Source organism: Acipenser ruthenus, chromosome 28 (genome assembly GCF_902713425.1).
Source record: "Acipenser ruthenus chromosome 28, fAciRut3.2 maternal haplotype, whole genome shotgun sequence".
Taxonomy (NCBI): Eukaryota; Metazoa; Chordata; class Actinopteri; order Acipenseriformes; family Acipenseridae; genus Acipenser; species Acipenser ruthenus.
The window spans coordinates 16906934-16979022 of NC_081216.1; the positions used below are offsets into that span (position 1 = coordinate 16906934).

A 72089-nucleotide genomic window follows, 5' to 3' on the forward strand; every position below is an offset into this window, starting at 1 on the left:
ATTGATTTTATGAGGACATGTGTTATTATCCTAAATGGTAACTTTCACTGTATTCTCTATTACACTTTGAGGTAGTTTTCTTTAATTATTATTAAGAATGTAGTACTCATTAAAGATGAGGGACTATTACTGGAACAGCAGGCACTGTGAGAGCTTCCCTCAATCCTGACCAGTTACCAGTGAATTACTATGTACTTGTAACTGAAGACGTTACTGTATTGTTGATAAATAATGTGATGTTATTTCATTTTAAAAACCTCCTCAGTAAGTCTACTTGCATGTATTTGTGTGAAGTGAATTCCTACTGTCTTGAGACAGGCAGTGTGAGACAGGCTGGGCCTCCCTATGTTGACAGCCAGGGGCCCTCTGCTGCAGACTGGCTGGAGGTGTGAGTCTGCTGTTCTGCTGTCAAAATCAACCTTTCTCAAAGGAGAGCAAGCAAAAGAATGAGCATATTCTACAGCATGGCCTAATGATAGTGAATGGACAGGCTATATGACTTCAACATGTGTTCCACAAAAAACAGTAACATTTTTAAAGTAATGTGGAAGGGTGGGGGAAATCACTGACACCGGAGACAGAAAGTTTTGGGTTCTAAACACCCCTTGGGTGCACTATTTATTTCTCGCCACCAGGTGGCACTGAGACGCCGTTGTTACCAACGATGGTAAAGGTGTCTCAGTGCTCACCTATGGCGCACACGCCATGGCAATAAATCACAAGAACAGAAGGCAAACGAAAACAAAAACAAATACTCAAAACCTACAAAATAAAGTACTGCACACAGCAGCAAAACAAACCCCAACCGTCGCTAGCCGCACGGCCCGGGACTCCGTCCTACACTCCCACTGTTCCCTCGCTATGCTATATACTTTGGGGTTCTGCCCACTTATGTTCCCCGCTACACTTAATCTTTCTGTGCGCGGCGTCTTTGTTTTTCTCTCTCACGTTGCGCGCGGCTCTCTTCCAGCCCCGCTCTGTCCGACCGTCGGGTCTCTGCTGGCCCATTCATTAAAATCTGGCAGACCTGAGGAAACAGTAGAGCATTATCTTATAGGGCCAACAATCCCCCCAAGACCCGCCTCCCAGCCATTCAGAGAGAGGGAGAATCCACACACACACACTCCCACCTCCCCGTGTCACGGCCATGACTGACAGGCGGCTGTTGGACGACTGCTGCCCTCTTCCTGCAGCACTGTGAACACGCCAGCAGAGTCAGCACAGGTCTCCCCCTGTTACATATCCTCCCCCTCAGAATGGCACCACCGGTCCATTCGAAAATCCTACAACCCCATGCCTTCCCGAGAGAAAAAATCTGCGTTTTGATGCAGTTTCCCTGCTCGGTGGACTACCCTGAAGGCATAGGGCTGCAGGGCCAAGTACCACCGCGTGATTCTGGCGTTGTTATCTTTCATCCGGTGAAGCCATGCTAAGGGGGCATGATCTGTAATCAGGGTGAAGTGTCGTCCCAGGAGGTAGTACCGGAGTGACTCGACTGCCCATTTTACCGCGAGACACTCCTTCTCGATGGTACTGTAGTTTTTCTCGCGGGGCAGGAGCTTCCTGCTGATATACAGGACCGGGTGCTCGCTTCCCCGTACCTCCTGAGACAACACTGCCCCGAGACCTGTCTCTGACGCATCCGTCTGCAGGGTGAACCTCCTGCCGAAATCAGGACTGCACAGCACTGGCTTGCTGCACAGCCTTCGCTTCAAGGCGAGAAAGGCCCTCTGGCACGGCTCCGTCCACTGAACCGTATTTGGGGCAGCCTTCCGGGTGAGGTCTGTCAAGGGAGCAGCGAGTGTAGCGAAGCTCGGGATGAACTTCCTATAATAGCTCGCCAGTCCCAAGAAAGAGCGCACCTGGGTTTTGGTCGTAGGGACCGGCCAGTCAGCCAAGGCTTTCACCTTAGCAATCAGCGGTCTGATCTGGCCGCTCCCTACTCGATACCCCAAATACTCCGACTCACTCTTCCCAATGGCACATTTCTTTGGGTTAGCAGTGAGCCCAGCCTCCCGCAAGGATTGCAATACCGCCGCTACCTTACACAGATGACCCGGCCAATCCTCACTGTGGATCACCACGTCATCTATGTAAGCAGCGGCGTACTGCTGATGGGGCCGCAAAATGCGATCCATCATCCGCTGGAAAGTGGCTGGTGCTCCGTGCAACCCAAAGGGCATGGTCCTGAATTGGTACAACCCGAAGGGAGTCGAAAACGCCGTCCTCTCTCTGGATTCCGGAGTCAGGGGTATCTGCCAGTACCCCTTCGTTAAATCCAGTGTCGTCATAAAGTGAGCCGTACCAAGACGCTCCAGCAATTCATCTACTCGGGGCATGGGATAAGCATCAAACTTCGATTTTTCATTAACTCGCCTGAAATCAATGCAAAATCGAGTTGATCCATCCGGCTTATCCACTAACACAATCGGACTGTTCCAGTCACTCTGGGACTCTTCTATTACACCCAGTCTAAGCATCTCATCAATCTCCGCTTTCACTACCTGCCTTTTACGCTCAGGTATGCGGTACGGCCTCTGGCGAACTGGCGCCCCCGGCTCAATCTCAATGTGATGATGGGCTACTCGAGTCTGCCCCGGGACGGGAGAAAACACGTCAGGAAACTCCGCCACTAGCGCCCGAGCCTGACATCTCTGTGTTGGTGTCAGATTTTCTGCAATCTGTACCGACCCTGTTTTCGCCAACACAGAAAGATCAGGTCCCAGGTCCGTGACGTCATCTGCTTGCGCCACTAACAAAGCCTCCTGCTGTAACCACGGCTTCAACAGGTTGATATGGTAAATGTGCTTTTCTCTCCGTCGCTCCGGCTGGCAGATCTCATAATCCACCGCCCCAACCCGGCGTGTAACCTCAAACGGACCTTGCCACTTTGCCAGGAGTTTGGACTCTGAACTGGGTAACAATAGAAGCACCTTATCCCCCGGCTGAAACGTGCGTAACCGAGCCCCCCTGTTATATTGGGTCTCCTGTCTGTGCTGAGCCTGTTGCAAATTGTCGTGCGCCCACTTTCCCACCGACTCCAGACGTTTGCGCAGGTCCAACACATACCGGACAGTATTAGTCGAATTGTCCTGCTGTTCCTCCCACATCTCTCTAACCAGATCGAGTACACCCCGTGGTCTCCGTCCATACAACAACTCGAATGGCGAAAAACCGGTGGACGCCTGGGGTACCTCTCTGATAGCAAAGAGAAGGGGCGGAATCAGCTGGTCCCAGTAGCGCACGTCACTATCAATAAATCTGCGCAACATGTTCTTGAGGGTTTTATTAAATCGCTCCACAAGACCATCAGTCTGAGGGTGAAAAACCGAGGTCCTAATGGTCTTAATACCCAAAAGTTTACATGTTCCGCGGACTAGCCGAGACATAAAGTTGGTACCCTGGTCGGTCAGTATTTCTTTGGGGATTCCCACCCGGGAGAAAACCTTCACGAGCTCGTTGGCAACAGATTTAGCGGACGCAGATCGGAGGGGAATGGCTTCGGGATAACGCGTAGCGTAATCCAGAATAACCAATAGGTGTGTGTATCCCGCCGCACTCCTTTCTAACGGACCCACTATATCCACTCCAATACGCTCAAACGGAGCTTCCACTAGGGGCAATGGCACCAGTGGGGCGCGTGGGACGGCTCTAGGGCTAGCTTTCTGACACTCCCCACAGCGTTCGCAAAAACGTCTGACGTCACCATCCAGCCCCAGCCAATAGAACCGTGTCACGAGCCTCGCTTTAGTCTTGTCCCTTCCCAAATGACCAGACAGGGGAATAGCGTGAGCAAGCTGCAACAAATCCTCCTTAAAGGGCTGAGGAATGAGCAACTGATGACGCACTTCCCCGGTCTGGGGTAATTTATCAACCCGGTACAGAAGGTCTCGATTGATTTCAAAGTGAGGGTACGTGGCGGCGCGTCTGGGCTCGACCACCCGACCATTAACCACCGCTGCTTGGTCAAAGAGTCTGCCCAGCACGTCGTCACGCCCTTGCTCGAGTCGGAAGTCACGGGAGCGAGCTAAGAAATCAGCTCCCATGGCTTCCAACTCGGGGTCAGATCGGTCCCGAGCAGAGGCAGCCGAGCCAGACCCCTGCGCTGGCTCCGCGGTCTCCCCCCCAGACTCTTCACCAACCGCCCCCACCTGAAACTTCTCCGACCCCCTCCATTGCCAGCCCTCATTCTTAGCGATCCGACGCTCCCGTTTAGTTTTACGGGGTTTAAATTTATGACAAAACCACTCCGGATCACGAAAGGGAAAAATCTCTCCAATTACTTCCTCTTTCTTAGCCAATAAGGAGGACGGGGCTGTCAGGGCAGCTAACCAATCTTTAAACTGCTCACAGTCCCGTCCCAGAACTACCGGCACTGGCAATTGAGGACATAATCCTACCTGCACCTGCGTCACTTGCTGGCCAATCGTCATATTCACACTGATCTTGGGATAGGAGCGTACATCCCCATGAATACATTTAATATGCACCCGTCCCAGTATATGTTTATGCCCCGGTGAGATTAGGCTCTCCTGTACTAGAGACTGACCACACCCTGAATCCAGGAGAGCCTGGGTTTTTGCACCATCCACGGTCACAGGAATAACAAAACCCTTGTGCTGAAGTGACTGAGGTAATTGAACGTGCTTACCTGGTCGGCCGAGGTCACACTCCATCACCGGACAGTCCCGGGCGAGGTGGCCCACCTCCCTGCACGTCCAACACCTCGGTTGGCTAGTTTCTCTCCCCGAGGCTTCGACAGCAGGTGGAAATACCGGAGCCATAACAGGGGCTCGCCGATAAGGTGTCCGCGCGAGACCCCGGTCCGACACCGCAGCAGCCCGTGGGTAACCCCACCCTGCCCCAGTTCCCGGGCCGGGAGCGCCCGCCGACACCCCCCGACCAAATACTCGATTACCCCGTCCCCCCAGTCCCTTCGCCCTCTCCGGGGCCAGTTGAGGGAACAATCCGGTAGCCCCACTTCGTCCAGACGGTTTCGCTGGCGTTGGCTCCGCCGCCTGGTATTGCTCTGCCAACTCAACCGCCCGGTCCAAAGTGGCAGGGGCCTGCCGCTGTACCCATAGCCGAGGTCCCGGAGCCAAGCACTCCAGAAATCGCTCCACCACGATCACCTCCACCAACCTGGCTTTGGTGGTCGCGTCCGGGTTCAACCAGCCCAGAGCGTAATCCTTTAAGCGGTGGGCTATGGTTCTGGGATGCTCCTCCGCCGAAAACTGCGCCTCCCGGAACTTTCGCCGATATCCCTCTGGCGTGGCCCCCACCCGATTAAGGATGGCCGCTTTCAGGGTGGGGTAATCCAGCATTTGTTCCGGGGACAGCGCCCTCGCGGCTGCCTGTGCCTCTCCCGTCAGCTGGGGTAAGAGGCAGGTAGCCCACTGTGCCTGGTCCCACCCGGCCGAGATCGCCATAGCCTCGAACACCTCCAGGTAGGCTTCAGGGCGATCATCAGCCGTCATTTTGGTGGGTCTCTGCAACCTGGGATCTGGACCTGCGGGTCTAGCAGCCCCCTGCACCGCAGCAGTGAGGGTCTGACGTAACAAGTCCATCATCGCCGCAAATTGTGTGGCATCCATGTTGGCACCTCCTGTGGTTGCACTGCTTTTAATGGGCAATGCCAGTGAATCCCACTTCTGACACCACGTGTGGAAGGGTGGGGGAAATCACTGACACCGGAGACAGAAAGTTTTGGGTTCTAAACACCCCTTGGGTGCACTATTTATTTCTCGCCACCAGGTGGCACTGAGACGCCGTTGTTACCAACGATGGTAAAGGTGTCTCAGTGCTCACCTATGGCGCACACGCCATGGCAATAAATCACAAGAACAGAAGGCAAACGAAAACAAAAACAAATACTCAAAACCTACAAAATAAAGTACTGCACACAGCAGCAAAACAAACCCCAACCGTCGCTAGCCGCACGGCCCGGGACTCCGTCCTACACTCCCACTGTTCCCTCGCTATGCTATATACTTTGGGGTTCTGCCCACTTATGTTCCCCGCTACACTTAATCTTTCTGTGCGCGGCGTCTTTGTTTTTCTCTCTCACGTTGCGCGCGGCTCTCTTCCAGCCCCGCTCTGTCCGACCGTCGGGTCTCTGCTGGCCCATTCATTAAAATCTGGCAGACCTGAGGAAACAGTAGAGCATTATCTTATAGGGCCAACAATCCCCCCAAGACCCGCCTCCCAGCCATTCAGAGAGAGGGAGAATCCACACACACACACTCCCACCTCCCCGTGTCACGGCCATGACTGACAGGCGGCTGTTGGACGACTGCTGCCCTCTTCCTGCAGCACTGTGAACACGCCAGCAGAGTCAGCACAGGTCTCCCCCTGTTACAAGTAACATAAGAGAATGTAGATGATTGTGTTGCCTTTTTATTTTGTGGTATATCAAATTTACGTTTGTGTGTCTGTTTGTGTGTGTGTTTGTGCGTGTGTCTGCGTGTGTGTGTGTGTGTGTGTGCTGGTGTCGGGGGTGGGTAGGTTTGACTGAATATTGACATGGTCTTGATATATCTGTGTAGAGCTAAAGGAGGTTCGATATAGAAGTCAGCAGCATCGTGATCAGATACTGACCCCTCTACCCAGTAATTAGGTTTGATGCCTTTGTAGCCTTTTCATTAGGGTGTCTCCTATCATAAGTGCACTTAATGCTGCAGAGTCTCAAAAGCATGTGGAATTTTTTACTGAACTATACAATGTAAGGTTAACCAAAAAGTGTAAATATTCTAACCTCCCCCTCTAAAGTTAATTGATTAATTCCTAACTGTTTGTTTAAGGGATTCAGAATCTTCACTGCGTTATCGTTATATATATATCTTGTAGGAGGACAGTAGAAACCAGAGTTTGCAAGCTTTGCTTTTAGGTAGTGTTGCACTTCCTTGGTCATTTCAACACCTTCTTTCCTGTCAATAACCAAGCTACAGGGGCTTTACTTCTAGATAACTGCTTATCTAATATTGATAAAACTTGCTAAGGCCATTCTTGGTACAGTAGAATTCTCAAATGCAGCACTAAAGATTCCTGGTACCAAATCACTTGTTGTAGGTCACATGGTTTTATTGCAGCTAAACCTTTTGAGTGAATTTGACCCACAAACACAACACTTTACCAGCTAATTGTGACTATCCTTGTAGTAGCAAATTATAAAAACTGTGATAACCATGGCCTGCAATTGGCCAATCTACTTTGTTATTATTGTTTAATTCTGCAGATCTACATTCAACTAAAGAGAGAAGAAATTAACCATTTTCTGCACAAGAAAAGCATTGCTAGTGGCATTTTAAAGTGATATATATGAATGTGGGGGTGAAAAAGCATTCATAAATTGAACTGGTAGCCTGGAATTCTTTATGAAGAGAGCCGCTATAAAGATTTACAGTAGGAGCACAAACAACCAGCCACGCATATCTGTATGCACAATGTTTCTGACAGTGACAGATCAAGAGAGGGCCTATAGCAAAAAATAAATAGCAACAAATAAAATAATAAATAAATAACCCAACACCTGGCTGCTACTGCAGCACAATGCTGAGCCCTGATCCCTATGGTATTGCTGTGCGTTCATGTATTTTTCATTCATGTTTTTTTCCTCTGTTCTTTTTTTCTCACAGGAGAAAGCGAGATGAGCGTTTGGTGTGTGTGTGTGTGTGAGTGTGTGTGAGAGAGAGAGAGAGAGAGAGAGAGAGAGAGAGAGAGAGAGAGAGAGAGAGAGAGTTATGTGTATATGTGGGTGGGTGGGGTTTGAAAAGGTTTTCTGTCAATCAAATCAGTGAGCTGAAAAGAAATAAAAAAAGAGGGGGGGAGGAGAGAGAGAATGGGGGGGGGGTGCAGCCCACACAATTTAATCAGGGAGGTAGGCGGTTAGGACTGCAGACGTGCACAGGGGCTCAGTGATGATTGGTGATTTCTACAGAGCTATTTCACTCTCCTCTTTTGCTAGTTGCCACGGCTACAAACAGCTACCTACTGTACCTCACTAGCCAGCCAGCAGACTAGCCCCCCCCCCCCCCCCCAAAAAAAAAAGTCTTCAGAGGAGCAGTCCAGGGAAGGAGAGAGACCTGAGCAGCTGCTTGATTGGTACAGTACACCTAGCTAGCTCGCTGTCGCCTTCATTTGGTTGAACACATTTTACCTGCTGCTCGCTGTGCTGTGAATATTAATTGTGTTGCATGATCTGGTGCTCTCAATTGCACTTCACCATGTAGAAAGGTAGGAAACTGATGTGCATGATTTCTCATGGCTATTTGTGGTATTTTTGTTGTTGAGTTTTTTCAATACAATATACAATATCGCACATATTTAAAAGACATTAAACAATGTTGTATCAGCTATAGCAGCGATATCTATTAATTAACTGAATGGTTTAAATAGTGTTTGGCAACAATCTTTAAAACAGTCCATTGTTTTTTTCTGTTTTATTAAGCATAATATATATGTACTGTTAAATATGGACAAAACAGATGGAGAATGTTAAGAGCCACCAGTGAAGCATACTTCATAGTGTATTTTAAGCATGTATGAATGATTGTTAAAAAAAACACAGGTTGCCTATGGCAAATCTGGAGTGTATATCTATGCGTTTCTATATGTGGTTTAGAGATATATGCAAAGAAATTAGCATAGATATACAATGTATACAGCACACTTTGTTTTTACTAACAGTCATTGCATACTAACATACAGTACACATATACAGTATGGATTTTAGCATGCAATAGAAGGTTTTACCTTATAAAAAGAGGTTTTATTTTTTTTCCCAGAATGTACTGTACACATGGTCAGTCTTATTCTTGCTGTTGCTATCACATGCCATTCAATTTGTGCTGCTTTGTTGTGTGCAATTAAAGCCAATTTCAGCGGCACACACCAGATACTTAATAAACAAACGTTCTGGGCATTTAACCACCACATAAGAAAACCATCATTTATATTATACGACAAATGGATGGAGAGAGTGTTTAGATAAACTGCATACAGTTTACATATATTTATATTTAATATGGGGGGAGAGGTGGCAGGGGAAATGTGTAAGAGGTATGTATGTGTTTGTTTTTAAGAGAAAAACACATACATACCTGAACAAATGCACACATCCATCCATTCAAACATACAGTACATACATATATACTTGCGTACATGCATACATAAACACACTCAGTACTGTAGATTTTCTATCTATTGCATAACCTAGTAGTAAGTGGATATAAACGAATCATTGATCTAGTGTTTGTCACAAATAACCAAAAGCTTAATGAGTAAAAATTCAACAGTTATAACCCAGGGACTGTATTTATTTAAAAAGCACTAGTAGTTGAATGCTTATCGATCGCATAGCTGAACAGACAAAAGGTGAGAAACATTCTGGATTAAGGGGCACTCTTACTTTACAAATATGCACAGAATGATTAAAAAAGGAGCTCTTGTTTGAAATATGCTTATGCAGTACAGTATTTCATTACTTTATAAACTATTGAATAATCAGGAAACTGAAACCTTTTACTTTCAAGCCTTGAGATTCTGTCCCTTTAGCAATGCAGTAGAAGCCGTAATTACAAGCATGCTGTATAATTGATTGTGTATGTTTGATTGACACTAGTGAACACGGGTATAACATAGAGACTGTACAAAGCATTCAGAGGATTCATTCACAAGACGTTTGTGTATTTTGACTGTGCATTATTCTGGTGATGATTGGAAGCAGTGGTTTTAAGCTGCTCAGTCAGAGCTGAATGTTGTGATGGATTTGGTCAATGCTTGTTCATTTCAGGAGAATGTTGAGTTAAGGGATTATTACAGAAGGGGAAAGTTGCTTTTGACAGCATGTTTTACACTATTTCCATTGAAACAAAACTGCAAGAAATGCCAAATTAAAAAAAAAACTATATTAAATTAAATACAAATGCATTGCTTTGTAATCATTCTGTAGTTTCCACAGATCTTATTTAAATGTGCTCTGTGATATATGTGAATCAAATAACCGCTTAATCAATTTTATACTAAAATATAATGACTTAGTGTCTACATTGCCTTCTGTGCACTCAAAAAGCAGATCTTGTTGACAGTCCTGTTTGTGTTTGCTTCTGAATAGATGTTGTGCTATTGGTGACCTGAGCTGCAGTACCAACAATTAGAGCAGCAATCAGCAACCAATTAATAATCGATTATTGGAGAGGTAATAATCGGCAGTAATCGAAACATTGAGTCTCCTAGCAAGGGAGAGCAATGTTGAGTTACGATGAGATTCAGTGACCCCGTCTAGTCTCCTAGCAAGGGAGAGCAATGTTGAGTTATGTTGAGATTCAGTGACATTGCCCAGTGTCCTAGCAAGGGAGAGCAATGTTGAGTTACGATGAGATTCAGTGACCCTGTCCATTCTCCTAGCAAGGGAGGGCAATGTTGAGTTACGATGAGATTCAGTGAAACTGCCCAGTCTCCTAGCAAGGGAGAGCAATGTTGAGTTATGTTGAGATTCAGTGACACTGCCCAGTCTCCTAGCAAGGGAGAGCAATGTTGGGTTACGATGAGATTCAGTGACACCGTCCAGTCTCCTAGCAAGGGAGAGCAATGTTGAGTTATGTTGAGATTCAGTGACACTGCCCAGTCTCCTAGCAAGGGAGAGCAATGTTGAGTACATTGAGTCATCACACAATCAGTCTTAACTCCCCCAACTCAAGCAGTAATGGGCACAATTCACAAAGATTTAAACAATATGTATTTTTCCTTACGTTGTCAAAACTGGGACCATTCACTCAAAACTACAATATATTGTTTGTAAACATAACAGAAAACATGGATACTATTATAATTGTTTTGTTCTCTAATGGCTCATTTAGTGGTCCCTGTAGGACTGTCATTTTGAATGCTTCACTTACTGTAGTGTTGCCTTGAACAACATAGAGAATATGTTAGCCGTCTTGGACTAAAGATGAAAAAGAAGAAACAATGCTAAAGTTGGACCTTTCATTGGACCAGCATATACAAGCTTTTCAGAGATTATTGTTACAAATCTTTACAAAACTGCTCATTCAATATAAATGCACATATATACCTGTCTCTATACTTGATGCATGCACTTAGCTCTTTACATACTATAAACTGCAATTCAAATAATTTAGTTATTTAGTAAATATATATATATATATATATATATATATATATATATATATATATATATATATATATATATATATATATATAGTAACGTATGTGGGGTCTGTGAAGTACAGGAGTGCTTGGGGTGGGAGGGGCTGTGTTTCACTTCGGGGTGTGCTTGTGATTTGTTTACGGATCAGCTGCAACATTTTGCTGTAATTTAAACAAATGAGAAGCATTACTCCCAAAACCCCTTATTGGTTATCTTTGGATCATTGGTGTTTGAATGTATTTGGACTTTTCCATTATTTATTTATTTATTTATTTATTTATTTATTTATTTATGTATGTGTATTAGAACAATATGCAACATAAATTATATTGCATTACATGTATTGTATTGCAAAATGATACTGTATTGCATTTAGGAGAATTAAACAGCAGTCGTGAAGCAGCTTTTTAAAAATTTTCACATGCTCAGTCCATAACTTTCGGGACAACCCAAAACACACCCCAATTTGTGGAGGGACACACTAGACAGGCAAATTAAAAAAACAGTGCATTGTAAAGAAAAAAAAACTTTCCTCCTACACTCTGAAGTATGTGTCTGCTTGTACAGAACAGCTCGAAAACATTGTTTATTTAATAGCAGCCCAAACACAATGAGGCCTTTATTGAGCTCTTCTGAGATACAGACAAAGATAATTATGACAAAAGAATGAACAATATTTGTTTCCTTGGTGTATTTTTTTTTATTACACTTTGCTGTAGATTCTCATACATTACCCCACTGCACCACCCTATCGAGTTGTAGTTTTAAGCAATTTTTGGCTTATCATCTTTTATTAGTGATGGAATAAGCCTTTGAATACATTAGAATTCAATATATATTTGAGAATATGGCTCTACGTAATTAAACGGAAAAGCCACTCACTTGCTGTGAAGTGCTACCCGATATTTCTGCTAGTATTTATTTTTCTTCTTAATGGACACAAGTATATGTTATATAGTCCCCACGGGCCCCTATCACCTTGGGAAGAAAGGGAGGTCTTCAGATTTCTTTTTTCTGCGTTTGATGGCGGTGGTGGCTTGATCTCCGGAGAGCTCCCCTGTGTTGAAGTCATCATAACAATCACTCTTTGAACTGAAGGGAGCTGTGTTTGATGTGGCAGTCATTGTGATAGCAAGTCTTCTAAATACTGTAAGGAAGAGCCCTCAGACTCAGACAGGATACAGTCATACAGTAGGCGTGTTCATAATCTGGTCTAACATTACCTCTTGAATGGTTATAAAGAATATATAGATACATAGGGAATATTCTATGGCCGAACTGAAAATATAGAATTTATTTTACGAGTGTTTCGAGAGCACAATGTAGTATTAAAGGTATAACTGTGCACTACACCCAGACACACTAGAAGAAGACAAGGAACTGGGAACTTGGCAACCCAGCAGCTTCAGTGTCGTGTGTTTTAATAACGGTGTGATGGAGAGAGACTGTGTTATTGTTTAGATTGCAGGAGCAACAGCGTTTTAGAGAACAATGATATGAACTCAATATCGGAACAACAGAACCCAGAACAACTCAGAATGATTACCAACAGCATACTGTAGTACATTAATGTAAAAAACGCAATTCAAATGCTATTTGAAAGCACTTGCTGTTTAGGATTTCTGAACCTTACACAGTATGTAAAACACAGATCAGGAGACACGAGTGCTGTGTTGTATTTATGAAAAGCCATTTCTAAACATTTACTTTAAAAAAAAAAATTGGATTTAAAAACTGTCTAGTTGTTTGCTCCATGATTATTCTACTGTGACATCATGCTAAAATGATAATATATTTCTTACATCACCAACCTAATATATTTATGAAATCACCAGGAAAAAAATATGGTTTATCTAGTAAAATGTGTGTGTGTGTGTGTGTGTGTGTGTGTGCGTCTATATATATATATATATATATATATATATATATATATATATATATATATATATATATATATATAATTATTTCCATATTGTCATATTAGCAATCATTTTACAAACCTGTAGCCTAACATCCAGAGAGGATTGTGCTCCTCAGGTTTCACTGGACCCCTCTTGCTTAGACGATAAATCATTAGAGATGTGTACTGGGGCTGCAGAGTCTGCCAGCTATTGACTGATACACGTAACTATTGACTTCTAACATGAGACTGATACCCAAAAGAGCAGCTCAGGGCAGAAAGAAAACCAGAAATCAAACTCAGCAGATCCTCAGACGGCTTTTCAGGTAATAACGCCAATTCAAGGCCTAGCTGTTGCTTGCATACTGAATATACTCTTAGAAGTGGGATATGTAAAGAGCTGTCTGTGATGGCATTGACTGACAGAATCATAGATTGTACCAGATGTGAAGATCTCAAATGGTGTGGTCTGTATCACTCATATGATCAGAGGTTTATAGCAGACGTAATGATATATATGTTATTTTGGGTTTTAAATCCAGCTGTCTATCATATTTCCAACCCTATAATATATATGTTACTTTGGGCATTAATCCCAGTGCCTGTCTGTTTCAACCATTAGAGGTAACAGGTTTCCACTATAAAGCTCAACTCCAATATAATAAAAGCATACTGTACAGCCTGAATTAAATACATTGTTGTCTGCATGATACAAACAGAGCCTGGACAAAAATTATATCTGTAATACAGAGCTTTGCATTGAAATCTTGGAGAACTGATCCTACATGCAGCATTTTTGTATTGCATACATATATATATATAAGCACTATAAAAGAGATGAAAGAGAAGCCAGTATATGGGAGGTCGACTCTCCAGGAAGCCTCTGTCTGGACCTTCAGTCCTGGCTGCTGCTATCCAGAGCAGAAGAAGTGGGATCAAACAACAGAGGCTATAGGGAACAGGACTGGAACATTCTCTAAAAATAAACAGCAAACTTGGCTTTGGAAATCTCTAGTGGGTTACATCTGAAGCTGTCTGTGTCCCTTTATTATTATCCCCCATTGGAGATGCAGGCCGGCCTACATTTAGTATGTCACACCTCCATTCTATAACATATCTAGAAACCCGCTGGCCTAATTGAGACTTGCTAAGGGCTTTCTTTACCCACAGCATTGGTAGTATCAGAATATGGGGGTTAATAGAGGCTGTCTGTCTGTCTGTCAGAGAATCGCTTGACCTGTTGTAAAGAACCTTAGAAGTCCTTTAGAACAAGCTCAGTGTATAATTATCTGGGGTTGTATTGAGACTGCCTGTCTATCCAACTGACCCTCTGTATGTCACACTTCTTTCATGTATCTAGTGGGGTGCCCTTTTAACAGCCAGTTTAAATCTTTCTTAATTCAAGCTATTTGAGTTAATTGTGATTCACATTCAAAATGCAAGCTCAGTGGATGGCAGAAGAGTGCAACATGCTCATGAAGCTTGTTCAAGCTCCACACACAGGCTGTTTTTCATTTCTGGGGAGTGTTCCCTGCAGCCCTGTCTATCTTTACCAGGAAAAAGAAAAGAGAAGTTTGATGAGAATTAACCAGAAGATTTGTCAGAGACTCTTTTAAACAAATATAAAACATATTATTTTTCTAATGATGATATAATGTAATCATCATTATTGTAATGCATCATTGTAATGCATCCCGTAGGGTGGGCTTTTATTTGGGGGTCACATGTTGATCCTTGGGGGGCCTCATGTTCAGCACCCTGGTCTACGTTGTTACAGAGTAAGCATCTTGTGACTGACAGCAGTAGAGGATATTGACTCCAGGAAGGCTCCTATCAATACGCAGATAACAAACACTGAGGGCAGGTATGGAACAGCATAAGGAGCTGTGCAGGATGGATGTTCACCTAATACTGAGGCCACTTTATTAGGCAACACAGGAAAATAATAATAAATTGACCACTCCTGGATAAATTGCAGACCGCCTACAGACTCATAAATGAATTTACAAATGTGCTATTGCTTTCTTATTGAGCCCTGTGCACTTACCTGCAGAGTTTGACGGGTTTAACTCATATTAAACAAAAATAATTAATCACGTATGTGTCTATGAGTACCGGCTTTGTGGCTAGCAGGGAATTCATAGTTATTATGTGAACAGGCGCCCATTCTGCATCAACACAGAGAAGAATAGTCTTTTTCATCAGGAGGCTGAATTGTTCTATATTGTAAGTGTGGGGTGAAACAGACCAAAAAAAAACAGCATTTTTAAAGTTGTGACATTGAAATGTCTGGTTTTAGTCTGAAGGTCTATGCTAGAGAAACTGAAAAATTGGCCTGAAAAAAAAATATTTCCATGGTTGCATGCTGGCAAGGCAGGTGTAGGTTTGGTGAAAAGGTAGTTTAATTAATACATCACTGCCCACATCAGTGTTTTCAACAGAGAATCGTAACAATTTTAAACACTTCAATGACTTTTTCGGGGGAGATTATTATTATTATTATTATTATTATTATTATTATTATTATTATTATTATTATTATTATTATTATTATTATCAGAGGTTAGTAATATTTAGATTTCCTTACCAGTCATTGAAATATGAGGAGGCTAATTGAGGACCGGAGGACTGAATTCTAAACAGTGTCTCCTTTCATCGTTCATTATGAAAAGCAAATAGTTGTATTGTGCTTCATTCAGATACATGTTTTAGATGAAATGTGAATGCTGAAGCTATTTGTATTTTAATGGTTAAAGTCCAAGTTGATACTTAATTGTCATATTTTATTTCATTTCTTACTAGTATACATATCCAGTTCTGTGCGTTGTGTATAATTCTCAATTTTTGCATAGGTAATTTTTTCCCGTAATTTTAGCGATATAACAAGCACCCTTTAATACATTTAGAAGCATTGTGGTGTGCTATACACAGGATATGGGTTATATACAAGGTGTGGGGTATAATTGAATGCAGTTTACATGTGTATCAAGTCACAGGGTTTTACAAGGGGGTGCGCTTTATACAAGGAATGTTGAATAAACCTGCTAAGTTATGTACGCAATACAGGGAGTGAATGTTATATTTGATAAATTACGGTAAATACGGTGTACAAAACAGTTTTCATTGTGTTATCATGTTGTTGCATTGTTACTTTATAACCATAAGTGTTGCTGTGTTATTACAGTACAGTACAGTGTAGTTAGAGACTTATTGTAAAGTGTTACCAGTAATATTTAGCAATATCCTTGGTTGATTTCATAGTTGCCATGGAGCTACACAATTAAGTAGACATGGGGTCCATTAAAAGGACTGCCAGCAATACTACAGTGTTCCATAATGCAGGCAATATCATCTCTGTTGACTATCTGCATCACACATTAAAATTAACTAAATGAATTCCTCTTTATTTAAGACAATATTAACAATTATGCATATGATACCTGACGGGACACCCTGTATATACGTAACAAGGATGATTTTGGTGATCATACTCTTTATATAAAAATAACTATAGAGTATCATATCTGTGAGTCATCTTTGGAATAAGAGTATTGTATTTATATATTTACTTAATATACAACAATACTACCATGCGCCATACAGCTGCTACATAATAAGACATGTTTGATTTAGAGGATGCTTGTGTCTTGAACAGAACTGGTCAATTTAATTAGCACTACAAAAAATTAAGTGAGATACCAAAGAGGGAGAATCTTGAATGAGGCTGGGCAGTTTCTGGTAACATTGATGGTCAGGTCTTCTATCATGATCTTATATGCCAGGGTTTTGAATAAAGTCTGTATGCAGATTAATGATAGTCTTTTCTTCGCTATGCTGCTCGGCCACTTCACAGTTCAAGTGACCTGTGGTTATGATGCAGGCCACATGTTCAATTAGTTCAGGCAGTGTCAGTCTACTCCCCAGCAGAAGTGCTTTCAAATCACAAAACTATTCCACTATCCCAAATGGCAGTCGCTGACTCCAGGGCCTTGGCTTGAATGAGCATGGAAAATAAATGACCTTCCTACGTCCGCAGAGATTGAGTGCCCCAAGTTAGGCTTGTGGTAAATACATAGTGTAATATGGAGAAGTCAGCTCACATTCCTGATGTTTAGTGGCTGACATTGGAACTTTTAAAGAGAGGGTTTGTTCAATATAATTAAGCATTTAGGTGCCTCCATATTTAGAAACATCATGCATTTTAAGTACCTTACTGGTACTGGTAACACTAACGTGTCAGCAAACACACATCTGGCCAAATGAAAAAGGCATTAGTTGAATCGCGTGTCCATTTGACTAACAGGAAGTTTTCCCCCAGAGTTTATGTTCTAAGCATGGATTGCTAGCCCTGCACCCAGTCCTCGGTTTCAGAACTACTTTCAATTAAGTATATTACTTATAAGTAGCCAGGTGTTTCATGTTAATAAATTATTCCTACCTTAAAGCTGCATGAACTACTCCTATTCGTAAGCCTAGACTCAGGTGTGACTTATTAATGCTGTGCCGGGCAAGTTTCGAACCCCGGTTCTAACAACAGAAATTGTCAGTTGCATCCTATTCTTTTTTTCAGAAAACAAAATACTTACATTCAGAATACTGTCCATTCATAAAATGAAACAATATTGCCATACTGAAAAATAATGTATTTTATTGTAAAAAGAATACACATTAAATTCACATGCATCTAAATATTAATTTTGATTCTAAAATTCATACTGGATTGCTATGTGGTGCATATTTTCAAGCTAAGAGAGCTGTTTCTATTGCTTAATTTAATGCACAGTAAAAGAGTAATTTTATTTTTTAATGTTGTGTTTTCTCCTCCATTCTGTACCTGTGTTGTTTCTAAAGAGGCAGACACCTTCACTGAATCCTCCAGCGTTGCTTCATTGCCATGCTTTGCTGTTCTGCCCCCCCCCCCAATTTTGTATTTCCATGGTTACTGTTTTGTGCACGTCATCACTTCAGCAGCCTCCTCTGTGAAAGACACAGCTCCATGTCTATTGTTTTAAAAAGACAAGGGGAGCATTTGAAGGCCCCTCTTCAGGTTGTTCTGTCAAATTATGCGCATATAATATCACAACACAGTTATATGCCATTAAAACCACAATAATGCAATTACAAAATATAGACAATGCTTAGTTTCCAGGGTAGAATAATTCAAACAATTTGTATATGTAGATAAGTAAATTGTATCATGATGAGAAGTAAAACAGCTAATCAATAACACGGGTAATAAAAAAATAATAATTTAAGAAATGACAAACACTTTATTCTACATTTGTAAAAAAATGTAATTACATATAAAATACACATTTTCAAGTGAATTTGTCACATTCATCTGTAATTCAAATGACATCAGTTAATGTCACATTCGACCCTAATAAGCAACCATTTTTTTTGCTGATATTTGTCTGTTCATGATGAGTGCATTTTTGGGTTTAACATGAAAAAAATGTGCAATGCACCATAAACCAAAGTTTACTTCCAACACATTCTTATATGTTCTTATAAAGTATTTCATGAGCAGTTGCAATGCATTTAATGGAATAAAACCATTCGTGGGAAGCATACTGTTTTCATTAAGCTACTGCAGTGATTCTGGTTGGAAAAGATCAATAGTGTTATAGGCACATTATTAAAAACAAATAGTGAAAAGAATGGTTTATTTGTTAAATTTGAGGTTGAGCAGTACAGATTGTAATAATAATAATAATAATAATAATAATAATAATAATAATAATAATAATAATAATAATTCCAAGTACTTTTTGTTTAGGTCATGGTATTGGGATTTGAATTCAGAAATGTTTGACCAAATCTCTGTAATTATTAATCACTGTATTTTTTTCTTTTAAAGTTATGTGCAACAGACCATCAAAGCACCATCTGATACACATTAGCATTGTAAATGGCATACTAAAAATAAGTGCATTTTGGATTAAAGATGAGGATTATTTGCTCTAGAATTTACATAAAAGGATGACTTTTTTCATCAGTAGAGTTCTCACTTTAAAACTATTTCACAAGTGTCACAATGAATTATGGACATAAACAGTATGGTATTCAAGTCAGTTGTTTTGACATTACAATGCTTAAAAGACTACAAACTAAAAATGCAGCACGCCTGTGAAACTTGAATTATGCTAGTTTTAAGAATCTTGAAACATAAAGGGCTCTATTTTAGCGATTGGTATCTTTTTTCCAGGATTCTTCACTAGAAGCCACAGCAGTTCCAAGACACGATCAATAGGACCCAAGCCTGTCATGTGACTAAGTACTCTCCATCCTCTCTCTGAATGGTAAATATCTTCTTCATTCAGCTTAATGGTGGTCAGAGATCAAGGATGCAACTGCAGTTTGCAAAAGTTGTAGAATCTGAACTTTCTTTCTGTAGACATTTCTGTTGTGCCTTTTTAAGCATTACCAAACCTTGATACATTTAGAAAATACTTACTGTCGGAGTCTCTTGTACTGATCCTTTTTCAATAATAGCATTTACATGTATTATTCGTGTACCCTGAGTCATTCACGAAAGCAAACACAATGAATTCTGCTGCATGCATCCATCATGGCTGCAATACGAGAATCCTTCACTGGTTTATATTTCATTATATTTCACAATATATCAGCGAGAAGTAACAGGTACATCACGTTTGCAAGGAGTTGCTGTTTTTGTTAATGTTTTTATAATAACGAGGGAGGCAAAAGTACACTTGATACATCCTCTAGTTATAACTGTCACATGACAAGTCTTTTGGTCTTTCCTTTTTTAAGGTATTGGATTTTAATTAACCAGTAGAACCCTTTGTGACATTTTGTTATTGCAGGATAACCCAATGAAATTGAAGAGAGATTGTGATATATAATCTGGAATATACAGATAGATTGATGATGTACTATTTATATACAGTATACACTATACTGTATATACTGTGGAAGAGTAGGGGGAGGAAAGGTGTAGTCCTGGAGGATAATGGGACTACATCCCCCATAATACCACGGGAGTAAGCCAGCATGAATTACACCTGGCTCTAATTTAATTAGCAGGCAGGTATAAAGAACAGGTCTGAAATGTTTGTAGGCTGTTAAGGCTAAGGCCTGGGGAGAGACCTATGTTCAGACCTTGAAAGGTATTTAATACTTATGTGTATAAGTGTTGGTGTTTGGTTACTGGTAAATGGCTTAGCTAGAATTTTAAAATGTTTAGCTAAGCACTCCTTGCTGGAGTTAGGCTTTTGTTTTGTGGATAAATAAATATACAGGCACCGCCCTGTTGAAAACTATCTGTGGTCCAGTGTGAAAGGTCCCGGACTGGGCAACGAATACCCCATATATATATAATTTATTTGACAGATCCCTTTATCTAATATATATTTATACTTTATATATATATATATATATATATATATATATATATATATATATATATATATATATATATATATATATATATATATAGTCTATTTCATTGACAAGACAGTTCAGTATTCTATATGGGTAGTGTAAACACACTTTGCTTGGATTAAATTCCAATTCAGAACCTGTACATTACCTTTTAAATTCACAAGAACAAAACCAATCCGAAAAAACCTACCAGCAAGAGATCTTTTCAAAGCACGACAAAGAAAGACACTGTTGTTCGATTAAAATATGTGTCTGTTTATTTGTCTGGCTGTAATTAGAAAGCCCTAAGCTGCACAATAGTGTGAAGAGAAGGGCCATCCACAAGGGCAAAAAAAGAGGGTCTGAATAGTGCTTGTGATTGAAAAGGGGCGAGAGCTAATTATGTGTGGGCGTAATGAAAGCTAATCTTCCCCTGCCTCTGCCTACAGAGGGCTCACCACCCTCTTCCCGGGTGTCATAATTTGACATTGGATTTGAATTTCATCAACAACAAAAAAGAAGAAGAAAAAACAAAATGGAGAAGCATGTTGAAGAGGCTACAGCTGCTATCCTGAATGGAGGTCTCGCCCCAGCACCATTTCACAGAGACGAGGATGAATCATATGCATTAATACACTGGGTGGAATGAGGTGGCTTGAGGCAGTGGCTCGAGAGGGAGGTGTTACTTTTCAAAGAGGCCCACGATGACAAACTTTATCTTAAAAACAGGGATCTTTTTTTGCTACTCCTTTAGGGAAATATCAGCATTCAACTGAAATAGTGACTGAATGTTGCCATAGCACAGAGTAATACAGTTTGGTTGTATGGGGTGACAGCACTTAATTTGATAACATTTTGACCGCAGAATGTTTGTTGTTGTTCTGTACTCGAAATGCATTCCCAATGTTCCTGTAGAATCAGATTGATTCCTGTGGTGAAGAGTCCTTCACTGGCTCAGGTTCCCTTGGTTAGCCTTCATCACCACTAATGGGGAGAGCTTGCTGTTGCCACAGCAACCAGATGCTTTCTTACGAGCACTGGAGAGAAGCTTGATTGAACCTGGTTCAAGCACTGGAGAATGAAGCTTGATTGAACCTGGTTCAAGCACTGGAGAATGAAGCTTGATTGAACCTGGTTCAAGCACTGGAGAGAAGCTTGATTAAACCTGATTCAAGCACTGGAGAATGAAGCTTGATTGAACCTGGTTCAAGCACTGGAGAGAAGCTTGATTAAACCTGATTCAAGCACGGGAGAATGAAGCTTGATTGAACCTGGCTCAAGCACTGGAGAGAAGCTTGATTGAACCTGATTCAAGCACTGGAGAATGAAGCTTGATTGAACCTGGTTCAAGCACTGGAGAATGAAGCTTGATTGAACCTGGTTCAAGCACTGGAGAATGAAGCTTGATTGAACCTGGCTCAAGCACTGGAGAGAAGCTTGATTGAACCTGGCTCAAGCACTGGAGAATGAAGCTTGATTGAACCTGGTTCAAGCACTGGAGAATGAAGCTTGATTGAACCTGGTTCAAGCACTGGAGAATGAAGCTTGATTGAACCTGGTTCAAGCACTGGAGAGAAGCTTGATTGAACCTGGTTCAAGCACTGGAGAATGAAGCTTGATTGAACCTGGTTCAAGCACTGGAGAGAAGCTTGATTGAACCTGGTTCAAGCACTGGAGAGAAGCTTGATTGAACCTGATTCAAGCACTGGAGAGAAGCTTGATTGAACCTGGTTCAAGCACTGGAGAGAAGCTTGATTAAACCTGATTCAAGCACTGGAGAATGAAGCTTGATTGAACCTGGTTCAAGCACTGGAGAATGAAGCTTGATTGAACCTGGCTCAAGCACTGGAGAATAAAGCTTGATTGAACCTGGTTTAATCACTGGTGACACTCTCATAAGGAGGGAAATGTCATAGAAGACTGGTAATTATAGACAAAGAGAAGCTTTTCAAACTGCACATGTCTTCTTTCAGGCAAATATGTAAATAAATAAAGAAAAGTAATAAAGCACAGGCCCTCTGCACTATTATTAACCTTCATCAACTCCATCGGGGTTTAAACACACCCCAGCACTTTAAACTATGCTGCCATGAGTCAGACACTGATTCAGTGTGATTATTTCCGACCCACCACTCCATGATTTCATAGGAATAAAATAGTATTTATACAGTGGGAGGCCTTTGGATTTGTACTCTATATGTATTGCAACAGAGAGCACAGTCAATATTTCTTTAAAGTTGCATTTACTTGCACATTTAGTTTAAAGTTATTTTTGTTTCACCACATTGAAAAAACAAATATCTGTATCATTTGAAATTATATCCAACTACATTGTAATTACAATGTAATTGCACAGATGGTTACATAGTAATTACATTGTAAATATACAACGACATGTGTACATTTAGACTCTAGCAACCAACAATGTTTATATTTTGTATTTAAGCATGTTGCTGCATTGTAACAACACAACCATGTGTGTAAATATGGTGCTATTACAGTGTAATGACAGTGTTGTTAAAGACATTTAATGTAAAATGTTACCCACAAATCTATAATTACAGTAATTTAATTTGTCTGTATTGACATATATTATACTGTGATAGCAATGATAGTATTTCATTTACCAACAATATACAAATCTCTCTAATCCACTACTGTGGTGGAGCAAACCTTCCTACATAACAGCTGGGCTCCCCTGGGTTAAACAAAGGATAATGATGTGGAGATATGAAGGAGGGCTGCCCACTTCAGTGTATAGCTTGGCTGGCTACCAGAGGTCAAAGGCTTGCCATCTAAAACATCACGAACCAGCACTTGATTGTAAGAAGAGAGGAACACACACACGACAAATGAAACTGGATACTGCCTTCATCTATGCCATTGAAAGTAAGCCTTTGTCCAACAGCATCACTGAAGGATTACCAGGTACATGTACTGATGTTTCTTCAGTGGGGATCACCTTGGTGTTTAGGGATATCCTCACAGACCACTACTACAATGGAACCAAACACACATTAAGCAGAAGTCTAGCATAACAGCATGGACCTTTAAAACAAGTAAGAAATAATGTCAGAACTAGCCCAGCAAAAAACAGGGACATTGTCAGAGAAAATAGCACACCCATTAAGAAAGACTAGTAAAAACATTCGACAAGAATGTTCTATGTATTACTACAGAAGGGCTAACTGGTCAGATAAGAGATAAATAACTGGTTGTGAAGAATGCTCGCTGCCCTTCTTACTGTAATTTGTTGGTAAGATCCTTCATATTGATTGGTGGTTACATCGGGGTGAGAGGTGGGAGTTCCCTGGATGAATCAGAATGTGCTGTGATGAGTCACCGGGAGAGTGCATGCTGTCACACGGAGAGGGAGAGACTGCTATTACTCTAGATAAGCTCTCAGAAATTACTCATAGACAGAACAGATCATACTGCTGTTTTACAGATATAGATTTTGATGTATTACCCTTCACAGATGAGTGAGTAGCAATGATTTAAAATCAATTTCCTTGCTTCATATTATGCCCTGCTGGGGATGCATATGCTCATTAGGGATTCAGTGGAAGTGGGCGTATGTCCATATGTCCGAACGTATGTCACACTTTCAAATTGCACATCTATATTGTTAATTTTAACAACTTTATCCTTGTCCCCAAATTGCAGAGTTTCTCTGGTCTATGAAACTAATCAATCAAACTTTCAGACATGGGAGGACATAAATACATACTAACTACACCTCTGGAAAGGTTTGCTTGAAATTAGCCACAGAACAAGGAAATGCAGCCACTCCTCAGCTTATTTTAATATTATAGAAGAAACAGTTCAGCTTACTGATATGTAGGGCAATACTTGGTTAGCTTACTTCTAATTGGTTGCTATCTGTTTTAGCTTTGAATTTACTACAAGCTTCTTATTGGCTATCATACATTCATAAAACATATGTTTGAGGTTTTCAAAGATAAGTTCCAGCCATATTAATTTGCCATTTGAAAGAATTTGATTAGTTACGATTTTCACGTAACTGTGACAGGATAACACACATTTAATAAACACAAAAACAAACAGGAGCAAACAAAACACGGCACGAGGGCCAAAATAAAAGGTTTAAACAAAAGAAAATCACACTTGCTGTTGTTCTCAGATGGATGCTTTCTAGATGCATTGTTGTATGTAGTAGTCATTTCCATGGACAGTAAGGCTTTACTCAAACATATGAAGAATCTGTAACATACTTTTTTTTTTTTTGCAACTAAAAGATGACAATCCATATTTAAGCTATCTCTATTGTTTGGTAACATTGTAATATGGGTTCTCTATTACTCCAGTGATCTGGATTTTGTAAACCTATATTTTGTGATCGAAATTACTTAAAAAAAAAAGAATTTCATAATTATGATTATTTGTAATCTGGATAAATGTAATCTAGCAGTGAAAAAATGGATCAAAATGAACCAGATAAAAGTAATCTCGATCACAAAACATAGGATTACAAAATCCGGATCACTGTTATCCAGATAACATTTTTTGAAAAAACGGCCCCAGGAGATTACATTTTAAATCTCATCTTTTCAAAAGACTTTTATAATTTGTACCCTCTGAAAAATCCTCTCACTGAGACCTGAATGAACCTGCTTGCAGAGGGAGGGGAGAGTAGTCATTGGAACAAGGTTCAGAAACTCAAGAAGGGACTTTGTTTGAGTCAAAGCAAGAAAAGAGACTGGATAACAAAAATAACAAAAAGCAAAATATGCTAATGACAGGTAAGAAATGTACACCTTTAAATTGACAGTGGCATTATGAAAAACAGTGAGAGATTAACCGTGCTGTTTTGTTGAAAGGGAAGGGAGCTAATGAAAGTCCTCCCACACTTGTTTTTGAATGGCAGGAAGGTGGGCAGTTATTAGCACACACGAAAATCTTTGACAGTGGTGCCCTGATCCTCACAGGCTAATGGGAAGGATTAAGAGCTGTCTGACAGCTAAAAAAGAAAAGAAAAGAAAAAAATAAAAATAAATCAAATTGGTTAATTTTGCCACTTGAGATTTGCAAAATGACAAATTTCCAAAGTAACAGCAGACACCATACTTTCATTAAGGGTAGCTGGTACAGGTACAATTAGCAACAATGGAATATCGAAGACATAATGATCGACAATAATCAATGCATTGAGAACACTTTGTTATTCCAAAACAAGAAGCAAAACAAAATGGGTCTACTCTTCAAATATGTGCCTATCATTATACATAGACATTTAATATATGCATTGAGAACTAATAGAACTATTCATCATATTAGGAAAAAGTCGATTTCAACACAATATAGACATTTTTGATAGTATATTAAAAAGCCAGGCAAAACAATGTTTTCAAACAAGCATAGATGAATGCCAAGTCAAGGTACCAATAGAGTATCCACATCCAACATTATTATTATTATTATTATTATTATTATTATTATTATTATTATTATTATTATTATTATTATTATTATTATTACTAGTAAATAATATAGAGATCTATTTTGAAAGTGCAGGTCTATGTCAGATTCATTGAAAAGATAGGCAGACCCTTTGAAAGTACAGCTCAGTTTCAGTTTTATTCAGTGGCTGCAGGCTTAGCTCTGCTGGTTTGAGAAATAATATATATACTGTACCGACTTTGTATCCTTATAGAAGTAAGTGGGGCAGTCAACTCCATTGTTGTATCATTTTCATTATATTACAAATACAGTATATTGAATATTTTGTTTCCATAAAGAAAAACATGGGAGCTTTGTATCCTGTTCCCAAAAGCTTAAATATGTTTTAATATTAAAAATAAAAGTGTGCGTGAGAGTAAGTTAGAGGCAAGGGGGTCACAGGGTCCAAGACAAAGTCCTAGACCTATCATCCACTCCTTCCTGTTTGTGCTGTTTCTGACAGGCTGTTTCCTTTTGCTTGGTGACGGCAGGTCTTTCCCAGTGAGCGGTGGTGACAGAGGAGCATGATGACGGGCCTCCCAGCCCAGACTGACACACAGGAGGAGCTGGCGCGAGGACCACAGCAACCCCAGAGTTCCCAGCAGGATGGGCGGGGCAGGTGGTGGGACCAGCTCAGAAGGACCTTGCTGACAGTGGGCTACAGCGTCAGCTTCTGTCTGGTCTCACAAATACTGGTAGACCTTTTGCTTATAGATTACTGTTCATGCAAAAAATACCATATTATAAGTTTTCAAGGTGTTTGTTTGGCTTTTCTTTGTAAACTAAAGTAATAAATGCAGTTGGAAATTGGAGCTGGATTGGGACACTAAATCTAGGCATGGTTGATTTACTTTAATATGTATATAAAAGAAAAGTCCACATTGCAAGCATGCGATATAAATGCATATTTCTCAGATCTAATATCTAAACAAACTAATTACAGCTGTAATATTTTAACTATAAGCTTAATAACAAAAATGTACAACAAATAACAGTACTTGTACAGTACTACCATCTATCAACTAAAGTCTTAGACGTGTTGCATTTTTCTACTCTGATGCATTATGAGCATCAACAATTTACTCAAAGGCTCCACTTGTGTTTTCTACTATTATAACAACCTTGACTTGCATAAAGAAGGAAAAATATTGAGTGAAATAGCTCGCATCACTCAATTTTCAAGGTGTGGTATCAGAAGCATAATCAACAAGTACAGAGAAACACCATCTGCAATTGACAAACCCAGGACTGGAAGACCCAAAAAGCTGTCTAACAAGGATGAGCAATACTTGAAGATAATATCCTTAAGGAATAATAAGAAGACAAGCGTTGAATTGACTACAGAACTGGCAGAAGGCACAGGTGTCATTGTCCATCAAATCAACAGTCCAAAGCACCTTTGACCATTGTTCCATAGTCCAGTTTCTGTGTTCTTGTGCATATTTTAGCCATTTAGTCTTGTTCCCCTTTCTTAACAGAGGTATTCTTACTGCAAAACATCCTTTAAGTCCTGATTTCAAGAGTGACCTTCGTACTGTTGATTTGATGGACAACAAAACCTGTGCCTTCTGTCAAGGTGGTTATAATAGTAGAAAACAATAGTGGAGGCTTTGAGTAAATTAAAATGCAAAGTAGAAAAATGCAACACGTCTAAGACTTTTGTACAGCAGTATGTATTTAAAGGATCATATTTTTATCTTTAACATACCTGTTTTACAACCATGGTTCGAACCACTGTTGTTAATATGTCTATGCAATTATTTCATTAGGGTGTGTGGATGTTATACATGTGCAATGGCCACGGAGCCTTCTCTGCAGCACACAAAGTCTTGGATCTTCTGCAGTACCTGGTCTCACCAGCAGAGGCACATTCTTTAGGGCAGGAGGAGGTGAGTGTGTGTGTGTTTATACTAAAGCAAAACCACATGAAACAGATATCAAGAATTTTTCAACCAAGAATCATATTCCACAGAAAGATAGGAAAGATTAAAAAAGATTATTTAAAGAGTAAAACAGTTTAAACGATGTTCTCAAAGGGGTTTTTTCACCGCCCCCTCACCGCCATTTTATGATGTTTGCAATAATTCTGAGTGGTTTTTTCTTGCAATTATTATATATATATATATATATATATATATATATATATATATATATATATAAGATAGCATGGTAGAAGTAGCTATGTAGACTGATGTTGTTGTTTAAGTTTGAAAGATGCACAGTGACTTACAGATTAATGCTCTAAGACTGTGGTATAGACAGTTCTGAGGTGGAGTTACATTTTGTTTTAGTTTTTTTAGTTTTTTTAATTGTCTATGTTTACGTGCTGTGGCCAGAGTTCAAGAACTGTTCTAACTGACCGCCATAGATATGTGTAACACCGACTAGAACAAATGTAGCTGATGACGACATTATTGAAAACATCATTGAAAGATAAGCGTACAGTTAAAAAAGCTGAAGCTGCTTTGACTTTACCTAACCTTTACATTACCTTGACAAAGATTGCAGCCTGACAGTAATTGTCTGTTTTAGTATCACCTGTATTTGTCCTGTGTTGTTTTTATAGAACTCCCCACACTTACTGAAGGAACTGTGGAAAATGGAGAGCTTGGGCCCTCTGCTGGCCACAGTTTTTCTAGGAGTAGTGATCATCGGCATTGGGGTAGGTACATCGGCCAACATGCTTTGTTTTTTTTTGTCAAGGCAAACCTTTTTTTTTCTCTTTCCAATCTGTTGCAACCAAGCTTGTTGTACATTTCCACAGATTCTATACTGCTTAAAAACGCTGGCTCCCAGCCCTGCTCATCCCTATCCTGAAGACAGGCGTCAGTCTATGAGCCGTCAGCCCTCCTTCACCTACTCGGAGTGGACTGACGCCAAGCAGGATCACTTCTTCGACATGGACCCAGTGCCAGAGACGCCTGTGTTTGACTACTGCATGGACATGAAGCCTGAGACCGACCCAGCCACACTGACTGTCCAACCAGTGGGGCTCCAAGAAAGGTCAGCATAGCACGAGGCCTGGCTCCTCCTACAGGGCCGCAGTCACTGCTGTGTAAACACACACTGTAAACCAATCCCACTAATAACCCATCCCCTGGTTTCTAGCAGTTATATAATTCTCTGGTTCAATAAGAAAGCATAATTCGTCAACAGAAAGCAAATCTACACATGCTTTGGAATTTTTTTAAGAATTATGTTTTTATTTCCTGTAAAAGGATGAACAACAGTTTTATTGCGCTTTTGGCTGAAAATAACAGGATTCTAAGCAGGGTTCTAACTTAATGAGATTTTTTTTTCTTGGTTATAAAACTGACCCATTTACAAGACATCTATAAACATGCCATTAAAGGCTTTGACGGTTATTAGCAAGGAATAACAGGTTATTCCAATAACATTTTAAATACACATTTCCATCCCGTTTCTACTCCAACAGTTTCTTATAGATATTAATTTCACATGGTTTGGCTATTATTATTATTATTATTATTATTATTATTATTATTATTATTATTATTATTATTATTATGTAGTAGTAGTAGTAGTAGTAAAAGTAGTAGTGTTAATCCATAGCTACACAAATAAAACCCTCAATGGTAGAATATGTAGTCATACTAAAATAAACATATAAGATTATTTAATAAATGTTTCTACTAGAAATCTTTCTCAATGTCTTCAATGTATTAAAAAGGATGTTTTTAACATTCTTTATAACACATTTATAGAGGCATTATTGTCTTTTTATAATGGATTCACAAACTGTTACACAAAAAAACGAAACTAAAACGAATCAGTTAATTTAGGTGCTCTGTTGTGTCCTAGTCTTCCTGCAGTGCTGTATCTCTGTCTCCTGTTTTCAGGAGGGGTTCAAACGTGTCCCTCACTCTGGATATGTGCACCCCAGGCTCCACTGAGCCCTACGGCTCCGTGCTGTCTCCCCGAGAGCAGTGTGCCCGGGAATACCTCCAGAAAGCCTCCAACGTGCTGAGCACCAGGGAGCTTCACGAGAGAGCCATGGACTCCTTCACACTGCAGGCCGAGTTCTTTGTGAGTGCAGTACCTCTGCTTAACCGTGCTTAATAGTGAAATAAGGGTACAGTAGAAATAACACATTACAGAAATTGGAGAATGTCAAATTAGATAAAAAAATAAAATAGTCTGCATTGAATGTGGTTTAGTGGCACAGCAGACCAATATAAGCTGTTTGAGAGTTGAGGGCTGCAAAAATCCGAAACTCCGATCAACAGAGAATTGAACAAGATAATTTTCTGAAATCAGAACAATCAGATAATTAGTCGAGTACAATAGCAGGAAAAATTTACGTAAGATGCCACAAACGTTATAGAAAGGGATGTTCTCAAGCCGCTCCCCCCCCCCCCCCAACATCCAGCACTTCCTCTGCAGTTGAAGTGGGAATGAGAACGTGGTTTTTTCCCCTGAGGGTGAAATAAGAACATAGCAAAAGTTATGTTTAACCGTACTGTACGCAGCCCCTCTCACATATCTAAATGTGCCTCCACTAACTTGCCATTAGGATGATGTTCTCCCATGACTTTACTTATCAACGAACAGGATGCCATGGCCGAGACATCTTGCTACAGCAAGATCAGATGCAAAATCACTTATTAATGAAATCCACTTTGAAGGGGGTGCCATGGGAGGGAGTGAAAAATTCATGACTAGCCATCTGACTTTAATTTCTAAAGGAGTTCCATCTTTCCAGGGACAGCCCCCCTGGCACAGGCTCCACGGCAGCAGAATCTGAAATATATCTGAAAGTGGGGGAGGTGCGGCTGTTAACGGACTAGACTGACAGCATTGGTGAATTAAACCGAAAGAGAAGATTTGTACATGTGCAGTCACTGCACTGTTATCTGTGTAGTTTGGTTTCATTGAATCCCACTTTATCAAAGGGGTTATTGGAAGCATGAGGTCTGTGGTCTATCTTAACAATGTAGACAACATCAGATTTAAATACTACTAGCTTGAATTCTATATAAATCTTTCTGGTATTTCCCCCCAGATTTATTGACCCATTTATAAACTGCCCTACCTGTTCACAGAAAGAAAAAATAAATACTGTAAAATTATACATGGAAGGAAAATAGTAATGGGATATTTAATATTATTTATGGTTTAATATTTAGGTGCAAACACTAAAATACAACTGATGAAAGGTATTAAGTGTTAACTGTCTTCTTGATTTGTCCTTTTTCTGTATTTCTTTGTGTTTTTCTTATCAGGAAACCCCAATGAACTTTGTTGATCCAAAAGAATACAACTTCCCAGGTATAGTGAGGAAGAACCGATACAAAACCATTCTCCCAAGTAAGTGACAACAAAGGTTGTAATACGAAATCTTTTTCCAGTCTTGTTCCAATACTGATCATCAACATTTCAGTATGTTTATTCAATGGAGAAAAGTTGTCGATCTTTATTTTCCTTGGCGTGAATAACAATTTCATTAATATGAAATTACCTATTTATTGAAGATGAGTTACATGTCTATAACAATCCATAATGACAAGATAATATTTGAGTAATAGAGCTCTGCAATGGGGGTTTGATAGGGCTGTCAGACAGGAGAGAGATTGGAGGTTGTATTTTTCATGCAAACTTGCAGGATTTCTTTACAATTTAACAAAAACAACCACGTGCCAATACCAGCAATGGTAGAGCACAGGCGGACATACACAAACTGGAGTTTAAACAGAAATAACAAAAAAGCAAAACAAAACACAGTGGGTAAAACACTGCTCATAAAACAAAAGCTGGCCAAAACACCAGCCGAGCGTGGCTCCCACTATAAGGGAGGTCCAGTTCCAGTAACATTCTCCCTGGCACAATTAAAATCCCCTAAACTAATCCCTGTTCTTAAATACCAAGGAGCCTGGTATACACGCAGTGATCCTCAATTGCGCTCACAACCCCGGTTACACACGGTGGTCGTGAAGTTGGTTCACTCACCCTAGATCAACAACGTGGTGAGGACTCACCACAGATTCACACCCCTTCACCTCCAGCCTGTAGAGAACAAAGGACTGGTTTCCAGCTCCTTTTTAAAGGCATGTGAACAGGGTTAATTGCTAATCAATACTTCAATTAACACCTTTCAATTAACACCCTTCGTTATCTAGCACAAACTTATTTTAAACAATTTTGATTTATAAAAACCCAAACAAGAAACAAAAACACACTATGTACAGGTGCAAGGGTCTCAGCCCTGCCACATGCTCCAGCAAATATATAAGTCTTAATAAACATACTCAATATAAATGTAATACGAGCACACAATTGCAATGGTGGAGACGTACTGTACAAGCATACTTATTCTTATAAATATAACAACAGAATTACCTGGTGAATCGTACTGTTCCAAATTACACTGCAGTGCTAAGCAGATGGCTTATACAGTTATTTGTTTCTCCTGTACAGCGGTCTTATTATATAAACAAAACAGTCCAGAATGTTTAAGGAGCAATGTGTTATTTGGAGTATCCTCTATATCTTTCTAAAAGAATATTCATTAAATTGTCTTTCAGATACTCATAGCAGAGTGTGCCTTAAATCTACGGATGAAGACGATTTCCTCAGTACATATATCAATGCTAATTATATAAGGGTTGGTAGTATTTTTATTTTTCCCCCTTTCGAATGAGGCACTGCATTGAGGCAGTGCTTATTATCAAGATGTGATTCTGAGACTGGAAAGATTCTTTACTACTGTCTTGCTATAAAAGATGCAGTGTTTCCAAAACTGGGCCTATTTTATACTGTTGTATGATTCAATAGTGACTGTTTACTACATTTTTCTATAGTTTTCATTTTTCTCTCATTCTGGAGTTTTAGGATCCATGGGTGTCCATAGATTGCCTGGGGTTCTTTTGAAAACTTTGGAAACTTATCTTTTCATTCAAGAAACACAGTGTTAACTTGGACTGGAACCTCTGCATTGATTGAAAAACAGTTTGTTTGAATTCCATAAATATTTTCAGCTGTGGTCATGTATGTTTCCTTAATCTTTGAAACCTTGTTGCCAATCTGTCCCTAAACAGGCTTTCTTCTACTAATACCTGCAGCAGCGGGAGGTCATGTCATTGCCATGACCCAAGATATTTGCTTCTCCATCACTATGTGACATGGGGCCATGTTGTTAAAAGAAAATGTATGAATAAAAAACTGTTTTTATATGTCAGTCTAGAAAAGTGACAAATATCAGATTTTCCTGTGGACTAAACCTGCACAAACTGATGTATAGGAGGTCTGATTGTCAGCTCCAGTTGTCTTGTTGTCCCCCCAGGGCTATGGAGAAGAGGAGAAGGTGTATATCGCCACTCAGGGACCCACGGTTAACACTGTCAGCGACTTCTGGAGAATGGTGTGGCAGGAGCGATCGCCCATCATCGTCATAATAACAAATATCGACGAAATAAACGAGGTACAGCCCTCTGCCGCTGCGTTGCACTCATACAGAGTTGATGCAATTTAATACGTCATGTGTAGGGTTTCTTATTGTCTTATTGTGTGTGAGAGGACTGCAAAGCTGCGCAAGCTGTACAAAATGTGTCTTCTTATAGAATATGACATATTCATTTATTATAAATCACAAAAAACAAATTGAACTCAGCAACTACTATTAAACTCTCTGATTGGCTGAACAAGATTCCAAACCATGCAGTCCTTAGACAACTCTTTGGGCCTACTTAACATCCTGACAACCATAAGAATATAAATATACCTACCGGTAATTCTAACGGCAGTTATTAAACAGCTACAACAGCAAGAAAACATTTCTTTCTGCAAATACAAATAATAAGACCTAAGAATGAAGTTTTCAGTTAATTTAAATAATTCCTTAGGTCAAAGATTCTTAAACTGTTAAAAATGATAATAACTGTAATTTGACTACCATTTTAAATTTAAACTCATTTCCTGACATATGTTAATATTAACTATAAGATCTATTAAAAAAAAATAAAAAAAATATACATTTATCATTTCTTTTTTTTACTCTTTTGTTCCACTGCTTGTTGCTGCATAGTTACATATTTAGTAAAACAAATATAACATTCAAAGTTTTGTTTTCGAACACTTCTCAGTGTTTTCTCATGAAATTGACTGTTGTAAATTATGATCCCAATAAGAATCTTCAGGGTTTCATCTCATGCATAACATTGCAACTAGTAGTGTGGCAACTCCACAATGCATGTGTGCCTTACTACCTAATCGAAGGAGTTGTTTTTAAATTTGCAACAATGTGTACTGCACACGTGGCAGAAAAAAAGTACATAAAGCTTATATTAAAACTGACTGTACAAAAGGCACACTACAATGTGTTCTCAATTCCTCTGTGCATTACCAGATAAATATTATACTACTACTCTTTTCTGTAGTTAAGGAGGTTAAGAAAGTCATGTCAACAATTGTCCACTTGACTAGTTTCTTACTGTGTTACCACAGAAAGTATGTGTTTAGTTTTTTTTTACATGCATAACAAATTCCTACCATACATCTTACAAGCAATTTCATTTTTTCACTAGCATTACAGATATTTTATTTAGCAATATTTCACGACAGGGTGTGTGTTGTTGTGGAATATCGCCATGCCTCATAGTCAGGTGATATCCCACACACCCTGGATTGCTTTGTTGCGATTATACCCTGGCTATGAGGTCATTTAAAAACAACTAACAAATAGGTTTAAAGAGAACTATGGAGATGTCCTGAGTCATTAAATAACTTTTTCATGTTCAACGCTGTAATTTTTATTTATTTTTTAACGGATCTCATTTTGGTATGTATCTTGCATTCATTCAAAACCAAGAGCAGAATGACCAGTGAATTGCACTGCTCCAAGTGAGACTGTACTGCTAATCAGTTGTAGAGCTTGATCTAAGGAAAGTAATTCTCCAAATAGTTTCATTTAGGTTCAAATATTCTTTCTTTTCCAAGGTTGTTATATAAACAGAATATGGCTGTGGTTGTTTCACTCAGGAGGATGGCTATAAGCGATGGCATTAGAACAACAACAGTACCCCATGTCTGTTCTATATTCCATACAGAAATGCACGGTGTACTGGCCTGAAGAGAAGGTGACCTACGAAGGGATAGAGATCATTGTAAACCAGGTCATACAAGCAGATGACTACAGTCTAAGACATATTACTCTTAAGGTACGTGACGGCTCAAAGGAGTATTTGTGTATCCAGATTATGAAAACCAGCATCTTTAACAGGGCATGGTTTTAAAATCAGTTGCATATATTAAGAGTAGCAAATTATCTATCCAGGGATGCCAATATATGAAGCAACAGTATGAGGGGTTGAATATGTTGAGTATGCACATCTGGTAAACACGCTTTGTCAAACAATGTAAGAACATTACTGGTATGAACTCCTTCATCCCAGCTTAATCCCACTGTGTTCTGTGTTGGTTCCCTGTGTTATGTGTGACAGTGTGAGGGAGAGGAGAGGAGCCTACGACACTACTGGTACACGTCCTGGCCAGACCAGAAGACCCCAGACAAGGCCCCTCCTTTGCTGGAGTTAGTGCAGGATGTGGAGGAGGCACGGCAACAGGCACCAGAGGATAGCGGCCCAGTCATTGTCCACTGCAGGTAATGTGGCAACAATGACTAGAGCTGCACAAACTTTTTAAAGTAAAACTATACTTTAGGCTCAGCATTTCAAGTAGTATGATATAGATAGTGTTCCGTGTTTTCAGTTTTTATCTTTAAAAAAAAAATCTGGGAGTTTTTTTTTACATATATTAAAATAGGGATCAAATCAGAAAAAAAAAGGTTTTTAATTGAAACATCTGTAAAAATCGGGTGGGGAAAATCTCAGTATACACACTTTACATGTGGAATATGATGCGTAGCAGTTGTGGTGTCCCTGGCATGTATAATGAGCAGAATCTGTGCAAGTTGAAGCCACGTTTTCCCAAGTTAGCTGGTACTTTGCGAACGTTTGGAAAATCGCTGTGCTGACGGAAATAGTATCTACAGAAGGTATGAACATGACATCAGAACAAAACAAGCCAGGTTTATTCGCCTTGAAATCATAAAAATAAAAGAAAATTGACAAAACTGGGTGGTGCAAGCCATCAGGAGACGCGTCAGAAATCACACTGGACATTTACAGCAATACATTCCATATAAGTTTACCAACTAAAGCATCACCATTTTCTGTCATATATTTACAATTATGATTGTCGGCGTTAGGAAGTGTTTTAGCTGATGGACAGACAGTACTGTTGCACGAAGTCACCAATACATACCTCTGCAATAAACAGTGGCTGTCCAGCAAAGCACAGCGCTGTGACAAACTCATTAACACAGTCATTCTGCGCTCTCTTTTTATTAAAGCATGTGTAGAAGCCACATAAATGGATTGCTTGTCTCTCACTTCACTTTCTTGTTTTAGTTTAATGTGTCGCTTATTTTTCAGTATGTTCTGTTAATGTCAGTGCGAACATGTACCTCAATGCAGCAGTATCTGCAGCGCTATGCATCCTCTGCCTCATCTGACCCACTTCTGCTATTTTTGCTTTTTTGTATACTTCAAAACATTTGTTTTCTTTTGAATATTCAGAAACTGATTTATGTTTTCTCCCAATTCCTCATCCACTAAAAATATTATATTTTCGTGTATTTCAATTTAGTTTTTGATCAAGCTAATAGTTACTATACCCAGCAATTGCCACAATGAATCAGACTTTGATTGGCCAACATAATCAGGTGATAATGTGTTTGTGAAGCGACAGAGAACCACAGTTGAACGGTATTTGATCCTCTGGCATCTATACATCTGCTGTATCCTAGGATACAGTGCAAGGCTGCTTATTACAATGTCGGAGTCAAAATAAAACAGCATTTTAATCAAATTATTGTGTATTTCCCAGAAAATAGTACCGGGATAATATTGAATAATAGACAAAAACCGGGTATAAATCAGTAAAAACCGACGTCCAGTTAAAAAAAAAACATCCTGTAATGTTTCGGTAAAATTTGGAATAAACCGGAAACGCGGTTATATGCTAAATATAGACAACTGATGTAGTACGTCTGTAGTACTGGGCTTTAACTTTTTGGGTGTATTTTTAAGTGTCCAAAATAATACCATAGTTTCTTATAGTTTTGAACACACAGTACACAAAATCCTTGTGCTTACACTGCTGTTTATCTCCTTCTGGCTCAGCGTTAGAAAATAAACCAAAGTGATTTCTCAGTGGGTTAAACTAACTCAAAGCTGGCCTCGGGTTATAAAGCAACTGTATAATAAACAGGATATATTTGTATAGATTAGTAACACATAGCCAGTAGCAGTAGCGTATGACTCATAACAATGTGGTACTAGTGTTTTGACCCTATGCATGAGAAGTTTATCAATTCACATGTGGCAAGAGAGTAATTCAGTCTTCCTATTCCTGCACCACTTCCTGACACATCGGCTTAGCGTTATTTTACATGCCTAGTCTCACTTGGTCTTGCACGGAGGTGTTGTCTGCCTGCTCTCAAGCTAGCGCTACGGAAACCAGCAGATAACTCTGCTGATCCCCTCAAGGTATTCATTGCAAGCGAGTAAGGTTTAGCCTCTCTCTGGACAGGTACACAGCCTGTCAAGGCTGAGTCAGTCCCTGCCTGAGGCAAATCAATGACCTCTGCTAGTGCAGTTTAGAACAGCCACTCTGCACAACCAAGCTAGCAGCTACAACTTTGACTCCTAGTTTACAAGGGCACCAGCAGAAGTAATGTTAAGCAATCTGTGTGCACTGCATTTATCATCAGTACTACTACAGTTGATTATCATTATTTTTATTTAAAACTATAAGAGATTCATTTTGATTTTGATTGCTTGAAGCTATTGATAGGTTATTACTATTCAACTGCCAATAAAACTTTTTCTGGTGTGATATCAATTAGACCATTGCTTCAATGCATTTAAATCTTTATTAGCTCATTTCTGAAAGGAAAAAGCACAGATTGCAATTATAAAATGATATATATATAAAAATAAAACAAAAAAAACACAAGACTACTTACAGTACAAGCCCCTCTATGCATGTATGTGGTTATCTCTTGTTTTTCCTTTCTGAAAAAGTAAGTTGAGATATGGCCATTCATTCATTATAAATGTGGTGCAATATCATTTGCCACCGTCCTATAGCATAAACCTGTCCTATTTTTGAGGTGTTGCAACTTGCAAGTGATAATAATGTATAGAGGGTTTCCATATATAACCTTGACTAGCATGAGCAGGAGCATAAACTGTATGGAACAGCAGGAGACAGAAGCTGATAAAGTCTTGATACTGTCCCATTGCGCACTGCAAGCAGATTTTAACCCTGTGTATTGTTTGGTGTTCTCAGTGCAGGGATTGGAAGAACAGGCTGCTTCATTGCCACCACTATTGGCTGTAAACAGTTAAAGAACGAGGGGGTCGTGGACATTCTTAGGACCACCTGCCAGCTGCGTTTGAACAGGTAAGGGTTTCCAGTGTGAATGGACAGTAGTCCTTTGTACTGCCCCAATCACACAATAGTGTTCCTTGGAGGAGCCAATCTGTCATATACTGAACACTCACTGGACACCTTATCAGGACCACATACCCATTTGCACTGGACATTTCAGTAGGTTATAGCCTAAAGATTACCCAGAGAATTGTGATAATATTATATCACGCTTTATCTCCTGTTAATTCAAACTATGTTAGTAGTTCTTTCTCTCTGACACTATCTTATTCTTTTTTTTTTGTCTGCTTTTCACTTTTTTTTTTTAAATATAGCTATACCAACACTGACCACATCTATTAAATATTCAAACCGGACTGGATTCTTTGATTCCTCTGGAAAGATAAATGACATCCCGTGTGTACCTAAACAGTGTTACTTGGACGCACAGGGCAAGGTGATAATGATAATACATGGGGGTTTAATCCCTGATTGGTTGGTTTACCTCACTGATCCAGTTACAGAGGAAGGGAATGCAGCCAGACACATTAAGGCGCTTTGTGGAGCCATGCCAGCCACACATAGTAACTAGGGATAAAGTGATATGGCTCTTTATCCCTAGTATATATACGGCTCCAACAAGTATTGTATTGGGCTGTGGTAGTTGTGTATATGCATGAATACATCTGCTTGTTTTCTTTTTTTCAGAGGAGGGATGATCCAGACCTCTGAACAATACCAGTTTGTCCATCACGTCCTGAGCCTCTATGAGAAGCAGCTCTCTCTCCCGGTAGAAGAATAAATAACACTCTCACAGCTTACAGCTCCAAAAATAGGACTCAGCTACAGCCATCACCTGCCTGCCAACCTTTGGTAACCACGGTAACCCAGAGAGGGGGTGGGCCCGGAATCAAGCCCACTCTCGCACTAACGTCTGCTTCACAGTGCGTTCATTTATATGTGTTCATGGTATATGAAGCCATTATTGCCCCTTTTGTATTGGAAGCCCTGCCCATAAGGTATAAAGGGCTGTATGGTTATCAGAACTTCAGCTTGAGATAGACAAGTCTTGGATTCGAGCGACAACATATGATCTCTGATAATCACCGAACAGTAGTTCCATTTTCTACAACATGATTTGTTCAAATACAGAAACTAAGGAATTTGTTCTCATTAGTTACACGCTGTAGCTTTTCCTGTTTCTTTTATGAGAACTTTATCCAAGCTCAGTCCTACTCAAACAACTGATGAAATGACTTGGCTCATTTCTAGTTACATCTGTGTGTGTTTTAATATTTACTGGGATAGGACTCACAGCTGCTATGCTGAAGATGAACAACCACTTTCCACATGTCTCCAGTTACCTTACAATGAGATTGAATATATTTTACAATGTTCAGAATACTAAGGGGATTTGGAAATGTCTTCTATCTACAATGGTGTTTATATCCTTTAAAAAAATGCCACTTGAAGAGGCACCATCACAGTGTCTAGCATGGCCTCCTAGAACAAATGCTTGGTTGAACATCCACAAGTTGGAAAGCACAGGCTCCTAAAGGCCCCTCTGATCATCAGGGGATCCCGTAGCTCCTCCAGAAATCAGTGTAAAGGAGTTCAACCCTTTATGAAAGGAATGCCTGAAGACCTTTAATGGAACTAAACCTCTTTGAAGAGCAACAACAAGGGGGTTTGTGAACTGTATCAGAGTTAAGAAAGGCCATTTCACTGTAAACTTCAATATGGCTGGAGTCCCAGGGCCTGTGGTAGTTCATCACATGACTGACGTGGTTTGTAGAATGTCTCTTAAGAGTATTTAATGTCTGACTTACAACTCAATGAGTTGTAACTCTGAAGTCGCTAAGCCTATAGATGACGGATCTCAAGGAATAGGTTAATCTAGCACATGTATTTTTACACAATGGCCTTACTCTGTCTGTCAGTCTGTCTATTCCTCCACCGTTAGGCAGCATAGAGGTTGAGCAGGTATTCTTTTCTCTGGACAGGTACATTCCCTTTTGCTCTTAAACAGAAGTTATGGGGCTTGCATTAAATCAGATGAATTGCTCTGCTGTAGAGGAGATATATGGAGACGTATGGGTCTATTGAATTTATCAAAACAGTGTAGACACTGATTCTTACCCCTTGGAGCGCTATAGCTACTTGTGCAAGCTGCAGTTTCGTACAGTGGTCAGTTGCTGGTTCACCCTGTTACGCTGCACTATTTATATCCACTGCTGATTAAGATAAATTGATTCGACTCTGTGTTCTTCAATAGGACTATAGCAGCTAATTTCCAGGTTTCTGTTTTTTTCAAAATCAGATCTGGATCATGTTGTCATGAACCAGATTTTCAACAAGCACACAGGCCTCAATAGATGAAAAGTCTTAATAGCAGCTGAATATCTATCCAGTCTCAAACCAGCAATACCACTACATGTTACCTACATTCCAGGTATTTGTGCTATTTTGGCAATGGAAGCTATTTGTTTGATTTTTTTTGTTGATGTCAGAGCAGGATAAACAATGGGAATGTATCATAGTTCACGATTCACAATTTTGTGAAACATAGAGACACATTTGGCTGGTTCATTGGGGAAACACGTTCATTATAATATCATTTGTGTCAAATATATTATTCTTGCAATCCTTTAAGAAAGAGTTTTGTAAAAAGGTTAGATTACTTGTTTTTTATGTTTTACAAGTAATGTATGTAATATGTACAAAAAACTAACTGGTCACCGACAGTCGGAACAGTTCATTGGCATAAATGAACGGGACTGGATAATTTAAAGTCCTTGTCAAATAAGATCCAGGTCTGTTCCATCTCACAAATTGACACTTACCAGTTTTAAAGGTGGCTTGTCTGACTCCAGATAACTCGTTTTTAGATATTCTTACTTGCTATTTATAGAATAGAATACTAGCTATATCCACATGCATATCCAGGATGAGGAGCTAGGTGGTGTAATGGGGTTATGCACTAGAATTGCATGCCTTCACCTCTGGAGCTGTGGGTTCTTATCACAGTGAAATTAGTTTGCTAGTCTGAACTTTGACCCCAGTGGACACCACCACACAATTGGTTGTCTCGGGGTGTCAAGGTCAGGTCAAGGTCTTCATTGCTAAAAAACGGTATGATGCTAAATTGAACTTCTCAAGTAGCAAAATAAACATATAAAGTTATCTAATGTGTTTAGTTGATGGCGTCTCCAAGTTTAGTTTAAATGTTTGGGGAAATAGTTTTAAATTGAAAGTCTTCATTTTTATCTAAATTATTTGCAGAATGCTGAAAATCCACTATAATTATTTATTTAACATGAATTGAATGTATTGTATTTAATTACATTATTTAGTGTACAAAGCAAGACTAGATTTGAATCCTAGTTTTTAAATATTTAAATATTTCTATACAGTACTTTTATTTATTTAATATTTATACATTTTCTCTTTAGATGGCTAAAGATTTGAATTTTGGGGAAAATAAATTAGTTATGTTCAACTGAATATAAATAACAATTATATTTTACTCACAGCTGCTTAGCACCAATGGTTTTTAAAGGAAAATTATCATTTTTACTCCATGGTCTTTGTAACTCTTCTGTTTTACATCTCTTTTACTTGTGTACTGATATTTATTTTATTTGTCACAATTAATTTCCGGGTGCAAAAGTAGACTTTATATACAGTATAGTAGGACAGGAAATAACAATTTGCAGTTGTCTGTGGGGAGTAGGAAATACTTGATGGTACCAAGAAATTGAAATATTCAGCTTTTCTGTTAATAATAAAGTAATTTAATATGTAATAGAACACAAGCTATGGGCAGAGGAATCATAGAAGATTTTAATGTCGTCTATGTCTACATATGTTCTTAAGTTTCAAGAATCACCATGGTAACTTAATAGAGAAAGCTGATATCAATTTCCATATAAGGATGATGGTGGGCTCTCTTAAGCCATCTGTAAAATGCTTTGCTGTAGGACACTGAAAAAAGGGTTTGATTTCTCATTGAAATTGTACAAATCCTTGTTTTAAGCAATGAGCATTGTGGTGCCTTCAGTGTTTTGTGATGGACTGCCATTATGGGTTCTGACCCATGTCTGTGAGATGAGATGAGGTTAAAAGCTCTAAGACCATGAATACAGAAGGGCTTTTGCATAGTGGTTAAGATGCTCACTTGCGGTGTGTGGGGTCGCTGGTTAGCGCCCACCCTCCGCCCATTTACACTCGCGAGCATACAGTTTTATCTTATTAAGAGTCTGTACATGATGAATGCTTTCTCAATGGTCTGTAACAAAAACAGCCTGAAGAAATATATATTGAAACTGGTACCTGTGCTTGCTGATTTCTAATGTATGTTTTTATACATTTAAAAGGGTTATAGTTACAGTTTAAAGGACTCTCTTAAGAAGATCATTGGAAAATAATACTCAGATGTGCCACTGCAGTTACCCTGGCACATTAGGAGAAACAGTAAAATGGCTGTTGTCAAAAGCACTGTAAGGATCATATTTGTAATGGCTGATAACAGCAGGTGCTCTCCGAGTACAGGTGGCTGTTAATGCAGATTTTACTGTAGAAATGTAAAACATTTTAATTGGATTGATTTACAGGAACACTAAAGGTTTTTTGTCATTTTCTAATTATGTATTTAGCTCATCATTTATTTAGGTTGTGAAGTTCAGGTGGTGATTTCAAGGGATTTGCTTCACTTGTGCAGAGTCCGCTGTTATTGAAATCTCAGTTTACAGTTAGATACCAGTGTGGAGCCGGTTTTCTGGGTTTCTTATACCCCTTTCACACAGACCATTTAGTGCCGTCTCTGAACCACCTCTCGAACCATCTCAACTCCTGTGTGAAAGGCTATGCCGGCACTGAAGCGCTATAGTGGGGGGCGTGGATTGAAAGTCAACATCCCCCGTGACTGTATACCGGTCGCTTCATTTTTTTCAAATACAATGGCTGATCAAGAACAAGGTAGTAATTGGAGGCCGGAATAAGTTAAGGAATTGTTAACTTTATGGGCTGACGAGGAGGTGAAATCACAAATAGAAGGGACGGTGTGTGATGCTGTAATTTATGGGCGAATCACCGTTGCCATGTAAACGATCTGTTGACTGACAGGTTTGAAAGTTGTACTCACATGATCCCTTTGGCTGTGTGAAAGGGTTATAACGCTATTATACCAGCATAGATTGTGCAATTTCGTGCTGTATGAATGGGTATTTTAAATATTTTTTTTAATGTCTCTGAGATGGCTCAGTAGCGGCATTTGTGTGCGAAAGTGGTATTAGTAGAGAAAATCAAATAGCAGGACAAGTGAAATGGGTTCTATGGGGTGCTCTTTGGTAGTTTTTCCCAAAGGGAGTAAGAACTTACTTTTCACACCTATTCTGCATAAACGTTTCCAGGCTGGCAGAACACGATCTCTCCAACTGGCGCTGATGGTGGAATATACCTAACGAGTGTCCAATAAGAAGGACACAAGAGACTTTAAATCTTGCACTACATAAAGAAAATGCAGACTGAACATGAGGGCTGTGAATATATTATGCTGTCAGAGAAAATAGGTGAATTCATTTATAGATATCAATTAAACACAAACATGATACATACAGGCGATTTTTGCAGAGTGAATTGCAGATTGCAGATGGCTGTTTTTTGAGAATATTAAGAAGTAACTGCAGTGTGCTCCCTTAGCATAGAGACACCCCTACAAGATGATTGCCTACATCATGTAGGGTAGAGAGGACATTAATACACAGCATCAGCCTTGCCAGAGGTCGTTAAGATGAGGCTTAATATTATAGAACCTTGTGACCAGTTATGAAGCAGCAACTATTTCTAGACATTTTTTCAGAGGCATGGTGTACACTGTAGATTCAAAGACTTTAATACCCGTTTCGGTTTGTGATACCAGGTCCAAACCTGACCGATTTTCTAAACCAGCGAGATCCAGCTTGACAGTTTTACTGACCAGAAACCAAACAAAAAAAGGAGATTATTTTTGTACCTTGGCGACAGTTTAAAACAAACCTGTTTATTGAAAATGTAACCATTTCTGTTTATTGAAAATGTAACCATTTCTGTTTATTGAAAATGTAACCATTTCTGTTGGAATGTTTCTTTTTTTCATTCTCTTACCCCTTTCAATTGCTGTGATTTGAAATGTTCTGTTTCTAGTATTATATTGTGAAGTCTCAGCCATATTAAATTAACCAACCTATAAGTGTTCCATTAGCATTCCCAATAATAAACTGGATTGCGTTACATTGCATTGGTGTGGGGTGACTTACTGCATTACAGGGATAGCACAGGAAGTTCTGAGGGTCAAAATGTTGTGAGATATATGGGACTGTAATAAGACCATTATTTACAGAACTAAATTTACAAAAGCTTCTGTCATGTTTATTTTATCATTCGTCATTCATCTTCTCACATAGCTTGTATGTTTTTATTGCAGTTTTCCTGGCTTCCTGTTTGTGAAACACCCTTTTCCTTTTTTCTTTCTTTTTTTTACAAGTGGTTTGATTTAAAGCACAAATGGGGATAGGGATTAGATTTTTCAGTGGAGGAATTCAATCTGGATGGTGCACATGTATACAGGTGCATTCATTGATCACATTTTTACTTATATTAATGATATACAGTTAATTCTCATTAAAACACACTCAGATTAAACAAACTTCCTGATAATACAATTTTTCTACATGGTCCCAGAGCAAATTCATCAGTCGCATATTGTAAATTACTTCTTATAATACTAATTCACTTAACACAAATTTCCAGTTTGTGTGAATTATTTTGGAGCCCAAATTTGAACAGCTGAGTGCAAAGGATATTGGGAAATGTATTCACTTGCATCCAGATTAGCACCTCTGTATTTTAGTGCTGTTTTGGGACTACCGATCCTATGATGCATTTTGAGTTGCCATAGTGCTGACACATCAATTTCATTTCCATGAAGCAGCGCAAAAACGTGCATTATCCTTGCAGCCAAAGGTAGAGGTGTTAAAAAGGATACCATCATACAAGCCGATGAACAGCAAACTGTGGATGCAAGTCATCAGTGTTTCCAATACCCTCATGTTAAAGAGTAAGTAGTGGGGGTTACATGTCCCCACGTGTTGCTACAACTGTTTAAATAATGCAGGATGTTATTGTTAACATCCTAACAACTTTTTACACTTATCATTTTAAAGTCTTTTTCAAAATGGACAGTGTTGAAGGTGATTTGGGCCAGTGTAGATTTGCTGTTGCTTTGCACCATTCATTGCACAAGTCTGCAGGCTCAATCCCCCATGAACCAATAGCAGTTTGTGGCGGTTTTCTGCAAATGTCCCCATTACCAAAATCCCCATGAGACCGTCTTAATGGACACGTTAGTCAATGCAGCCATGGGCACCTAGTATCTTGCCCCTTATAAAGTCAATGAGATCTTTATGATTTGATTGTTGCTGAATAGTTGCACTCACTTCTCACACATCCAATGTAGATAAAGTAGAGCTGCATGTTAATTATGCTGCTGCAGGAGCTTCGCTCTGCCCCATGTGACAATATGATTTTTTCCTAAATGGCTCACATCTAGAGAAAGTAAACCTTACCTATAGATCAAACAGTCTAAAGGCAGCTGTACCATCCGTGAATCCACGTCATAATCATCTGTTTCTACAAGTTCCAGTAGAAGTTTGGACAGTTTTTTAACACAGAAATGTACGTTTGTAATTACTGCATGTGGAAACACAAGTGCTAATTTAATATGGCTATGTTAATAAATGTGTTTAATTTATCCCACAGAAAAAAATAACAAAATGTATCATGCTTTTTCAAATCAATTCTATAAAAGCATTTACAATAATAAGCATTTTTATGATTAAATGCAAACTGTTAATGTAAGGACGCTTTTAATGTAATTTTATATGTATGTAAAAGGATGTGTTTTGCATCTTAATAAAAGCAGACTGAAAGCATTAGCGGGACGTCTTTGTTTAATTTGTTTTATTTGCTGTTCCAGAAGGAAGCAGTTTCTTTTTTAACATCATTACAAATTACAGGAAATGATATTACCCTAAAGAAATCAATGCATTTGCAGAATTGGCATAATCAATAACTAATAAACACTCAATGGAGCTAAATTTAAAAATACAAAAAAAAGCTTTGTAAATTCAATAAGACATTTGGACTTTTTTCAGTCTTTTTCAATGTTTAATGAGTTTAATTGAAAGAGATATATCACTGGATGCTGTGGACCGCTCCCAAGTGGTCAAAGTGAAGTTTCTCTTAATGCTCCCATTAAGAGGAATGTGCAGATGCTGATTATGAACATATTAGACAGTAACCTCCCATAGGTGTGAATGGTGCTAGTCACAGCAGGTCAACAGAATGGATTTGAAACTAATATTGCACACTGGTTCTGACTGGGTTCCCGGTGTGTATTGGTTTATACAATTGTGATACCGTTAGTAGGGTTAGTAGTAGGACTTCCTATGGATGTCAGGACTGCCCAGTCCCTGACCACCTTCCAGCGTCTCCTCAAGACACACCTCTTCAGACAAGAACTATAAAACTCAACTCTTCCCTTCTGGACAATATAGCACTCTGCCTTTAATGCACTTTAACTTGCACTTATCTGCTCCCTATTTTACTGTATTTAATCCTGCACTTAACCCAATCTGTAGTATCTTGTATTTCACTTGCACTCGTATCTAACCCTGATGTAACTATCAACACTGTTATCTGCTCTTGAACTGCCGCGATATCAAATTGTACTGTGTTTTGTATTTGCTCTTATTAGGACTGAAGTCATTGTATTTTGTATCTTGCTCTTAATTGTACTGTAATTCTTGATATGTATTTTTTGTATACAACTCTGAGTCACCCTGGGTAAGGGTGTCTGCTAAGAAATTAATAATAATAATAATAATAATAATAATAATAATAATAATAATAATAATAATAATAATAATAATAATAATAAACTGTGACAAATGTTACCACTATGGTACTATTCAACTTATGGCCCGTATTATAATGATTGTTAATCCAGTACAGGTAGAAGTGTAGAATTGTGGGTACAAGCTCATAGCACATTTTAGTAACCAATTAAAGTTGCTTGGGGGTAAATTCACACAAGCTTATCTAGGCGATATATAATTTTGAATTTTGGTAACAGAAAAAGTCATGGGGAACAGAATAATGCAATGAAATAAAATACACACAGGAGGTGCTGTTGAAGCCCATATCACATAGTTAATCAACTGAGAGTGTTAACATCACTGAATTATACAATGTGAATAAATGAGCTACGACCTCAAGCACACAGCTTTATATCTTTATAGCTTCCTTTGCTTTGGTTTTTGCATATTAAACTGAGAAGGACTGTGAGAGACCCCCTGTACGAGAAAGCAGTATCGTGAGTGTTTTTTGTTTGTTTGTCTGTGTGTAATCGTCTTGTTTGTAACACCACACTAGACAGCTAACACGATTCCGGAGCTGTCACCGAGGGCCAGCACTAAAGCCGGAATAGCACCACTACTGTCACTCCTATAACCTGTATCACCCACCACGAGCACTACTACACTCACCCAGGACTGGTGACCGTGTGTGTATAATCGTGGGGCGGATACGTGCTGGGTTTTTATTATTGTTTGGGTCTACAAACCCATTATTGTTTATTATTGTTGTTATCGGTCACCAGACCTGGATACAAAACAAAATAATAAAGCATTATTTTCCAAACCGGATTAAACCTCTCTGTCTGTTTCATTACCGCACTGCATCACCCCTGCATCCACTCAGCCACTTTGCCACAACTATGCATACAGTACTGTAGCTTCGTTTCACATTTCTAGTCTATAACATGCACTTCTCTTATGTATCCCTTTAGTTAACCTACTTTACTCCAGGAATACCCAAGGCGTGTACTGTCTGCACAGCTTGGTGCCCAGTATTGCCCCATTGAAGATGCTTTGGTAAAGGTAGGTAACCAAAAAAGACACCAAGAAGTTATATTTTCCCCCTTTGTTTACATTCCAAAACAAGCACTTCAACAAGACACAGTTGAGAGAAAGATGTTTTATTTGACTGTAAGGAAGATAAAAGATTTTTAACCTGTGCTTCCCTTTCCAGGGCTCCTGAATCTGAAAAACAAAGAGTTGTCAGTAACATCTTAGCCCCCATGCCTTGCATTTAGACTGATCTTCAGCTGTTGGGGTGCTTATATAAATCGAGGACATGCACATAGACTTCTATATGAAACCGAAGGAGTAACTGTATTAGGCTCTGGCAGTCAATTAATCACACACTTCAGTTTCAAAGCAGCAGCAACAACATAGCAATGTGTTTGTGTGTTTAAAGTGAATGCTAGTAGCGAACAAGCAATGCCACCGCTGTTTTTCTGTTAAACAGAAAGTTGTGAAGTGTGTGGTTTCAGATGGAAGGAGGTGCAGTTGCACTTGCAATACATTAACATATACATTACATTTTGCAACAGTTTTAGTTTTTAAAATGTCCACAAAGTTTTAAAATATAGTGCACAAACTATTTTAAACTGCACTAGTCGACTACCCCCTATTAGAAATACAGGGCTGGCCTAAAGTCGGTTGAGTTCCATCCACACATAATGTAAAAACACTTCATTACCTGTTTCTCAGAGTATCCCAGCCAAACCTGCTATTGTTTCCAACAGCGGGGGTGAACAGTTGAAAAACACTAACCGGGAAAGAAAGAAGAACAGTGTGTTAATGCTGTGGATTGAGCTGCAGCATGCAGTGCCCCGAAGCCTTTGCAGAGAAGACATTTCTTTCCTTAGATGCATCTACAGCAATTCCTGTTGTCACTCTGTCATCGTTTTAAATTAGGTGGCAATTTGTTGATTAGCGTGGAGTTGCGATCCCAATTTACTGTGTCTAAATTTCATTAGTGCCTAATTACAGGGTAGCACCATGCATTACAGTTAGGTGTTATTCATTCTCCTTTATTATTCTCTTCTAATTAACTCTTATTTCAAATATAAGAGACCTGTAATTAAGTATTATTGAAGCGCGCTGGGAATTTCGCCTATTTGTATATTTGTGAAAATGTTGTGTCTGGAAAATGATGGATGTTGTATGATGGCTGTCCAAAAGTCCAAATCTGACACACCTACACATTATCTTTCCTGTCATTTTTCAGTCTTCATGCTACATAATATAACTTCAGAGGGCACAGCCATGCAGCAGTAATGCCCACTGTGTAGGATGTTAATGCTATTATATTATGAACTACATTTTTTTGTGTGTGTGTATCAAACCATTATTTACAGATTTTTTTTCTTGCATTGAATCGTATTTATCAGTTTCAAACTAAACAGCTGTTAGAATCAGTTCTCACACAATATATCATGCTAAGGAACGTCAATGCAATCTTTTATCACAATTGGATGAGCAGTTTTTGAGATATACTGTAGCTAAAAGTGTTGCACAAACACATACTGTACATACATAAGCCTACACTACAGTATATCCCCATTGCCAGAGATAAGCTTCCCTGAGATAATAATAATTATAGTACGTATTCCAGAATATTAAACATTATTTTATTATACTTACAAATAATTACTTCCCCCCCCCCCCCCCCCTTTTCATACTTGTGTTATTACAGTAAAACGTTCATGTGTATAGTCATTTTGAATGTTACAATTAAGTCAACATTATAGGCAAGACTCACGTATATGTATTGTGTAAGGTACTGTAATGAAAAATAAAAAGGTGTGTTACCTGCTCCTCATTCGCTCCAGGCTCCTTCCAGACATCACATTCCCAGAAGAGATGCCTCTATCAAACAAAAAGAAAGAAATTAGCAATGAAGTCTGTGGATATGCGAGCAGAGCAGCTAATACCCACAATGTGCAAATGGTGTAAATATGACATACATATCTATTCAGACGTATAGAGATATTAAAAGTTTACCTTTGCCTAAAAGCAGCAAGGGTTTTGCTCCAATCCCCTTGTCCAAGACCCTGCAAATAAACACAGAGACAAATTGCAGCTAATTAGCTTTAATTCAGAAAAGCTTTTAAAATTCACCCTCTGCAAATAATACCCAAAACATTCACTTTAAAAAGCTGATTGATCCCAGAACGTCCATACGGCTCTTGAAGGATCCCAATGATTCAGCAGCAACAATGTGGCTTGGCACTCTATTCCATACACTCACCACTCCTGGAGGAAAACTATCTCCTACACTTTGTTCTTTCTCCACTTCCTTTCCAACTTAGTTGTGGTTTCTGAGCTCAGTTTAAAGTATTGGCTAACCTTTTCAACTCAGTTTTAATAGAAACCAGACTAGATTGAATCTCCTATTGCTCGATTTTTCTTATATTTGAGGCAAAATAGTTCCCTCAAATTATCACTGACCACTATTCTTTTGTTTAAGAGCTTTAGGTTCTTTGCATGTATTTTTCGCTTTTGATATAAAAAGAGCGCTGTAGATTAGTTGTTGTTGCTGTTGTTCATTTCAATGCTCGAGCTGCAGTCAGATCTTGTGACCTACAGCAAAGATACCAGGATGCTGCAGGTTATCTGTACCGTTGTATTTGGAAAAAAGAACCGAAATATTCCTAGTGCAATAAAATAATAATGTTGAACCGAAAAAAGAAAATTGACTTTGATGCACTGATTATAATTCCTTTAGCAGCCAACTGCTCAAGGTCTTATATCAAACAAAGTAACATGCATTGGCTTTATTTCCAAACAGTTCCAGACTGTATAGATAGATGTAAATTGATGCACAGATAGGTAGATAGATAGATAGATAGATAGATAGATAGATAGATAGATAGATAGATAGATAGTACAAACCTCATCTGTCGGGTAGTTAGCTTCAGTTTCTTGTCTCTCGTTATGTTTCACTAAGTTTACAATCTCCAGAACCTCTACATTGTCCATCTGAAAATATACAGAATTAACAAACCCTGTGCTTTTTGTAAACATTTTAGCTAAACTTCTCCTCCTTGGCAGAGTTTACCTCATTCTTTCTAATATTCTACAGAGAAGACAGGTTTGTGCCTTAACAGACACTGTCTACTGTTTGTAGTTAAAAGAAGAGAAGAAGTATTTTTACTGCAGCCTAATTTTGAATGCATCATAGAATTTGTGTGAATGTTTTCTGTGCACAAGACACTGCTAAAGGCAAAATAATATGCACTGTAATTGTTTATACAAAATAATTCAATGGTTCAATACTCAAAAGAAACAACTAAATAGACTTTCATTTTCTTTTATCTTCCATACACTCTGTAATTGTGTTATGCAACAGCGCCCTCTAGTGTCCTGCTCTGCCCATATTAATTAACTAAATCAGACTCTACACACTGTGTAACAGCTATTTTGTAAACAGCAGCCCATGGTAACTTGAACAAGACCTGGCAGTAGCACACATTATCTGCCAAGGATGCAAGTTACACATTTTCAGGAAGCATTGTGGTTCAGTGGTTAAAGTCCAGGGTTTGTAACCAGAAGGTCATCGGTTCAAATCCCACCTCTGCCACTGACTGACTCACTGTGTGACCCTGAGCAAGTCACTTAACCTCCTTGTGCTCCATCCTGCGGATGAGATGTTAGATCAATGTCCTATTGTAAGTGACTCTGCATATAATGCACAGTTCACAGCCTCTGTAAAGCGCTTTGTGATGGTGATCCACTATGAAATGCACTATATAAGAATAAAGATATTATTTATATTATTATTACAGGTGTCAGCAGCATTAAAAAAGTAGTTCACCATGACAAGACAGCATATAAAATATCAGCTCATATAATTTCCTGTATCTAAGGAACTAAAGTATGCCCTTAACAAATGTCATCACACTTGGATCTCAAGATATAGCTAAGTACCAGTCCAGGCACCTCCTCTGTACCACTAAGCTACCACTACCTGTGAGGGGGAGTCTGAAGGAGTGGCTTCTGAGTCTTCTCCAGAGCTGGAAGACTGCAAAACAGAGCAAATGCATTACACAGTATTAGATCAATTCTATTTACCAGCTCAGTCAATATTCTCAAAGAGCAACTTGGAGTTATCATAACTGATGTATTATTGGTGTTGTTTAGATTCACTTTGGATCATTTTCTGTTTCGGTCATCACTAACTAAGAAAAAGAACCCTTATGGCCTCATTAGAGTTCCTAGAATCATGTCTATCCTCTAAGTATGTCCGGTACACCAGTATGTAACCATTACGTGCCCCCGGGCAACATATATTCTAGATTCAGAAATACATAAAAAACAAATACCATACAGAACAAATGTGGTATTTCTTACATCCATTAGGGGCAGAACATCACAGTAGAACAGGTTATTGGATACACTCTGGTGTACCCGCTGTACTTTGAGACAAGACATGTTTGAGAGCTCTATAGGGGCTACAAGAAGGGTGACTTTCTGAGTGGAAACAGTGGATTGAGAAGTGATCCCAATGGCAGATGAACACAAGGGTTACATCCCATAGCCTTGTTCAATTTGTAATTTCAAAAAATGAAAACAGGCAGACACATACCACGACCTCCTGTTCTGGTGCGATTTCATTGCTTGTAACTAAATGTACAGTCCCCTGAACATCTTCATCTACTGACTGGATATGAAGACAAAACTGAACTCAGCAAGGACGGAACTACTAAGTTGCTACAATAAGCAAAATGAAGTGTACATGTGTATCAGGGTAATGGGCTACATGTTAGAGGTCTTCATTTATATTTGATATAACAGAGGGTTCAGTAAATAACTTGGGTTCTTTATGGAACCTAAATACTCTTTTCTAATACTCTATTCACACTTCCTAAATAATGCATGATCATTATGCATTTAAAACCTGGCTGTAAATGAAATCAGTGGCAGTTATGTGGTTTTAAAGTGGGCTGATCACATCATCTAGGTAGTGTGGCTAGGGTGTACCTAAACTGGTGATGACCAAGGCTTCAGAATCAGTGTTCGTAAATTATTGTTAAAATATATTTTTTTCTAAATGTAGCGATTAAAGCAAGTTTTCACATAGCTCTGGTGTACCTGAACTTGATGTTAGTTCAGCGACTGCTGAAGGGGTTGCAATGTATCAACTCCTTCTGTGTAGTGCATTAGCAAGTTATTATTATTATTATTATTTATTTCTTAGCAGACGCCCTTACCCAGGGCGACTTACAATCGCAAGCAAATACAAATACATTCAAGTGTTACAATATAAGTCATACAATAAGAACAAGAAATACAATAATTCTCAAGTGTGACAAACCACAATTCAATAATACAGCAGATAATAGTGAAAGTTACATCAGGATATGATTAAATAGTGATAGTTACATCAGGATATGATTAAGTACAAAATACTACAGATTAAACACTTGGCAGATTACAATATTCTGAGGTACAGGATTAAATGCAGTAAAATAGGGGGCAGATAAGAGCAAAATAAAGCATATTTAAATGAAGGGTGATAGTGTCCCAGGATACAACAGAGGAGTTCTACAGGTGCTGTTTGAAGAGGTGAGTCTTAAGGAGGCGCCGGAATGTGGTCAGGGACTGGGCAGTCCTGACATCTGTAGGAAGGTCGTTCCACCACTGCGGAACAAGGGTGGAGAAGGAGCATGCTCGGGAGGCAGGGGAGCGTAGCGGAGGTAGAGCCAGTCTTCTAGTGCAGGCGGAACGGAGAGGTCGAGTGGGGGTGTAGGGAGAGATGAGGGTCTGGAGGTAGCTGGGTGCAGTCTGATCAAGGCATCTGTAGGCTAGTACAAGAGTCTTGAACTGGATGCGAGCGGTGATCGGGAGCCAGTGGAGCGAGCGGAGTAGAGGAGTAGCGTGGGCGAAGCGAGGTAGAGAGAACACCAGGCGAGCAGCAGAGTGCTGGATGAGCTGGAGCGGACGGGTGGCGGACGCAGGGAGGCCAGCCAGGAGGGAGTTGCAGTAGTCTAGGCGGGAGAGTACCAGGGCCTGGACCAGGAGCTGGGTAGCATAGTTGGTGAGGAAGGGTCGGATTCTTCGGAAGTTAGCTCCTGTGAGAGGATGTGGGGTCGTGTTGCGTGTGTGACATAAGCACATGTTGAAGATGTTATTCATATCAAGTGATTATTAGTTAATCTAGTCTGACTGGGTTTTATTTAACACCCCTTATAAAAGTTTACCACTTTTCCCATGGTTAACCATCGTTTACCCTGGTTTGTCATGTTCATTAATGTGCTTTTCCATACCTCGCTATTCTTTACAATGCTTACCTGTGCTTTATTATTATTATTATTATTATTATTATTATTATTTATTTCTTAGCAGATGCCCTTATCCAGGGCAACTTACAATTGTTACAAGATATCACATTATTACCATGCTTTCACTATGCTTTATGACATCTTGCTATGCTTTTACTATGGGAAACTTTTATAGAAGTGCTCTGGCTTTTCTGTTCCATACCACATCATGGATCGTTATTGCTGTGTTTGACAATGTGGGCAATAATCCTTACACTATCAGTGCACTGGAGCAGACATTTTGAAAAGAGCTTTGAAACAGACTTTAAAGTTATAAGTGTAAAAAGCTGTTGAGATGTTAACAGTAAAAAAACAACAATTCCAGGTACGTTATTTAAACAGTTGGAGCAACACCTGGGGACATGGAACGCTATATTTTTCTCTTTATTCTTTAATGTGCCTCCAGCTCTTCAGTTCTAGCTGCCTTATTTTAGAAGCACAAGCCAGAGCCATTGAGTGATCTACTCTGGATCTAGACTGTGCTACATACAGTATGTATGTAGGCAAAGCAACTACAACTGAAGAAGTACAACAAAAAAGACGTTTCCATCTGTTTTGCTGGCAATTCAATACTGTGCATTAGATGATGCTGGAGCTTACTCATAAGAATAATGATCAAGCCAAAAAACTGAGGAGCAGCCTCTAAAAGCACTTAAACACAGACTTATAACAAAACAAAGAAAAGAAAATATTTCAGTAATTGCAAACAGCATAGAAAGGCTAAGGGACCAAAACATGGCCATGATGTAGACAGACACATACTTCCTCAAAAGGGCGGTTGGTTTCAGTTTGTTTATCGCAGGCTGTAACCAAGGTTACAGTCTCCCGAACCACCTCATCTTCCGGCTGAAAAGACACAAAATAAAATGATTATGGAAAACAACTATTGTTATGAAAAATATGCTTATTATAAAAATATTTATCTGTATTCTTTTTTTTTTTTTTTTTTACAAAAAATTATATTGATCGTTGATTCAGAAAATATGTCTTGTTTTAAAATGGCCATGAGACAAACAGGATCTTACTATCAGCACTCAGGTGGAATTTGAATCGCAGGTAAAACACTAAAATCATTGTCCCTCGACAACAAGCAACATTTGTGACCTGTCTGGAAAAAAACCCTCTACAGTGTCTCTGAGCAGGATGGGGAGATACACTAGTCCTGAACGCAGTCTTGGTTTCCAGCCTAATTTCTTGAGATGACTTTCTAAAAGCTGCTTGGAGTGACCCATAACCATGACTGCAAACAATCAGTCACAAAATATTCAGTTGTATTTGTTAAAATATGTCTTTAATATTTTTGATCAATTATAACATGAAATACAACAATTAGTCACGGTGTATATTAACCAATTACCAGTACCATAATTTATCTTATATATAGAGCAACCGCTTTTACAAATTGAAGGATCATTTCAGAGTGTTATACATGATAAACGATGTATGCAGTATATTACAGTATTCTAAATAGTATAGAAGGGTGTTTTTAATAGTATTCTACAAGTTACCTAAGGTGGCTCTGTTACATATTAGGTGCATTTTATATTCTAAAAATTGTGGTAGAGGGAAATAAATGAGGCAATACTTGTAATTTTCTGTGTCACACATTTTTTCTTTGTATATTTCTTCAGCCGTCGGAGATCGGGATAGGTGAAGTGTTTATAAAAGAAAAGAACGCTAAATGGTTACAGAAAGTTACAAGACAGGAGTCAAGTTCAAATGACTTGTGGGTCCAGTTTTGAAGTCAAAATATAATAGAAAGGAGACACATAGAGGAATTGAACGCTAGCGAAAAATAGGAACAAATAGCTGACCAAAAAAGAAATAATATAATAAATACATATATTACTAATCCCTGAACTTTCAACCAGATTCGGTTTTTATTATATCAGCTAGGCAGTATCTGAAGAATGCAGATAGACAGACAGCCAGCAATACGGATATATATAGACAGACAGACAGACAGCCACATACTTCCTTAATAAAGCAGACATTTGGTTCTGATTCGTCGCTTGCTGAAACACAAACACTTGCAGAGAGCTCTTCGTCTTCAGTCTGAAAAGATACAAATAATGCACATGTGTAATGACCTTAGAATAGGCTTTAGACTTTGAAAGTATAGATATCACAATATGTGACAGTTTCTAATACCATAACCACAACCTAAATAATACTCGGTCAACACCTGTTGAATGCACAGGATTGCCATTATCTTTTTTTATCAATGTAAAACGTGTTGTGTGTGTGTGTGTGTGTGTGTGTGTGTGTGTGTGTGTGTGTGTGTGTGTTGGGAATATAGGGTTGGCAGAGAGGAGGGTTGAAATGCCCCCTGCCAGAATACATGTGAGGATGTGGCTGGAGCCTGAATTGAATGATTAATGGTTAGTTAGGCTCATGGTATATAAGGAAGTGAAAATCCTTGGTTTGGGGGTTGGTGTGTAGGTGAGCTTGGAACTGTGTGTAGACTGTGTTTGGAAGTCTGTAGTGAAGGTGAATGCCCAGCCTACAGTCACTTATTGTATTGTATTGTTTTGTTTAAACCTTTTATTTTGGCCCTTGTGCCTGTTTATTTGTTTGTTTTTTTGTTTAATGAAGTGTGGAACAGCGCTTAAACTGCAGCTTTTCTTGTCTCTGAGGTCTCATTCAAGACACAATACTGCTGCAATGCACCGTGTAGGTAGTGTAGGGTATAAGAAAACTGATTAATGAATGCGATTGTTCATTTAAAACTGTGGAGCATATTATTACAGTAAAACTCATTCAGACCAAGGGGTGTTCGGATAATCAATTTACAACTTTCACAATCAAGAAACCTCCTAAAAACATAGAATTCAACGGGTTATAGCCAAGGTTTTACTATAGGTAGGAGACAGACAGGAAGATAGTCTGACAGACAGACACAGACATACTTCCTTAGGGTCGAAGCCTCTATGGAGTAAATCCTTATCCATCACTATGTTTATAATATCTTTAACCACTTCCTTTTCTGACTGAAAAATACAGATCGGAAAATAATAATCCTATGTTCCCATCTTAAATGATTTGCACTATTTTGTTTTATTTAGACTCCAATTGCAAATCACAGAAGAATCTAAATTATTCTGATTCAAAACTGTATGATATTACATCTATTTCAACAGTAAATGGGCAAATCAATCACTTTATATTGATTATTCTATCTTGATTTACCTATTGGTTGTGATTTATTTTCTAAAACTGTAAGTAAAGAAAAAACATTACAAAAGAAAGACTATAGAAGGGATTCATTCTGTTACCTTAGACTTCCAGTACGTCAATGTTTCTTCAAGATCCTTCACGTCAAAAGTGTTCTCCTTATAACACATGAAACATTACATATGTACATGATTTATATAGGTATAACTACATTGTAAAAAAAAAAAAAATTAAAGGTTTTATTTTATGTACAGAAAAGAATTAAATTATTACAAAATAATTTATTTCAGAACATTTCGGACAAAAGTCCTCCTTCAGCTGTATAGAAAGAAAAGTAAACACAGTACAGTATATATATGTTTATTTTACTACACTAGACTCAAACAACTATTGATTTGATCAGTCTATATCCAGCTGGGATAAGTCACACTCAGGATTTGTTAGAGAATTTTAGTGCAACTGGATCGCATCAACCACTTCTTTTCAATGTTAACCACTTATGCTAGGTGTTTTGTCCATGGTGATTCCCCAGTGCTGTAATATGCTCTGCAGTGGTTTACCTCAATCAGCGGCAATTAATAATAGTTTTCAAGCTAGGTACATCTAAACCAACCTCTCTTTGCAGTCAGTGCCATGCTTTTCCCTAACCTCCACCTCACCTTCAGCCTCTCTAGGGGGTTGGCAGTCAGATTGCCTCCCTCTGTATCTCAGCGCAAGTCCCCTGAAATGCGAAGCTGAGCCCCAGCACCAAGCACGTCAGAATGCTGTGATAAACGCTTCTGAATGGTTCTGAACTAGAAAAGGTTCTCCTGACTAGAATAAGAATTGAAATGTAATGTTTACTTACACAGGCTGGTGTGAAGGGATACCCCAATAAACGTCTGCTTGCAACAAACCCTATCCAAAGCAAAGATAGCATGCCTGTTTCATGGCTGAATTAAATGTAGCAGCTACTGTTAAAATCAATTTCCTCACTGTGTCAGGTTACCTAGGCAGCAGTATTGATTTGTAAAGTCACCTGTGACATAAACCACTGACATCACATCTGTAGATATTCAAAATAGGGAACTTCCTGATTCTAAACAAACCTTCATCTCTATGGAGATCTGCGGTTCCAATGCTGAACACTGATGGCGATGGCTATACTTTCAAGGCGATAGTTCACCAATCCACGTTAACGGAACTGTTTGAGAAGCCAACACGATACCCGATTCTTAATCCAACTGAGAATGTTTGGGATGAACTTGAACAATGTTATTAATTGTGGTCATTATTTTCATTCATATATAGCAATATCAATTAGCAGTGATGTCTTATTACCATGGTTACCAAGAATCTCAAGGTCCACTTCATATTTTTTCAGTGTTGTAATTTCTTGTGGGGTGTATCTAGTTTACTGCAGCTGTTTGGTAATCATATTGAAAATCACCAATACTAACTTCAACAGCCACTGAGGCGAGAGGGATACTTGGGATCCTTTGAGAACCATTCCTCTGATAAAACTTGTAATGGACATGCTTCAGCCAAACAACATATTGATGTCACCACATTCTATCTCCATGGCTACAAACATTCAAACCAAAAGAAGTGTCATTGTAATGCAGCTATTGATGGCTAATCTAGGAAACCACCGGTTACAGTCTATGTGTTTCTTATGAGACATTATGATGTAGATATAGGTAATGGATGATCTACTTTTTGAGCTGTACAATGTAATGGTCTCATGACAAATGAAGAGATGAAATAGAGTAGCGATACTTCTTGCTTTTTTGTTTTTTGTTAGTAAATTGAAGGAGCAGGTTTAACTAATTCTGTTCCACCATTTGTACTGGAAAGTTTAAATACTGCATTTTTGGTCATTGGTGAACTACCCCAAAGTACTATTTTCCCTAAAATGAATAAGATGAAAAGGCAAAATAATAATACTATTATTATTATTATTATTATTATTATTATTATTATTATTATTATTATTATTATTATTATTATTATAACTAAATAGAAAACAAAGGAATGTATTGGTGTATTATTAGGAGCGTGTGAGTTAGTTTACTAGTACAGTATTTATGTATTATACATTTTAGCCACTAGGTGGGGGTCATGATCTCTGAAAACATTCCAAAATATTTCCACTTGCTCAGAATGTTCATTCATAGCTGTTGAAGGGGTTGTCTTCCTTGTTTTTTCCTTGCAAAAGATTTTAATGAGCAAATCATCTCAAAAGTTCAGTGTTACCCTTATATGTTAAAAATAGGAATAAATAAAACGAAATATGTTGGTATCCCTGAATATATATGTTTAATCTTCAAATCAAAGCAAACCATTCCACAAAAGCAGACGCACCCCAAACATTAAAACAGGTCCGACTGCCAGTCGATCTCATTACTTAGTTCATGTTTCTCCAGGACAAGTCAATCAGGTATTATGAAAGAATGTAAACACTTACACTGCAGCCCAGTGAAATATGGATGCTGATGTTATCTGAACGGTGTAGAATAACATTATATTTCAAAGACTGCATTAGAAGTCTCTGGATCGGTGGAAATGTCCTTGAATATGTAATCCATGGAAAGGAAAACCAAGTGAATGGAGCTGGTAACCAAGGTGGGAATGGGAACACATATTTACTGGTCTCTGCTCAGCACTGCTTTACATTGTTTATGAGGATAGGCAACTATAGGCAAAATGTATCTTGAACCTGTATGACCAGTTAGAAACCACAGTTGAACAAGGTTTACAGCAATTCATTGGGTTCATTTAGGAGAGCAGACATCAAGCAGTTGACTTTTCAGAGAAGGGATTTTTAATGAACCTGTTTTTTTTTGGGGGGGGGGGGGGGGGGCACCTTCACTAGCTCCTCAACCAGCATTGAGTCCCCTGAACCAGTATGACCGCCTGTGAACCAGCACACCACCGCTGCTGATCAGTGCACCAGTGCTAGGCATTGCTGGAATTTCAAACAGGGTTTTAATGATTTACTGTCATTACAATACATGACAATGTAATTACATAAAAGTAATGACCTTTCTTCACATTGCACACAAATGTATTTGCCCTAACCAAGACATCACCCCTCAAATTGCTGTTGCCACATTTGCATCATTCAAATGTTTGTTTTTTGTTTTTTTTTACTTTTACCACCTGGGGCTATTCAGACGGTTTGATTTATTTCCTTGTATGTAACCATTTTAAGAATATATAATTTCCAGTAAAGAGTCCAAACCCTGCAGTTCCTAATAAACTGGCCTTGTCCTGTATTCCTGCATGTTAAATTGCCTTTAGGGTAGTTAATGAGTTCTGGAATGGGCCATAGAAGGGGAGGGGAGGTAATTCCTTACATAACTCCCCCCCCCCCCCTTTAACAGAATGTATCTGCTTGACATTGACCCAGGGTACACACTTGACCATACAGCATTTGCTTCTTTATTATGAGCCCCTCTCCACTGCTCGAGGAATTAATGGTGTACTCTTTTCAGTTTGCATGTTTGTTTACCAAGAATGCCTGTTCCATAACATGTTGCCAGGTGACCTCAAACCTGGGCCTTGTCTTGATAGATAGGGGTTCAATAGAGTTTACTGCAGAGAGGCTGTCCTTCATGGCACCCTTTCAGTTCCAGGACAGCTGCTTCCAGCAACGAAAGACTATAAATGTTTACTGTGGGGTCTGGTGTATCTGGTAAAAGCATGGAAAATTACAATAAAGGATAAGTAAAGCTTAGCAAGGAACAGGGATGTATGGTAATTGGCACTGACACATATTCCAGGAGAAATACAAAGATTTTAGTGCTATAAAACTACAAAACTCAGAGGAATAAATTTACTTCTCCTTCCTGAAGCTAAGGGATTTTTAATTTGTTCTATACCATTGCAATTGTCTTATTCGTCATATTTTTGTTTATTTTCATGCCCCTTCATTTAAAAAATGACTTGCTGGCCCTTTAACCTTTTTATCATAGGAATCTATCATATATATATATATATATATATATATATATATATATATATATATATATAAAAGAAAAGAAGATACTGAGCCAACACAACATAGACCAAAATTGTATGATTGACTGTATGCCAGAACTCCTCACAAATTGATGTCAGGTCTTACTCTGAAGATATATACAAACACTTGCAGCTAGAACTTCACCAATACCGATGTTTAAAAACAGCTTTCAGGAAAGCTTTATTAAGGATTGAATTTTTATGATGTAAAGAGGTTCTGTATTTATCCTTAGTTTGTCCTCCAGTCTCTTTTTGTTGAAAGTATTGATTCGGAACAATACGTAAAAAGATGAAAAACAATAATGGAAAAAAAATACTAGAACAGGTAAAGACTACTGGCAGCATCCATACTGGTACAAATTCTGTAAAGAAAGCATATTTGTGTTTTACATAAAACCTTAACATAGTATGTGCGCGTGTGCGTCCCCTTTAAGAGCTGGCACTTCCACTTGGCCTTTTATCCCTTTAATCTGCAGGATCAGAGAGGTGACGTCACCCTGCCCCTGAGTCGCTCGCTCTGATTGGCTAGAGGTGACGTCAACCTGTACTTTTTTTTTTCAGAAGCATGACCTCATCCTTAGTTCATTTTTAGTTCTAAAGTGCACCTTCTGTTTTCCTGGGTTGCTAATACCCTGTAAATGCAAATTGCTTATCTGTCCAATCTGAAGCACACTGCAGCTCTTTAAACACTGGGGAAATTAAGTATTGCAATATATCATTATATAACTGTTGTGGGTTTTTCTCTGCAGTGTATTTGTGACATAAGCGAATAAGCGCAGCAGTGTTGCGCGTTAGGGTCGTGTTAGTTTTTTTTTTCCTTATTATTTTTTTTTCCATAGATCTCCTCCTAACCACGATTTGCATTAAACATTAACATACACAGTCAGTATTGCAGAGGGCTGTATGGTCAGTGGCAATGAGAGCAGCAGCAACCCAGCCAACGTGGAAATAAAGGAGGTGAGTTTATTTAAAGGTCCATGTTTTGCTGCGTGTTTATTTCGTCTGTTTTTTTGTACATAGCGACTGTGTGGCGTGTTAGAAGGGCGTTTGTAATACCGTACATTAATGTTTACATCTCGCTGCGCTACTGTGCTGCAGCATTGAGCGGTAGGGGGTGGGGGTGCACATGGGCGATCTCTGAACAGACTGCTGTTAGATCATTCATGGCTATGAATCACGCGCATTGTAAATTATTAAGTAGTTTCCCCATGTTTCTCTTCTTCATAATTCCCAACGTGTACACATTACCGAGGAGGGGGTTGTTCATTCGCCTCATTTTTAGGAACCTTACGACCCGGTTGTCCTTGCATTGCAGCCCACACGTATACACAGCAGTGCCTGACTGTTGACAATTATAATAATAATACTGTACATGCTAGAATTTCAGCTTGCTCGTTTATAACAAAAATAAATCTAATAATTGTTAATATACAAAAATATGCATATAATTAGCGTGTTAAGTCCCATGCGGTATAATTATTACGTTCGGATTTAAATGAAGTAACTGCTAACAATCCCCTCTAACTACAAACACAGCAACCGGTATTGTGTATGTTGTTGACAGTGAATATTATTTCTATTTTTTTTTTTTTTTTTAAGTAAATCTAGTGCAACATGCAGAGATCAATAACAACAATACTAGCTTGTTATGAAAGCAAAGCATGACAGGCAGTATTTTCCAGTTTAAAAGCTTGATTGTGGCTGTTTTCGGTTTGTAACTGCATATTTAATATGGTGATTTGATATGGTAAGCTAAATAATTGGGTTACTGTAATATTGATATTCATGTTGTGTATCATATTGCCCCCGATTTCTTGTGTTGCTTTGAAAGTGCACTGAAGTACGTTTTGTAATACTGATCATTTTGGCCATTCATTATTCTGCACTGTTTGCTATGCGGTTAGGAAATGTATCACTTGAACTCAAATGCTGCACTTCCCATGGGGGTTAATTATTAATTATATTATTGACACACATGTACAACATACAAAGACACACACCACACACAACAGTCATACAGAACACAATGCATTTCGTTTCCAATTTCAAAATGCATCAAATACAATAAACATGAAAAACTAAACCAGCCAAAAAAAAAAAAAAACACACACACACACAACATAACATATACATATGGTTCTACTATTAGAAAAGGCTGTATCTTTGGTACAGAAAAAAAATATTCATATGAACACCTTATATTTGGTATATATATATATATTTTTTTTTTGTTAATTGAAAACCTAGACTTACAGACGTGCTCAAATTTGTTGGTACCCATACAGCTCATTGAAATAATGCTTCATTCCTCCTGAAAAGTGGTGAAATTAAAAGCTATTTTATCATGTATACTTACATGCCTTTGGTATGTCATAGAATAAAGCAAAGAAGCTGTGAAAAGAGATGAATTATTGCTTATTCTACAAAGATATTCTAAAATGGCCTGGACACATTTGTTGGTACCCCTTAGAAAAGATAATAAATAATTGGATTACAGTGATATTTCAAACTAATTAGTTTATTTAATTAGTATCACACATGTCTCCAATCTTGTAATCAGTCATTCAGCCTATTTAAATGGAGAAAAGTAGTCACTGTGCTGTTTGTTATCATTGTGTGCACCACACTGAACATGGACCAGAGAAAGCAAAGGAGAGAGTTGTCTGAGGAGATCAGAAAGAAAATAATAGACAAGCATGGTAAAGGTAAAGGCTACAAGACCATCTCCAAGCAGCTTGATGTTCCTGTGACAACAGTTGCAAATATTATTAAGAAGTTTAAGGTCCATGGAACTGTAGCCAACCTCCCTGGGCGCGGCCGCAAGAGGAAAATCGACCCCAGATTGAACAGAAGGATAGTGCGAATGGTAGAAAAAGAACCAAGGATAACTGCCAAAGAGATACAAGCTGAACTCCAAGGTGAAGGTACGTCAGTTTCTGATCGCACCATCCGTCGCTTTTTGAGCGAAAGTGGGCTCCATGGAAGAAGACCCAGGAGGAATCACTTTTGAAAGAAAAACATAAAAAAGCCAGACTGGAATTTGCTAAAATGCATATTGACAAGCCACAATCCTTCTGGGAGAATGTCCTTTGGACAGATGAGTCAAAACTGGAGCTTTTTGGAAAGTCACATCAGCTCTATGTTCACAGACGAAAAAATGAAGCTTTCAAAGAAAAGAACACCATACCTACAGTGAAACATGGAGGAGGCTCGGTTATGTTTTGGGGCTGCTTTGCTGCGCCTGGCACAGGGTGCCTTGAATCTGTGCAGGACACAATGAAATCTCAAGACTATGAAGGCATTCTGGAGCGAAACGTACTGCCCAGTGTCAGAAAGCTCTGTCTCAGTCGCAAGTCATGGGTCTTCCAACAGGATAATGACCCAAAACACACAGCTAAAAGCACCCAAGAATGGATAAGAACAAAACATTGAACGAGTCTGAAGTGGCCTTCTGTGAGTCCTGATCTGAATCCTATCGAACATATATGGAAAGAGCTGAAACTTGCAGTCTGGAGAAGGCACCCATCAAACCTGAGACAGCTGGAGCAGTTTGCTCAGGAAGAGTGGGCCAAACTACCTGTTAACAGGTGCAGAAGTCTCATTGAGAGCTACAGAAAACGTTTGATTGCAGTGATTGCCTCTAAAGGTTGTGCAACAAAATATTAGGTTAGGGGTCCCATCATTTTTGTCCATGCCATTTTCATTTGTTTTATTATTTACAATATTATGTTGAATAAAAAATCAAAAGCAAAGTCTGATTTCTATTAAATATGGAATAAACAATGGTGGATGCCAATTACTTTTGTCAGTTTCAAGTTATTTCAGAGAAAATTGTGCATTCTTCGTTTTTTGTGGAGGGGTACCAACAAATTTGAGCACGTCTGTATATATATATATATATATATATATATATATATATATATATATATATATATATAATATATATATATTATACACACACAGCATTTCTTTACAAAACAACAGCTATACAATACATCTCAAGATTTTTAATAATGTTCTGATGACTGTGCTGTTCCTTATATTTTCAAGTTCAGGCTGCGTTTCACCCGCTTTCACGTTGAGGGCTGGCTCGCAAGGCGTTTGTGTTGTTTTGTGTTTTGTGCTGAAAGAGTACACCCATGGTGATACAAGGCCTCTGAATAATTGAAGGCCTTCTCTGCCTGTCTATATCATAATCAAGTGCATAACTAAATAGATCCAGTATACAAATAGAGCTCTGCATTAGTGCACTGGTGTAAGGAAGTGGGGATTGTGTAGCATCATGCTGTAGTCTCTTGTTTTTAGCACCTCCAAGCCTGAGACTTCTTATTAGGTTAATGACGTTTGAGCAGACGAATGGGAATATATTGGCAGCGGCAGCCTCCTTTTGTGTTGACAGCTGTGTCTTAATGATTTAGAATGCCCTTTATCTAGACGGGGCACTTACTAAGGTTTTATATTCGATTTGCCAACCCTAAGTGTACTTTAGTAACCTTTTCACTCTTATGATAGTTTAGTTCAGCCGTTCATTTCCAATATGTCTTAACTTTGAAAGAGAACATTTCTGTTTGCAGAAATTGCCATTTTGATAACCTTTGACCCAGACAAATGATGTTAGTGTCCTTTTAAAGCTTGAACCCCTGCCCTTTAATACATAGAAAGCTAAAGGAAGTGAGACTGTGCAATGTGTACCTAGTGTATCCCCCTGCTCCGTCCCTGGTTAATTCTAGCCATGATGTCATCCCTTACATATAGACAGTCATGCTTTTTATATTCCATCCCTTGTCTTTTAAAATAAGACATTGTTTCCTGCAGTGGTGGTGTCCCTGCTACTGCTTTCAGCTAAACCAGCCAAAGTGGCCCATGATCACCAGCAGAGAAAGACATCCTTATTCAAATCTAAATGAACTGACTGGGCTTTGTGTTTCTTCCTGGTCTAAGCAAAGTAAGCTAATCTGTAGAAATGCAAAACATAATTGGAAACCAACAGGATTATTTGCTGAGCTTTTTTTTGACAATGGGCCCTGTAAAAGATTATGCAGACCACATATAGGTCATCTTAGCCAGAAATCCTAACTGACAGACTTGCAACAGGGAGATGTAGCTTATACATAAACCAGAATCCACATCAGAGATTCCTTTTGCTAAACAAATCAGTAATGCAAGTAGAACTAATTAAAGACAAAACTAACGCTTCATCACCCACACTGGCATATATTAGCACTAATACAAGGGCGTTACTTTTTACTGGAACAACTAGGAGGACAGAAGACTAGGAATAGAAACCGTCCTTAGATCCCCTGTTTCTCCGCTCCCTGGTCTTTTATACCACTTACAGTATTATGTATTCCATAGGGTTAGAATTAGGGGGAATTTATTATGGTCCGGGTATTTTAATTCAATTCACCTAATTAGAGCTGTTTTTTAATTCATATTTATATACATACTGGTAATGCAATATTTTTGCAGTCATTTGTGGATTCAGAATTTTTGCATGAAACATTAATTTAGCAAATGGTATTCAGTTTCAAAGTGCATTCTTATTGCATTCCTTTTGCATTCCTTTTCAGTGAAGGGAATTCATTTGGATTATACATTAATTGTCAAAAGAATACACAGTTTGAATACAAAAATCATGACATCTGTAATATTATGGAAACTAATCCAAATGTTATGCAAATGGAATGCATTGTTTCAGTCACAAAGAGTAAGACAAGATATGATTGACTTTAACAGAGGGCATGGTTGGCAGGTGTTTCTGACAAACCTTAGAAGAGCAAATTGAACATCTTACAGACTTGTTGCATCAAACGCGTCCCACCAGGACTACCTATAATGACCCTGTTGACAGTACAATGTTTTTTCGATTTTTTTTGTCCAACCCCTGTGCAGTCATTGCTTTCCATTGTTTTGGTTCCTTGACTTCACTGCCTTAAGAAACACAAAAAGTAGTTGTCACATAATGTGTGTGATAGATCCAATTAAATATGGGTATATCCTGGTGGAGCATACCTCCTAACAGCTCACAGCTGATAATTAGAAAAGGCAACAGCTCAGGAAGGTGTCAGAATTTTTTAACACTGCATTATAAACTAGGTTAATACAGTTTTAGCAAACTAAATGTAATGGGAATCTGTTCAGAAAATCTGAAACGTGAGTCTTTGTAAAAACTTTACAAAATAAAGTAATTTATTTGGCATCGTTGGCTGCAATCATGTTTTTAAGATTTGGTTTGAGGTTACAATCTGTATTCACTCCTGTATAATATATATTGCATTGTGATATTGTCCATAACCAAATACATTATGTTGCTACAGTACTTATATTGCATGGTTCTTTAATACAGAATAATGGGATTAGCATGTGTAACAGCATGCTCCTCCTGTTTCATTTGAGTTTTGTCTTCATTTATGATAGTTTTATGTTGTTACACCTCATACTTTTATGTATGAAATGAAAACAGTCTTTAACTAGTCCTTGGTGTTCATTTAAAGATGACCAGGATATCTGGTATAGTTCAATTTTGTGGTAAAATGTTATTCATTGTAGTTTGTTAAAATATATAACCAATTCTATATTCATTACATTTGTTTGGCTTTTAGCCGCCTCCGTAGCCTACTCGGGCATTACTGGCAGTCCAGCTTGTTTATATTCTCCAACTGTATTTAATTTGTTAGGACACAAGTTCCTGAAATTGCTTGGTAGTAGATATATGCAGCATTAGTAGGTTATGAACCACATAAAAACTCCATTATACCTACATTTCCACTATACAAAACTTCACCAAGAGACTGGCAACTGTGTAGTTCAGAGTTTCAGGAAACAATACTCTTATTGCAAGCAAAAATAAGTTATTCAATGCTGCCTTGCATTAGGAATTCAATATAATATTCAGTCAAGAAACGCAGTACCACTGGTTTTAATTGCTGTAACCGCTATGATGATAGTCCTAACCCAAATCCCCCTTTCTGTAAGACGATGGTTTCCATGGCAACCTTTCAGCCAATCGCAGCCTTTTCTACATCCCCATAGGTTTTAATTTTAATACCTCAGTGCTGATTAAAAAAAAAACAAAAAACAAGGGATTCAGTTGATGCAAAAAAGCACGGATCCAGAAAATCCAGAAGAGGTAAATAACACGACAGCGGTAAAGATGCTTGTCTAGTTAACCCACCCCATTAAATGTAGTGAAACAGGGCTCACTGAAGCATGGAGTGCATTTATCGAGCTACATTGCGCCTTTGCTTTACCATCGGGCGGTGAAGGTGCAAATGTTAAGCTAATTCCAGTTTACATTTGCATAGCCCTGCCTGCGTTAGGAAGAAGCAGAGTGGATACAGCGTTGTGTTCTCTAGGAGTCCTGTCCTGCATGTCGCAGGAGTTATTTTAGGTTACCTTGGTAAAGGGTTCTTGCGGGGGTGCCTCCTCTGTGAAAATCTGTGATCTACGCTGTACCTCTTTTGACATCACAAGAGGTAAGGTTTCCTGTTCTTTTTATGGAGCATGCAAATGGCATCAATCAGGAGTTTACAAATATAACCTTCTCCCTGTGTATGCACCCTACATATAACAAGCAGCACTGCTTTGGGTTATAACTCTGTATTACTCTGATTGAAAATCCCATAGTAGGCATATGGAATAACCAAGTGGCAGCGCCTGGTTACTGAGTGAATATTTACATACAACCAGCAATAGTTAAAACTAGTCATTTTTAACGTTACCAGGTGAGGCTTCTCAGTGATTGCCTTTCTGCAGACCTGGATATTACAGTGTGCGGGTGTGCAGGTGTTAGAAAGGACAGATGTTTAGTAATGAAATCGTGATATTCAGTTGTGATGCAAAAATGTAGTGTAACTGCATGGTTATAGTTGCATGATTAGCAATGTAACTGCATAGTTTGGGTTGGATTTGTGCTTTTGCTGTGTAGTAAGTAGTGCTCCAGTTGACAGAAATGACCTTGAGCATTGTATAATATAGAGAATACCATTAACCAAGTATCCTGCACAACTTCTATACACACAGCCAGCATAGAGATTCTCCTAAAATGTGTTATTCTAATAGTAATTAGTTTATTGTAACAGCAATTAGGTAATTACTTTTGAAAACCCAGGTATAGTAATTACTTAACGAGAGATTTTGCATGCTTATATCCAGAGTATTTGTATCGTTATTCTTTTAGCAAACTGTTTGTCTGTTAAAGAGAAAGGAAACCATTTGACCCGTCATTCACATCGTGTTAATTCAGGTGTCAGCTGGCTGTAAGTCATGGTTTTGTCACAGCAACAATACTCCCCAGCCTGGGGGGTGCTCTCAGGTGCTCTTAGGAACAGATGCTATGTCAGCAGTGGAAGGTGACAAGTGAAAGGAGTGTTTACCTACAGGGGGTGTCTGAACCTGTTAATTACTAATCCTAGCACTGGCACCTACAGGTTTTCACTAGCCCAGTGGTTAGAGATCTGGGCTGCAGTGTGGAAGTGGGTTTTAGCAGCTCAGTGGTTGGGGTGGGATTGAGTAGCTCAGTGGTTGGAGTGCTGGGCTGCAGTGTGGAAGGCAGTGGTTTTGAGTAGCTCAGTGGTTACAGTACTGGGCTGCAGTGAAAGGCATTGGGTTTCAGCAGTTCCTTGTGCTGCAGTAAAGCTCCCAGCACAGTAACCCAGGGTTTGCTGCCTCATGACTGAGGCAGGAAGGTTGTAATAAAACACTGCAGTTCACAGCAGGCGGGCTAGATTACCATGTGTGAGTGAAAGTGCTGCATTGCTTGTTTTTTCTGATGTTTTTATTTTTTTTCCACATTCACTCTCCATATATATATATATATAGAGAGAGAGCATGCATTTTTGATGACCTGGAGAGCTGGAAAATAAGAAAACAAGCTGTCACGACTGGACTGCACTGTAGCACTTGGATTTCTTAATGCCTTTCCCAGGCGTGGCAAAACACTGCAGTATGAACTTCAGGGAGGAAGAGTAGTGCAGAATGTGGATTCAATTTCACATTGCCTGTTCAGGAGAGTGCATGATGTAGTGGGCCTTCTTCGATGCTCATAAGGCGAATAGCCCTATGGCTTGGCATGAGTTCACAACGTCAACACTACAGAAATACTGTATTGATAAATACAATCTTGTTTTGATAAATACAATCTTGTTTTAAATAAAATATTCCAAAAATAATTGAAAGAAAACTTATCAAAGTAATAATCTTGCAACATTGGGTTTAATTGATGCATTTCTATATTGTTTGTTTGTTTGTTTGTTTTGATGGAAAAATACAGTATGTAGAACACTAGACATTTGAAACTCAAATAAATACAGCAGTAAACAAATAATTGTGTCTGTCAGTCTATCTGTCAGTCTGTCTGTCTGCCTTGATTTTGCATCTTAACCAAACTTTGATCATACACTCCTCGACTCCTATCCTTTAGCTGTATCGGATTGCATTCGGACTAGAATCTGATAAAACCTACATTTTATACAAATGCGAAGTCTAGAAGTTTCATGAATATCAAACTGCATTTTATTAATAAAAACAGACTTTGGAAAAAAACATTATTTAAATAACTTTTGAGTTAAATATTATTGAATAAGGCCATCTACCAAAAGGGCAATATTATTGTTGAGGTGACAATGGAATGCTGTTTCCAGATTCTTAAGTATCCTGCATCCAGTAAGATGAACAGCAAGGTGTTATGAGGCAGCGCATCTGTATTCACTAGCCGTCCTTTCCATACTGGAAGCTTGGGTGAAATGGGTTCGGTTGTTGATCATTTTCAAACTTGTGAATTTGTGTACGTTGTTATATTTTAGACTGCCTTTGCTCTGTCTAGAAACTGTCTAGAGCATGAAAGGCATTCCACCTCAAAGGAAACAAAAAAGTGCCACCTCCCTGGGTTTGATCTGTGATTGTGAGATGCAGTGGGCTTCACGCAGTGAGATGCTACAGGGGAGGAAACGCAAGTGCTGCATTACAATAAACCTTGAGGCTGTGCCTTGGACGACAATAGCAAGCATAGCTTCCGAAATATTTCTAATGGTCTGTTAAGTAAGCTTCCCCACTGTATTCAGTATACCTGCAATCGTATCACGACATCACCGCGAGTCCAAGACAGCGCTGACATCACTGCGTGTGCGCTACGACATGAACACGACAGACATTACAGCGCCGACCATTACAGTGACTGCCCATAACAGCACTATGACATTACCGTGCTAGCCATTACAGTGACTGCCCATAACAGCACTACAACATTACCACAGCGAACTACAATTCCCAGGAGACTCTGCGAA

General features: G+C 38.9%; 2 protein-coding genes and 1 long non-coding RNA gene across 3 annotated transcripts in view; 2 read left to right on the forward strand and 1 right to left on the reverse strand.

Annotated features, from left to right (window-relative positions):
• Positions 1-8076: 8076 nt before the first annotated feature.
• Positions 8077-46326, forward strand: LOC117434719 (tyrosine-protein phosphatase non-receptor type 5-like). The gene is made up of 14 exons (XM_034057345.3): positions 8077-8232; positions 19276-19369; positions 26405-26608; positions 27683-27802; positions 28480-28575; positions 28678-28916; positions 29774-29960; positions 31157-31241; positions 32456-32535; positions 33214-33351; positions 34976-35086; positions 35369-35529; positions 38283-38396; positions 39072-46326. The coding sequence occupies exons 3-14, from the start codon at positions 26438-26440 to the stop codon at positions 39163-39165; spliced, it is 1596 nt and encodes a 531-aa protein (XP_033913236.1). The 5' UTR covers positions 8077-8232; positions 19276-19369; positions 26405-26437; the 3' UTR covers positions 39166-46326.
• Positions 46327-48951: 2625 nt separating this feature from the next.
• On the reverse strand, positions 48952-50490 carry LOC117434852 (uncharacterized). Its single transcript, XR_004549102.2, has 3 exons — positions 50312-50490; positions 50120-50176; positions 48952-49073 (listed from the first exon to the last, which is right to left on the reverse strand). It is a non-coding gene; the product is annotated as an uncharacterized LOC117434852 (long non-coding RNA).
• Positions 50491-62375: 11885 nt separating this feature from the next.
• The window catches only part of LOC117434453 (dual specificity protein phosphatase 8-like), a 72964-nt gene continuing 63250 nt past the window's right edge, over positions 62376-72089 (forward strand). Inside the window, exon 1 of the mRNA XM_034057012.3 lies at positions 62376-62763. The gene's annotated coding sequence lies outside the window, so the exon portion shown is untranslated. The remainder of the gene's footprint in view (positions 62764-72089) is intronic.

Bases quoted from the DNA above. Each gene is read 5' to 3' on its own strand.
- LOC117434719 (XM_034057345.3), top strand. From the start codon at position 26,438: ATGATGACGGGCCTCCCAGCCCAGACTGACACACAGGAGGAGCTGGCG. The intron at 31,242-32,455 runs GTAAGTGACAAC...ATTGTCTTTCAG, and splicing joins ATACAAAACCATTCTCCCAA to ATACTCATAGCAGAGTGTGC. The intron at 35,087-35,368 runs GTACGTGACGGC...TATGTGTGACAG, and splicing joins TAAGACATATTACTCTTAAG to TGTGAGGGAGAGGAGAGGAG.